The sequence below is a fragment of the Serinus canaria genome, chromosome 3, assembly GCF_022539315.1.
Source record: "Serinus canaria isolate serCan28SL12 chromosome 3, serCan2020, whole genome shotgun sequence".
In the NCBI taxonomy this organism is placed as follows: domain Eukaryota; kingdom Metazoa; phylum Chordata; class Aves; order Passeriformes; family Fringillidae; genus Serinus; species Serinus canaria.
Genome location: NC_066316.1, coordinates 112132864 through 112203271, shown reverse-complemented (window position 1 = coordinate 112203271; position 70408 = coordinate 112132864). Strand labels below are relative to the sequence as shown.

The window sequence follows — 70408 nt, the reverse complement described above, 5'->3', positions numbered from 1 at the left end:
AAGGAGTGAATACTATGTATATGTGAAGAGAAGTTTTTTTTGAGGTACAGTTATGTTTCCCCTCCCCTTTTTGTTGTTATAATGGGACAGCCTTATTAGTCAGGGCATTTGAAAGGGTCTGCTTGTTACTATGGCAACACCCAGTCAAGAGGTAAGAAAGTGATCTCCACCACTAGACAGAAAACAAGGAGTCAATAGACAAAAAATTTGGGAGGGGCTAGAGTTATAAAAGGCGGAGCATCCATTCTGAAGACAAGTGCATTGTGGTTGAATCCTTTGTTCCCAGTGCTGTAGTTTTCCTTATTCAGTCTTCTGTTGTATTTTGATAAGGTCTTAATAAACCTTTTAGATTTTTAAAAGTGAGCATCACTTCTCACAATAACTTTTGCTTTTATGCTAGAACCTCTCATCCTTAAAATAGAACGCCATAAGTTGACATGGCCCATGAAGGCAGCTGTGGAAAAGCTGAAAGGCATTGGGAGGGACTTTCACACTGCAAACAGATTTTTCTTTCCGGGTGGCTGATTCACTGTAGCACTGAAGCCACGAAAGAACTGTTTCTTGTGGAGGAGTCTCCATGGCATGGCAAGACAGACTCCTCTCCCTAAGTGAGCTGCAGAAAGACTGTTTTAGAGGTGGTAAACTGACTGAATAACCCAGGTTTTGTCTCTGCATTGTCAGTGGGAAAGGAAAGAGGAGGTGGGGGGAGGAGAAGTATTCTGAAGGTTTATTCTGATTTCTTATTATTTTTTGTTTTTTTTTTTTCTTATTATTTTTTGGTTCTGTTAATAAAGTTTTCTTTATACCCTTTAAAGTGCTGAGCCTGCTTTGCTCTCCTCTTAATCCTTACCTCACAGCAGAAAACAAGTAAATAATTCTAGTGGGCGCACTGGTGTTTGGCCAGCACTAAACCCACTACATTTAATTGGTGCATTGTCTGGGAAATTTGGATTGGCGAACCAAAACCACTACACATGCTGTCATCGTTTGAGCCTGGCACAATGCCAGTGCCCCCACGAAAATACCTCTTTCCCTGGTATCTACTGTGAGATGTGATCAGAGACAGAGCAGAGCAGGCTCCAACTTAAGATTGAAAGGAAAAAAAAAACTTTATTAACCTAAAACTACGAAGAAAAACACACAAAACACACAGAACACAGGATGAAAACCTTCCAAATTTCTTCCTCCTCCCCCCACCAAATTTCCAGTTCCATTACCACCCTTTAGATAATCAATTCTCAATTCCTCGAGGAGTCCCTCTTGCACCACAGACTCCCCCAGGAAACAGTCGAAACTTCTCGTGTTTCCGTGTCACGTGTGGCACCGCCCGGAGAACATTTTGCCATTGTGACTTCTTCCTTCCATGCCCAGTGCTCTCACCACTGCACACGGACCAGAGCTGCTTCTAGGGTTTTTTCCCTTTAAGGATACTTTGTCCAGTTCCAAAAAAGAGCACAGTCCCTCTCCTTTTGGGACACTTGTCCCCCCCAAATTTCACTCCTTGGGGCCGAGGGGTCTCTTGAACAGAGATCATCTTCCTCTTCTTCAAAGACTGAGGGCACCACCACCACCCTCTTCACCCATCGTCTCTGTTCACACACCTCCACATCACCGCACTCTCCTGTCTCTGAGCCATTGCCTCCCCCTAGAATGCAGTCTTTGTGTCACAGGAACTCAAGGGTTCTGCCATGGCTATCCAAGAAAAGTCCAGCCAAAGGCCACTCCATCATCTCCTCCCACCTAGGATTCTTCTCAACTCCTCTCAATCTCATTAGCTTCAGGAGGAATCAGCATTTGCAAGGTTTCCATCATCCCAAGAAGGGTTAAAAGTCCCAGGCTCTGCCAGTTTGCTTCATGAACTCCCACGCCTGGCTGCCCTGCTGGGCACCCCCCCCCCTTCTCCTTCACGCCGGCTGCGCTATCACAGGCACCGGCTCCCGCTCTCTCCCTCTCTCCGGGGGGGGGAATGGGGGATGGCTGCCCAAAGCCTTGCAATGTTCTCCTCCACCCTTCGGCCCAGGCCTGGCCTACCTCCCTCCGGCCGCATGGCTCCCCTCCCCCCAACCCCTGCCCAGCTCAGAGCTGGGCAGGGAGGGTGCGCTCAGTTCCAAACCAGAACTCACAAGGAAATTCCCCTGGGAGTTCACAGCTTTTAACCCCCTGTGTTCTCAGAGGCGTATCTATGCCCTCAGTGGACAAACCAGGTGCCAGTATTAAAATCTGAACACCGATTGGCTTGACCACACCATCACAAAAAACTTCATTTCCTCTCAAACCATGACACATGCCTATTGAAGATTACCTCCAAACTGGTCAGGGATATGTTAGCAGGGTATATTAGGCCATTGTTCTTTCTGCTACCACAGCCTCAGGGAAATCAATTAGAAACAATGTATATGATGATCTAATTAGAGAAAAGCAGTCAGTTGATGAAGCCCTGGCTGGACAGAGCACCAAAAAGTGGGGAAATGATGAATGGTCAACTGAGTGAATCATACAGCACTACGGACCAGCCACATCGAATCCTAATAAATTAATATTGGGTGCAGAGAACCCATCTATAATTTAGATAGGATAATTGGGGTACAAGCTGTCTTTTAAATAATAACCAACCAGACAGCTACAGCCCTTGACTGTTGTACTTTGGACCTGTTTAGCATAAAAGATTTGATAATCAAGATACCTTGGCAAGAACAAACAGAGCTTTGAAGATTTCAAGAAGATTGAATCAAGGAAGAAGATTGAATCAACTTTTACAAGCAAGAAATGTTGCAAAATTATTGAGGATTTGTTGCAGATTGAGGAGTTTTTGAGAAACAATGGCCATGTTCATCTGATGCACAATCCAGTCTGCTTGGGATAATGGACAATGGACACGTTCACAAACAATAATGGACATATTCAGAAAATGTGGTTGGTATATCCTTGAAAAAGATACAAGAAGAAGAGTCAAATGGACTCAGCAAGTTTGTCAGTGAGCTTGGGAAAGTGAGGAAAAAGACAGTTCATGGGTGGGACAGAAAACCACAGCCAGACGCATGAAAAGTTAGATGATCCAATCAGCACCCTATCTTAGACGTGTGAACAGCTAGGCCTAACCAATCTTGTATTAGCTAGAGACACGTGGACAGTAGCGAATTATTATAAATACAGTCTTCTTAGGGATAATAAATTTGGCTTCACTGGATCATATTGGTTGTCGTGTGATGTCCCTGAACCTCCACATCCCGCACCGTTCCCCCCACACAAAATGTATAGGTTTGTTTATGTGATGATTAACTCTATCACTGTAGTAAAAAATTACTAGCCTTCTAGAATATTATATAAGCATATGTAGTCCACAATTAATTCGGGTTCTGACCACCACTCAATCTCCCCGCCTCTTTCCATCACCAATACTTGACTTTCTTGCTGGCCAATCCACTCAGATGAGGAATGCAATATTTCAACATCCGATGGTGTTACATTATCTATTAGCAGAAGAAGGGGACTGTGTGACAAATTAAATGACTCAATCTGCTGTTTGCAAATAGATGACAATGGAAAAGTGGTGAAACAAATAACAAAGGGAATAAGAAAGCTCATGTACCAGTCCAAACGTGGAAAGGATGGGAATGGGACATGCTGTTGTGGTTACCTGGCGGCCTGTGAGGTAAACAAATGTTTCCTTTCCTCTTATGTGCTGTTGCAACTCTCATCTTTTTACCATGTGTGATCCCTTGCTTAATGCAACTTATACAGCCTGATCAAGGGAATGGAGGTAGCAGCCATGCCTACAGATAAAGAAATGGCTACAAAAGGACAGGAAATGATGTCAAGGACCCGGCAACAGAAAGTTAAGTCTCTGGAGGCCGAGGGGCCTAACACTGGAACTGTAATACCTCAGGGCAAAGGTGACCAGGGTCAAAGAGAGAGACACCCCTCTAAATACAATGGTCTCACCTATAAGCATTTGCAGGCTCATGTTAATGCAACAGGTTTTATTGGTATCACCCAGTTCAACTGCCATTTTTCTTTATATGTACTCCCCCTGTAATGTTCTCCCCTCTCTTGTCTCCTATTGGTTCTGGCTTACTGCAATGCTCCGCCCCTGTTACCTCATTGGTTCCCCAGTTGGCTGCCCCGTCTCTGCACCAATTGTACTCAGTTCCCGTTGGCCCTTGACCCTCAGATCTGCCCTTTTTCCCCCCATATAAAACCCTGTGTCCTCAGCCCCATTTTGTCTCTGTCCCTGGACCCTCTTCATCACAATAAACCATGTTTGGAGTCCCGTCTCTCGCCTCATTTGTCAGCAGTTTAAGCAAGTGTGCTCTGGGCTCTGGGAGTGTGGGTTGCTCACAGAGGCTCATTGTTGATGCACCGCAACAAGGTCAATGATAACTAAGATTTGTAAAGAAAATTTTTGAGGAAGTAAGAAGAGGAGGGATTGAAAGGAAAGAGAAGGAGTTGTTTTTACAAGCAAACTGCAGGCCTGATGCTAGGTAAGGCCAGAAATGGAGAGGTGAAAGAAGCAAATTCTGAGAGACGTTCTGGAGTTTCCCTCATTCTCCTCATGACCGTCTCAAGGACAGACATCAGGACCCTGGAGACCCTGATCAGAATTCTGGCCTGCCAGGGGTGGATGAACACCAAATAATCCAGAGGCCCCTGAGCAGAGTTCTGGCCTGCCAAGTGATTGTTAGCATCTTTGTCTACAGTGACTGCTTCCAGCAGTGCCTGCCAAGGGGCAATGTGCTCTATATGCTGGCACCTGTTTCATGAAAATAGCTTGTGAATTTCCCCACCTCTTGGCCTGGTTGGATGTTATGAGTAAAAAAGAGTTTCCCATTTTTTTAAGAGAAGGAGCTGCAGAGTTTAAAGTTAACCTGGGAATTGATCGCTGGCCAAGAGTTCTTTTGTTGGTTAAATGTTGTAATCACCTGTTGAGTATCCTTGAGTATCAACGGTTTCCTCTCTATTGTGGAGAATTCTTGTTTTTCAGCACCACCCTTGCCTGCTGCCAGGAGGATGACAACCCCCCCACCCCGGAAGGTGGGGAGAGAGGGGGAAATTTGCATCTCAGGAGACATGCAAATTTATCTCCAAAGCCAGACTGCACTGGGACAAGACCCTCACCAAATCCTGGAAAATAACCCAAAAAAGACGAGCCAAAGCAGAATTGAGAGGTCAGGGTGGTGTTTGGACAGCAGGGGCGAGGTCTGAAGCCGGCACCAAGACACTGAGAACCTCGGTCACTACTCGCCCAGATTACAAACGATGCCAGTCAGACCCAGGACCCCCTGGACCGACAACCCAAACAGAACCCTGGGTATACCCCCACTGCCCTTGCGAGGACAGGACTCCTGGCTCTGCCCCTAGGGAACAGAGCTGCAAATCCTCCTCTTCCAAGTCACTGCTGGGAGCAATGGCAGGAACCTGTGGACCTGCCAAAACCCCCATTTTTAGCTGATCACTTTTAATAAAGGCATTAAAAAGGAGGAATATCTCCTGCCCTGTTTATTTCATTGGACTTTTCTGGTGGTGGTCTCTCCACGGAAGATCTCTCATCTGCCATTCAACTACCGTGACGGACGGACTGAGATGGGAGAAGCCTCCCCCTCAAGGATGGAGACATGAAACCCTTCTATGGAGATGCTCCTCCCTCACAAGGCCTGAGACTGAAACCCCTAACACGGGGGAGGTGTGTGGGGGAGCCGACCTGACCAAAGTGACACGTTTGCCTGCAGGTGTGGCCATTGGACCAAGGAAAAGACTGGACAGACAGTCCATGCTCTCACCTACTGCTGAGAGCATGGACTGTCTGTACCCATCTTCAATGCCTTCTTTCCCCCTCAGTAATTTCAATAGACTTATTCTTTCTTGTATCTGTTCCCCATCAATGGTTTCAAGATCTGTTCCCCACCCTCAGCAATGGACTACAATAGAACCTTGATTTAACCAGGTTTTTTGAGATGTTCCCTGTAGCAGTATGATGTCATAGTTTGTCTCCGGTGTCCCCGTCCTTTCCCAGGTGTGAATCACTTCCCCCTTTCTCCGCCCTGACCCCTGCTGGGTGCTGTCTGTCAATCCTGGCATTCCAGAGGGGCATCAAGTGATTGGCAGAGTCTAAAAGATGCCCTGCATCCCTGGGGGTCCATTGGCCCACCCAGGTGTCCCTTGCACCTGAGACTTGCCCACCCTGTTCCTGGTTGGTGGGTTTCTTACCCCTCCCCTCTCTGTCTCCCAGGGGTTAAAAGACCCCGCAACCACACGGTTCAACACTCTGTTAGTAGTTGTTATGGGATTCAGAAGCCTGCCATCTGAATAAACTCTGGATCAAAACTCTGGCAGAAACCACTCCTTCCATCACCTTGCCTTAAAGCATCTGCACAGAGGTAAACCAGGGCTTGTGTATGTCTGAGCTTGTCTCCAGGCCACCTGCAGCATCCAAGTTTAGCCAGAGGTGTCTCTGAGGTGAGTACACCGCAGTGCTGCCTTTTGGTCAAGCAGCAAGGCTAGACAAGCCCAGGCAAGCCCCATCCGGACATATATAGGAATTTATTTCAATACTTCCCAACAGGACAGGTGGATTCCTTCGACTGGACTCTAAAGTACTTGATCTCTACATTTGGTAGCTATATTCTCTCTGGTTTCTCACCCATCTTTGCTATTCTTTTCCTTTCCCTAGTTCCTGTTATGAACAAAAACAGGGTTACCCATTTTTTTTTCCAAAGGTTGTAGAATTACAAGTTTTTCCAATTCTAGCAGAGAGGAGTGCTTTTGTTGGGTGTATGTTGTAATCACCTGTTAAGTATCAGTCGTTAGCCATCTATTGTTGAGAATTCACTCTATTGTATCAGCATCACCCTGCTTGCAGCCAGGTGGGAGGATGGCATCCTCCCCCCCAGACGGTGGAGGGGAGGGGACCAGGAGTTGATATGCAGATAAGTTTAGAACCAAGATGCAACGGGGCAAACCACCCACCAAACACAAGAAATGAACCCCTAGACTGGCGACCCAATATGGAATTTAGAGATCAAAATCGTGTCTGGACTCCAGAGACAAGGTCCAAAGCCAGCAGAGACGCTGAAAACCTTAGTTGTCCCTGGCTCTAACTAAAGACTTCAGCTGGGGCCAATACCCTAGATGGAAAACTCAAAATTGGGGATCCAGGGGTATATACCTCCACCTACTCGTGTGAGGAGAGGACCCATCAGCTCTGCCCCCTGGTGGACAAAGCTGCATTTTCCTCCTCCTCTTCCGAGTCACTCCTGGAAGCGACGATGGCGTGAGCGCGGACCCGTCAAGCCTCCCAATCTCGAGCTGATCACTTTTGACAAAGGCATTAAAAGGAGAAAGATCTCCTGCCCTGTTTATTTCAGTTCCTTTAATGCATTTGCTACGGTCATTCAATAAAGGTGCATTTGTTTTGATTGATGCTGCAATCCCATTCTGTGTTGGTTTTTGCACTCTGAGATCAGGAAAATGAACCATCACCACTCCCTGCTCATAGAGTGGATGGAGATACAATGGGGGGAACCGTAAATTCCATAGGAACTCCACCAATTGACACAGACTGTTACTCAAGACTGTGTGAAATCTCTGGATTTAGAGAAAATGAACAGAGATGCAAGGAAAAGAAGAAGGGGAGAGTGGGTATACATTAGAATGGGGTCTGTAGCAGGAGTTTTGGGAAGCCTGTATATCTCAAGTTCCTTGGCCAGTGGGGAAAGAGAGAGGGAAATGCAGCTGGGAATTTAGTATAAAAAGGAGGCTCCGTCCCCTGGAAGTTTTGAGAGAACTCAGGGAAAATGCCCCATAGCCTCTCATTTTATTGGAATAAGTTACAGAACTCCTTTGTCTCATTTTGGACATAAACCTCTGGTGTTTATGAATCAATTTTCTTGAGAACACAGTAACACAACTCTGAGAATTGTGCTATTATCAATTCACTTGGATACTGGAGAGATTTATTTAATGCACCAACCCTTCCCAAGCCTTCAGCTTCCATCCCACCAAGGCCACAAGACTCTTACCATCACCGGAATCAATCCCAGGGACTTGGACTCAGGTATAGATCTGGGGGCTCCTGCACTCTTCCTGAAGATTCATGGGCAGCTTTCCCTCGGAAGTCCTTGCAGATTTGGGCAATGTATGCAGGGGTTCTGGGCTCTGATTCCCCTCACCCACCTCACAGCAGATGCTCCCGTTGCTCCCAGCCTTGGCTCCCAGCAGACACCAGCAGCCAAGGGCCCCAGTTCAGCGGGACACAGCACAGCAGCAGCACCAGGCCTGGGGTACACGGTGGATGTGGAGAAGAAGATGGGAGCCCCTTAAGAACTCAGGAGGAAGAGCAGCAGGTAGGAAAGGCCCAAAATCCTAAAGGAGAAGAGCAGAGAGTCAGCAGAAGGCAACCCATGAATATGGCAGATTCATTCCAGGGAGCACTGGAGGTCAACCCTTCTCCTCCACTGGGGATTGCCCAGGCAGCAAAGACTCCTCAGGGCTCTTCTGGGGAGGTGACCAGAGCAGGTTTTCACCTGAGACCTACATCCATGTTCCCCCACCAGAAGGAAGCTGGACATGCTGGAAAGGTGGGACAGAGCAAAGGCCCTGAAGGTCACCAAGGCCAAGTGCAGGTGCTGCCCCTGGGTCGGGGCAATTCCAGGCACAAACACAAGCTGGGAAGAGAATGGATTGAGAGCAGCTGTGAGGAGAAGGACTTGGGGGTGCTGATGAGTGAGAGGCTGTCCAGGGAACATCTGTGCTCTGAGGGCAGCAGAGAAGGTGAGGAGGGGGCAGAGCCAGGGGAACAGCCCTGCCAATGGGGCAGCAGGGCCCTGTCCCAGCACTGCCCACATCCCACAGCTGCTGCTGGGGGGAAGCTCACGGCCCTACAGAGGGGGGAGAAGCAGCGCTGGGCTTGGATCCCAACAGGCACTGAGTCCCCCCCAGCAGCTCCTGTGCTCCCACCAGCAGTATGGGGACAGGAGGGGGACAGCAGAAGCAGGAAAAGCCCCTGGCTCAAGACAAGGGCAGTTCAGCAGCAGAGGAAAGCTGGGTGTGCTGGTAGAGCACAGGAGGGACTTTGGGCATCAATTGTTACTGAAATTGTTTTCTTTGTTCATGTGAAAAGTGCATATTATATGGCTCTACGCAGATATTTACTACGTATATTATGTTGCATTGATTAGTAGTGCTCACGTTATTAACATTTTAATAGTATGGTAAATGTAGTTTTTTAGTTAAAATGTAACTTTGGTTGTTTAAATAGAAACTATGTATGTGGGATATTTTTAAAGAAAGGAATGAGGTACTTGCACCAGATAACAGCCACAGGACACCTAAATCTTTCAGAGAAAAAGAATTTATTGCTCCATTATCAAAAGAAACTAACTTCTTCCCACCTTGCTCATGTCTGAAGACAACATCAGGATTAAGAGGAATCCTGTGCTTGAATGAAATTTATGCATCATGTATGAGATGTATGAATATGCAGTGGTCTATTGCTTTTTAAGGTTTATCTGTTTACATGGGTCCTTTTTTGGGCTTATTTTGCCCAGAAAAAGGTACCTGGACCATCTGTAACTCTTTGTTTTTATTGTCTCTTGTTGTCCTAATCCCAATTGTTCAAATTTTTATTACTCTAATTATATTACTATTTGAATAACCATTTTATAACTATTAAACTTTTTAAATTCTAAAAATAAGTGATTGGCGTTTTTCACAATGGGCACATGTCCAGCTGCTCCCTTGGCAGCAGAGCCTCAGTTCAGGACGGCTGCTCAGGATGGGAACTCCTGGCCCAGGATCACTGCTGGAACTTGTCCACTTGAGCCACTTGTCCCAGCCTATCCCCTCCCACATTCTCTCCCACTGGAGCACTGACAGCACTGGTCCAGTCTCAGGCGCCAGAGGCTGCCCTGGATAGCGTAAAGTCCAGCCCAGCCACACGCTGAGCCTGCTCCCAGGCACCCTTGGCAGTCCCTGCACGGCTTCCCATTGCTGCAGGAATAGGGGAAAAGCCCCATGCGACTGTGTCAGTGTCCACAGAGAGGCACTGAGCACATTGAAAGCATAACTGAGGACCAAATTCCTCCTTGGAAGCAAAGGAGGGAAGCAGCAAGGCTGGCAGCAGGACCTGCCGTGGGAATGCCCTAACCCATTTTATGGGAACAGCACCCCAGGAGTGTTTTCCCCAGCCCTGCCCCAGGGAAAGGGGCTCTGGGAACACCGCTGCCTTTGTGGGGCTGTGGGTGGTGCCGCTTAGACTGCAAGAGAGGAGAATCCCACCCTCCCTGCATGGGCAGGAAAAGGAATGATCCCCCCGGCTCCTGCCTTCAGGGGAGTGCAGCCATCCGGCCCCAGCGCGGGGCTGGGGGTGCCCGGGCCGGGCAGGGTCGGCGCCGCCTGCGGGGAGCGTTTCCCGGCCGGGCACGGGCGGCAGAGGGGAAGGGGCTCCGCTCGGGATCTGTGTCCGGCCAGCCCCGCTGCCAGCTCTCGGGACAGCCTGTGCGCCTCTGCAGCCTTCACTGTGCCCCTCCATCCCCCCGCATCCCTCCTCCTTCCCCCGCCGCTCCGCTCCCATCGCTCTGACCCCGGCCCCCTCCCAGCTCAGCCCCCGCAGCGCACACGGCTCCCCCGAGCTGTCCCAAAGCGGTGCCAGCAAAGGCAGCTTCCTGCAGCCCACGTTCGGAGCACACAGCGCCCTCCCGCTGCCCCCAGCCCCCTCTTCTCCTGCCCTGCCATCTCCCCAGCCCTGGCAAAGCACAGGGAACAGGAGGCAGGAGAGCAACAAGATCCCGCTTCCGGCTGCTCCTGGCTCCCAGCCCTGCAGCTCATCCCCATCCCCATCCCCATCCTCATCCCTATCCTCATCCCTATCCCCATCCCCATCCCCATCCCCATCCCCATCCCCATCCCCATCCCCATCCCCATCCCCATCCCCATCCCCATCCCCATCCCCATCCCCATCCCCATCCCCATCCCCATCCCCATCCCCCTCCCCATCCCCTACCTTCTCCCTCCTGGCCCCGCAGCTCCCTGGCTGGGAGAAGTCCCACACAGCCCAAACAGGTCAGGCTCTTTTGGGGGGATCTGCTTCCCCTTTTATCGGGGCAGTGGGGGAGCAACTACTGCTTTCCCATAAATCATGTGTTTTTCTGCAGCAGTGGGAAAGTGAAACTGCTGATGCTTAGTTTGGGGTAAAGACATTTCTTGTGAGAGGTGGACTTGGGGATGTTGGAGGTCTTTTCTGACCTTAATGATTCTATGATTCCGTGTATGGCAGCAGGAGCTGGGCAGAGCCTGGGGCTTCTGGCAGGAAACCACCCACCCTGCTCCCATTAGCCTGGATCATGGAATCCCAGAACTGGACATCATGTGTCAAGGCCTGTCCACCCTTACAGGGAGGAATTCCTAATTCCCAATATCTCATCCTGGAAGGCCATCAGGCACCAGAAGGGGCTCTAAAGTCTCCCTGGAGCTTTGTCCTCTCCAGTGAGCACTTCAAGCTCTCAGGAGGGAAGGGATGGGGGTAGATGTTTGTTTGTGCCATCACATCAGCTCTGTGCTCTAAACAGCCCAGGGACACAGAGACAACCTCTAAAACCATCAGCCCCTGAGCTTGTGCAGGAATTGTTCCTTGGGAGATTTGTGAGAGGCTAGAATGTTATTCCCAGAGAAGCAGTGGCTGCCCCATTCCAAGACAGGGACAACTTCCACTGTCCCAGCTTGCTCCAGGCACTATCCAACCTGGCCTTCCTTGAAAACCTCTCCAGCAGAGGAAGCAAAGCAGGAACAGAGCCTGGCTGCAGCTTTCTTGGCACGGGACACCCCACACCTGACAGTAACAGAGCCTTGGGGTTTGGCAGAGGACATTCAACACCCAACCAGAGCAGGGTGCCTGGATTGCTTTTCCCTTGGCATGTGGACACACAAATCCTGCTCCACGGCCTCAAAACAAGCACTGGAGTTTGGATATGGAGACCTCCAGCCTGCCAGGACCAGCCATCACCTGGGCCAGGCTGACAAGTCACAAGTGCTGGAGCAGACACAGCTGGCATTTGTCTGGCCTCAGGGGAAGCCTCAGCAGCTGCCAGGCAGGGCTGGGACACATCACCTACAGAGCGTGGATTGGGTCCCTCTGTTCCCTGTTTAGCTGAGCCTGTCTCCAGAGGGATATTTCCTCCAGCCAAAGAATTCCCTGCTGCAGGAGTGTTACAGGCACAGAATCCCAGGATGACTGAGGTTAGAAAAGACCTCCCCGACCCTCAAATCTAACCTGTGACTGATCCAGACCTTGTCCCCAGCCCAGAGCACTGAATGGGATGTCCTGTCCTTCCCTGGACACCTGCAGAGATGAGAGTCCACCACCTGTTTGGGCAGCCTCTTCCAAAGCCTGACCACCCTTTCCATGGAGAAATTCCTCCCGATGTACATCCTGAGCCTGCTCTGGCCCAGCCTGAGGCCATTTCCCCTTGTCCTGTCCCTGTTCCCTTGGAGCAGAGCCCAATCCCCACTGGCTGTCCCCTCCTGTCAGGGAGTTGTTCAGAGCCACAAGGTCCCCCCTGAACCTCCTTTTCTCCAGACTGAGCCCCTTCCCAGCTCCCTCAGCCTCTCCTGAGGCTCCATTCCCTTCCCAACTCTGTTCCCTTCCCTGGACACGCTCCAGGCCCTCCAGGTCTGTCCCAGCAGGAGGGGCCCAGAGCTGCCCCCAGCACTGGAGGTGCCCCAGCAGTGCCAGCACAGGGACAGGCACTGCCCTGGCCCTGCTGCCACCCCAGAGCTGGCACAGACCAGGGGCCATTGGCCTCTGGCACACCTGGGTTTGTGTCCAGCTGCTGGCACCAGCACACCCAGGGAATCTCATCCAGCACCATTAAACCACGACCCTCTCTCTGCCAGCACTGCACCTTGTGCTGCATGGCTTCCTCAGGCTCAGGAGCTCCTCAGTGTCCCTTCAGGAGCAGCCAGAGAACCATTCCCTCTCTGCCCCTGCCAGCCTGGGACAGCAGGAGCACACTCCTGCCTCGCCCCCAGCCAGCAGGAATGTGCACACTGCAAACTGAAACCATCTGCACTCCTGACTCCATGGCAGGAGTGACCCAGCCAGGGCTGGAGAAGGCTGGGGATCATCCTGCATGAAGCTCCTCTGCTCCTGCTCTCTCAGCTCCAGGGACACCAGCTCCTCTCCAAGGATAGACTCCTTCCCTGCTGGGGACAGGTTGCCTCCTCCACAGTCCCTCAAATCCATTTGTTCTTCCCCAATTTGCTGGTGTGTGGCCAGAGAGCTTCTGACAGGCACAGCTCAGAGGCTGAGGCCCAGCCAAGCCCTGGCACAGGGTGCCCAGAGGAGCTGTGGCTGTCCCTGGATCCCTAGAAGTGTTCCAGACCAGGTTGGATTGGACTTGGAGCAACCTGTGGAATGTGGAAGGTGTCCCTGCCCTTGGTGGGGGGGAGGGGGTGGCACTGGATGAGTCTTAAGGTCCCTTCCAGCCCCATTTGTGAGCCTGACAAGGTAATCCAGGTTTGGAAGCTGCAAATGGCAGAGCATGCCAAGCCTCAATGCCTAAATCAAGGCTGGAATACATGACCCAGTACTGAGATTTGTGCTGGATCAGCCACTTTCCCAAGGCTAAAATAGCCAGGAACAAGACACAGCTTGGCATGAGGAGAATGACATTGGTTCCATGGGTGTGACTGCATGGAGCAGCCACAGGGCAGGTGCAAGGCGGTCCTGAGCTCCATGGGGGAGTTCCTGGGCTGGCCCTGCTCCAGGGAAACCCACAGCCCCCTCTGCAGTCCCTTCATGGGAGAACAGCCCCAGAGCTCATTCTATGTGGGGACAGGTCACCACTGCTTCCCTGGACCCCAGCCCAGGAGGAGGAGAAACTCCCAGTCACTCCCTGATCATTCCAGCAAGGAGGGGTCCCATGTCACACACGGTCCCACCTTCACCACACTGCTCCTTGCTGCACCCACAGCCCCCCAAATCCTGGCTCCCACTCACTGCAATTCCTCTGCCACACAACCCCAGGTCTCTCTGCAGCCCCTCAACCCACAAACCTCGGCTTTCACTGCAGCCATCCCCCCAAACCCTGTGTTTCCCTGCAACCACCCCCAAACTGGGGTTCCACTGCAGAGCTCTCTGTACCCTGAAACATCTCACTGGAGACTCACCCCAAAACCCAGGTTTCCCTGAAATGCCCTGTCCCCAAACTCCAGGTTCCCCTGTAGCCCCTGCCACCATCCCAGGTGTCACTGCAGCACCAACCCCCCTTTCCCCAAGCCCCTGGGTGCCACTGCAAAGCCACCAAACCCTGCAGCTCACTGCACCTCCCACCCCTTCCAAACCCAGGTTTTGGTTCTCACTGAAGTCCCTCAAAAACCCAGACAGAGCATTGTCATGAAAATCCACAAATGCCAGAGGTTTACATGTGAGAAGAAGACAGAAGCAGACCCAAGGACGGTAGGTCAAAGCTAGGGGTGAAATCCACAGCTCAGCTGAAGTGCACATACACAAATGCACACGGTGTGGAAAACAGGAAGAGTGGAAGCCATTGTGCAACAGCAAGGGTGTGATGTGGTCACCATCCCAGAAACATGGTGTGGGAAATTAATTTGTAGAGAATTCTCAAACCTGACAGAAGGTTCACATAGTGTGCATCTGTATGCAAACCTTGAGATAAACAATGCTGACTTAGAAATGTTGTGGAATCGGACAGACCTTGTTGAGAGAGAAATGGAACTAGAAACAAGTTTCAAAGGGTGGCCTTGCAAATAAGACTGAATATTTTGGAGAAATAGAACTATGAAAGATGCATTGTAGAAGGGCCCACGAGGGGTAATTTTAGATTTTTGGTTTTAAGGCATCTACAGCATGGTGTGACAAAAGATGATAGACCAAGAAATGCTTATAGTGTATTGTAATTAGGGAATAGTTGGCTTCTGATTCTAATGGCGTGAATTATAATATCTGTATTGTCTCACCCTTCACATGAGACTGAAAATGGAATAAAAGTATTAAAAATGCCTCTCAGTGGTCCCATCTTTGGGTCAGAAAAGGGCACAATATGACATGGTGGAATGACTCACATAGCTGGAGAGCTGCGCTGGATGGCTACAAGCTCTTCAGAAGAGAAAGGAGAGGGACAAGAGGTGGAGGAGTGGCCCTTTATATTAGGGAGGCTTTGGACGCCATAGGTATTGAAACCAATGACAATAAAGTTTAGTTCCTATGGGTAAGAATTAGGGGGAAGGCCAGCAAGGCTGACATCCTACTGGGAGTCTGTTGTCATCCACCCAGCCAGGAAGAAGAGGTGGACAACTTGTTCTACAAGCAGCTGGAGGATGTTTTGGGATCACCAGCCCTTGTTCTTGTAGGTGACTTTCAACCTTCCAAACATCTGCTGGGAATTTAATACGGCAGAAAAGAGGCAGTCCAGGGAGTTCTGAGAGGGTGTGGAGGACAATTTTTTGTTAGGATTATGGGTTTATGGAATTATGGGTTCATGGGCTTTTTGGATTATGGGATGGGATAACTGTAATATGGGATTTTGGGATAATGGGATTACAGAATTTGGTGTGAGAACAGCTGTGAGGTGGGAACAGGAGAAGAATGGGATAATGGGATAGTGGGATAATGGGATAATGTGATTATGGAATTACAGGATTACAGGATTGTGGGATGTGAAGATGTGGTGGTTGGAGGCTGTATGGGGCACAGTGATCATGAAATGATATAGCTCTCAATACTTGGTGAAAGAAGCAGAAACATCAATAAAACATTCACACTAGCATTCCAGAGGGCAGACTTTGGTTTATTTAGGAGACTTTTTGGAGAGTTCCTTGGGAAGCAACCCTTAAAAACAAAGGAGTCCAGGAAAGATGGGCATGCTTCAAAATAGAGATCTTGGGAGCACAGGAATAGACAGACCCTGTGTGCCCAAAGATGAGCTGACAAGGCAAATGTCCAGCCTGGGTGGGCAAGGAGGTTTTGGAGGAATTTAGGCATAAAAAGAGGATGTATCATCTTTGGAAGGAGGAATTATGGGATCATGGGATTAGGGGATGATGTGATGATGGGTTTATGGCATTATGGGTTTATGGGATTATGGGATAATTGGATTATTTATGGGATTATGGAATTATGGGATTATGGGATGGGATGATAGGATGGGACAAAGAGATAATCAGATTATGGGACAATGGGATTATGGTATTAAGGGATTCTGCCATTATGGGATTATGGATTAAGGGATTATGGGATTATTGGGTTATGAGATTATGGGATTGTGGGATTATGGCATTGGGATTATGGCATTATGGCATTATGGCATTATAGGGTGGTTTTCCAGGCAGAAAGGGACCTGGGGGTACTGGTCAACAGCCAAGTGAACATGAGCCAGCAGTGTGCCCTGGTGGCAAAGAAGGCCAATGGCTCCTGGCCAGTATCAGGAATGGTGTGGCCAGCAGGAGCAGGGAGGTCACTCTGCCCCTGTAGCTGACTCAGGTGAGGGCACACCTCGAGTGCTGTGTCCAGTTCTGGCCACTCAGTTTGGGAAGGACACTGAGGACCTGGAGCGGGTCCAGAGGAGGCAACGAGGCTGGTGAGGGGCTGGGAAGACAAACCCTGTGAGGAACCACTGAGGGACCTGGGGGTGCTCAGCCTGGAGAAAAGGAGACTCAGGGGTGACCTTATCATTTCAGCTCCCTGAAAGTGATAAAGTGGGGTTGGGCTCTTTCTGCAGGCAACAACTGACAGAACCAGAGGATACAGTCTGAAGCTCTGCCAAGGGAAATTTAGGTTGGATATTAGGAACAAAGTTTTTTACAGAAAGGCTGATAAAATACTGGAATCATCTGCCTGGGGAGGGGCATCACTATCCCTGAGTGTGTTTAAAAAAAGATTGGATGTGGCACTCAGTGCCATGGTCTAGCTGAGGTGTTGGGACATGGGTTGGATTCGACCATCTTTAAGGTCTCTTCCAATCCTGTGATTCTGTGATTCTGAGATTCAGAGGAGTCCTTCCACTTTATCTGAACAATAGGAGAGAGTCTACAGGAGGTGCACGCCCACCTCTGGGAGTCCGGAGTTTCCGAGACCCTTGCCAGGGGGCTCGGGGACCCTGGCACACAGCCCAGAACACCAGTGGGTTCGATTACGAACTATGGAACAAATTACTACCTTTACATGAAGGGATAAAAGCCACGGTAGTTTAAATAGTGTAAATATAAAGTACTCACAGGGTGTAAATGTAGGTTTTAGTATTTTTGGTATAGGGGTTTCAGGGGACAAGATGGAGGGATTTGGGAGTGTCTAGCCTTTCTTCTTCTTCTCTACCTCCATCTTCACTGGTGATGTTGGCACTTTTAGATTGGTTTAGAGTAGAAGCTCACTGTCTAACATAGATGATAGGTATTGGGAAATAACTGTAAACATGTTATACGTAATTTGTAGTATATAAATGATAACACTGGCCTCCGGGCAGGCAGAGTGCCTCTGGCTGTCCAGCTGAATGGATCTCGGCTGGGCAGGGAGAAAATTTTATAGGTAAGATACAATAAACAACCTCGAGACTGAAAAACTGAAGAGCTCCGACTCATCCTTGGTACGTGCGGGCTGAAACAGAGACTTTTACCAACAAACCGGGGTCCCAAACCACACTGGACCCCACAACACGGCTTCATGCAATGATGAGTATGCTAATGATATGTTGTAATTGTAACATTGAGTGGAAGGACTTTTAAAATGTAACTGTAGGCTAAAGAAGATTGGGTTTTTGGCGGAGAGATCTCCCTCACTCCCAGCGCTAAATAAACCAATACCTGCTCTGAAGCCCTCTGATTATAGAGATTTATTTTCTTGGCCAGTTTTGGGCTTCCCAAGCAATAGAAAATCCTGTTTTCTCCAGGATCCTAAAGTGCCCATTAATTGTTGTAATTCTTTCCAAGCTATCCATGATTCCACATGCATGGTTCCACCATTCAGTCCAGGCTGAAGACTTTGGTGTGGAAGAGAATCAGGGCTGGACTGGGAGGGCTGTGGGGAGCAGGGAACCAAGGTGCCACAGACAGGGAATAGCTGCTGCTTTTCTAGCTGTGCTGTGATGTGTACACGCTTCTTCACACCCTGGAAGAGCTCTGGGAGCAACGGAGCCCTGAGAATTCTCCTCATCTCCTCTCTCTTTGTGACAGATATCAGAGAGCCCCGGCTCGGGAGTCCCTGCCCAGCTGCTCCCCTGGGCCAGGGCAAAGGGAGAGGCAGCAAAAATTCCAAGAGGATGTGCCCAGGAAGGAGTGGGAATGAGCAGAGAAAGGCAAAAGGCCTGGAAAATTGGCCAGTGCTGAGGGGGTTCCCAACTGTATTGGGTTTTACATGGCCTGGTTTTTGGTAGCGAGAGGGCCAGAGGAGTAGTTTCTGTGAAAAGCTGCTGGAAGCTCGTGGTAATCACATATCCTCTGAACAGAGAGAGACATAGCTCTCTCCCAGGATTTTCCTGGGAAGCTGTGAGAAGCTGTGACAACATCAGAGAAAAGAATGAGAAATAATACTTAGCTCCACTTGCTGCACCTGGTGTTGTGCACATGTGGAGTGTGTTACGGAGATTGTTTACCAAAGGGCAGATTCTTAATTGGACACTGGCTGCTGTTTGGATGCGGGGGAAAAAATGCAGGATGTGGAGCTTCAGGGACATCACACCATAACCAATATGATCCAGTGAAGCCAAATCTATTATCCCAAAAAAAACTATATTTATAATCATTCTCTACTGTCCAGACATCTCTAGCTAATACATGATTGGTTAACCCTAGCTGTTCACGCATGTAAAATAGAATGCTGATTGGATCATCTAATTTTTCATGAATCTTTGTGGTCGTCTGGCCCAACTATGACTTCTCTTTTTTATTTTACTTTCCCAGGCTTGCTGACAAACCTGCTGAGTCCTAATGTCTCTTCTTCTTGTATCATTTTCAAGGATATACCATCCCCATTTCTGAATATGTTCCTTATTCATTGTTTGTGAACATGTCCATTGTCCATTATCCCACGCAGGCTGGATTGTGCATCAGCTGAATGTGGCCATTGTCCTGCAAAAATTCCTCAATCTGCAAAAAATCCTCAACATTTGGATTGATTGACCAGTTAGATTAAAGTTATATCAAACTGTCTGTAAGGGTTACGAGCTTCTTAATAAGTATAGTATAAGATATAATATAATAGAATAAAACAATGGAACAGCCTTCTGCAACCATGGAGTCAATGCTAATTATTACCTGTCTGGGGGCCTGCAGAGGCAGAAGCTTCCACCATGTCCAGAAAAGCCAATCTCTGATGGCTCTGAAGATGCTGCCAGGCCAGTTAGGGAGGTTGACAATGCCTCTGTGATGACATGTTTAAGGAGAAAATCAAACAGCGCTCATACAGTTTTTTCATACAGGAGTGGCGTGCTGCTGGGGCATCCTGGTGCAGCGCTCAGTGATGTAGCACCTCTGTTGCCACTATTTTGGCCTGGTGTGCAGTGAGTTTTGTCCTCCTGACCATCGTTAGCCAGCCACTCTGTGGGCAGAAGGGCAGGGGCAGCGGTGACTTTTCTTTCCCAGAGCCCCTCATGAAGAGAGGAGCTAAATAGCGCCAGTGGCGTGGCACCCACCAACGCTCATTCACGGGTATCAGGGGCCATGTGGTGGCTTGTTGGAGCCCAGGGCACAGGGAATATTTCTCTGCCTGCCTTGAGGGGTCCTGACCCCCAGGGAAACACTGCCTTTAACCTTCACCCATGGGGAGGGCTTCCAAGTCTTTGGGATGGATTGGAGTCTACAAGTGTGTGAAATAGTTAATAGAGAATAGTGTAGTTTGTCAAAGGGTGAGAAATTTAGAGTTTTGGGATTTTAGTATGGAGGTAGATGGGAGACAAGATGGAGGATCTTGGGCGTTGTCTGAGCTTCTTCTTCTTCATCTACTCCATTTTCTGCAGTCTTGGTGGCACAGGGTGATTGGTTGTGGGGAGCCGCAGTGCAGAGGTTCCGTGGACAGACAAAGGATTAGTTATTGGCAGAAAGGTAGAAATAAAGTACATTTTAAGAGTTAATTGGAAAAAGGAGCTTTAAAATACCTTGAAACTGTACATCTTGTCACCATTTTTGCTGTACTTTCCTGAGTGCTAAATTTACAGCAGACAGTGTGCTGAACTTCTGAGAAGATAAAAATAAACAGCAACTTGAAGACTGAAAAAAGGCCTGTGCATCTCTCAGTCCTGGCACAGAACTGTTAAAAAGAGGTTTTCCCCCATCAGTGCTACCTCAGAGGCCCAACAAGGGGCCACACAGTGTCTGGCAGTAGAAACACGGTGAGTGATTCCCCAATGCAGAACCTATACAAAATCAAACTTCTCAGCGCTGCAGGATGCTGAAAGAATCTTTGAATTAGTGGAACTTGTTGGTACCTATGGGCAGCAGTTTTTCTTTTAGATAGAGAAGAGGAAGAAGTGAGAACACACAAGAGAAGCAACATAGTGGCACCAAGGTCAGTAGAGAACGAGGTGGAGGAGGTGCTCCAAGAATCAGAGCCGAAATTCTTCTGCAAGCTGTGTGTGCTGGTTTTGCATTAATTACTTTACATGATAAGGACCATGGTGAAAAAAACCTGTCCCCAGTAATCCATGAAAGGTCCACGGGGGGATGCAGAGATCCACTTGCAGCCCATAAGAAAAGTGCACACTTTGGAGAGAGTGGATGCCAAAGGAAGCTGTAATCCAGTGGGAGACCCAAAGAAAGAGAGAGAGGACCCTTGATTCCAAGCTAGATCCCATCCTCAAAAGACTACAGCCTTGGACTCGTGACCTATGCCACGGCAGTTCTGGGAAAACTGTTTTGCCCATGGGAAGGACTCCATGGCATAGCAGAGAAAAGCCACCTCTCCCTAAGCAAGCAGAATAAGATCTTGAGTAACAAACTCACCAAACCCCACCATGCCCTGTTTCCCTGCGCTGTTGGTGGGAAAGTGTAGAAAGAGAAGATGGAATTGAGCTACAGGCAGTGGGACGCTGTAAGAGAAGTTTTCTTTGGTCTCAAGTTTTCCTCATCTGCCTTGTGATCGTCTCAAAGACAGAGACCAAGACCCTGAACACCCTGAAGACCCAGACAGGAGTTCTGGGCCTGGTTGAGGTGGATGCTCACCAAGTGATTGTTTGCAGGTGTGTTTGCAGTGCCCATGCAAGCTGCTCATTGCCAGGCCCTGCCCATGGCACACTGCTTTGGGCAGGGCCTGGCAATGAGCAGCTTGCTCTGTTCACTTACAGTGGCTTCCCAATCCCCGTTCATCACAACATCCCGTGAATTTTCCTTACCTCTTGGCCAAATGAACTTTCTGGGGTAACTTTGGTGATCCTCCCTGGAAAATTCCTCATCTGCCTTACTACCACTATGATGGACAGAGATTGAAGCCCCCTCCCAATGACTGAGACTGAGACGCCTATAATTTTGACACAGGGACACTGGCTGGACTGAAGCAGGATGTCTGCAGAGTGTTGCCTGCAGGTGTGTTTGCTGGACCAAAACTGGTTTCCCACAGAAGGCAATCCTGAAAACAATGGGTCCTGCTCACTGCTGAGATTAACTAGTCCTATTTTCGGGACATGGACTGTCCATACTTGTTTTCAACAGAGACTCATTCTCCATTTTCTTTTACCTGTTCCCCCTTGGTGGAGGACTATAACAGACCCCTGAGTTAATCAAGACTTTGAGATTCTCCCCAGCGTGACAAGACAGATCTATTGGCTGGACCACAAGGATTTCGTCTCTCTGTTGGTAGCTATATTCCCCCCCATTTTTTTTCTCTCTCTCTCTCTCTCTCTCTCTCTCTATCATTTATCTCCTTTCTAATCCTTCTCTTGCATTTGTTGTGGCAAATAAAAGATGCATTTGTTTTGATTAATACTGAAATCCCCTTCTGTGATGTTTTTTCAACTCTGAGATCAGTTAATGAACCATCATGACCCCCGCTCGTATGAGTGGATCATGACAGTCGAGCCTGCTGAACGCCATGGGAACACAGAGAATCTTGTCTCCACCTGACCTTGGGGGGAAGAAATGTGATATGGCAGATGCTCTACAGATGATGCCTTGAGTATAAAAAAGTATAAACAATAGTGAATTGAGAAGAGAGATCTGAGAGAATGGGACTGCATAACCTGAAGCTGTAATTGGACAATTAACCCCAATATGGAAATGGGCCAAAACTTATAAAAGGAGAAAACTCATGACCTGACGTTCATCATGGGTATAGCCACAGCCGGGCTCTTGAACTGCCCAAGGTGTATCCTTTGAAAGCTTTATTAATAAATATCTACTTTATTTCTTTAACACTGTCCAGCTTCTGTTCTAGGTGGCCTCTCAAGGCATCATGGAGAGGAGCCTGCTTATTGAATAAAAATCCCAATATTGCTGAGTAGAGAGTGCCTGGGCTCGTCTGGCCTTAGTGCACTGAGCTAGAGGTGACTGCTGGGGATGTTTCACCTCAGAGACACCTTTAGGCTCGCTGGCAGTTGCAGTCGGGCACTCAGAATGAGTCCAAGCAAAGTAGAAATTCAGTTTACCTCTAGTGGAAAAAGTTCAGGCGATGGTGAAGAGGAAGAGAGCGGGTTCTGCCGGAGGGTTAAATGTGGTATTGTCCACAAGGGTCCCAGGATGAGGAAAGAGACGAGAAAGTTGACTCCATGTATCAAAAGACTTGATTTATTATTTTATGATAGATAATATATTAAAACTATACTAAAATAATAGAGGAAAGGATTTCATCAGAAGGCTAAGCTAAGAATAGAAAAGGAATGAACAACAAAGTCTTGTCTCTGACCGAGACCGTCTGGACAGGTGATCTGTGATTGGCCCTTAATTGGAAACAACCAGATGAGACCAATCACAGATTCCCCCTGTTGCATTCCACAGCAGCAGATAAGAATTGTTTACAGTTTGTTCCTGAGGCCTCTCAGCTTCTCAGGAGGGGAAAAATCCTAAGGAAAGGATTTTTCATAAAACATGTCCCTGACAGTTAAATCCAGAGTTTATTCCAGGGTGATACATTTCTGAATCTCGGTAACAACTCCAACAGACTTTGACCGCATGGTTCCAACACCTTTTAAACCCACAGGGATAGGGGAGGGAAAGGATAGGTGAGCCACCAACCAGGTGGGAGGGGGAGGGCCTCAGGGGACAATGACACCTGGACAGGCCAATGACCCCAGGTCTGAGAAGCATCTTTTGAACTTCTGCCAATCACACAACGCCCTTACTGGAATGTGGAACTTGACAGACAGACAGCACTTAGGAAGAGGGCAAGGCGGGGCAGAGGGAGGGGAAGGAAGAAGCTGGCATACCTGAGACAGGATATAGCTTCACATCACAACATCTGCTGAATGAGTGAACAGCACATGATCACCCACGTGTAAGGACAATTAATTTTGTTGCTGATGTGGCAATGTGTGATAGGATGCTTAGTGAAGAAATACCTTATAAGGAAATACTGTGTCTTGAAGAAGTGTGTAAAACCAGCTTTTTTCTGTCAATAAACGTCTCAGTGTCCCCATTGATCTGAGTCTATGCATTAGTGGGTCGCAGGAAAGAGGGAGTGGCTTAGGGGGAAAAAGAGTGTTTTAAAAACTACTTTTATTTCTCATTATCCTCTTCTGACTCTGTTAATGATAAATTCACTTTATACCTTTAAATTTCATCCTGGTTTGCCCTTAGAGTGCTTTTCTCTGAATCCTCATCTCAGCTCATGAACCCTTTGTTAATTTTTTTTCTGAAGGAACAGCTTTTGTAGGTGCCTGGTGTTTGGTAAGAATCAAACCACGAGAGCCTGGACATGAAAGCTGTTTTTTATTGACTGATTGGAATAGTAATATCCTCATTAAAACATGTCTGAGATGTCCTCAGTTCTTCAGTGGGGGTCTTGTGCACTGGGAGCTGGGAAAGGCAGCTCTGCAGCAGCTGGATATCGCAGAGAGCCGAGGACAGAGCCCTTCCCGAGGACACACGGCCAGAAGGACTCCAGCCACAAAATTACCAAGCCAAACAAAATACAGAGAGAATCCAGAAGGACACCCAGAGCTCACATGGTACCAGAGGAGCTGTGAGCCATGGGGATGTCCAGCCACAGCCACCTCTGGGTGGGTGATGTTGGGAAGATGTTTGAGCTGGATATGTCCCGGTCTCTGCCAGAGCTGTGGGGGGAAAGAGCAGGGTCTGTCCCTGGCCCACCCCAGGACTCTCTGCAGGACCTGCTGGGCACCATGTCCAGCATTCCCGAGGTGGGACAGATCCCTGTGCCAGGAAATGTGACCTCCAGAGCTCCAAGTGGAGTGGGGATAGGCACTGGGGATGCTCTGTACCCTCTCACACTGCTGGGCACCATGTCCAGCACTCCAGAGGAGGGACAGATCCCTGTGCCAGGAAATGTGACCTCCAGAGCTCCAAGTGGAGTGGGGATAGGCACTGGGGATGCTCTGTAGCCTCTCACACTGCTGGGCACTATGTCCAGCACTCCAGAGGTGGGACACATCCCTGTGCCAGGAAATGTGACCTCCAGAGCTCCAAGTGGAGTGGGGATAGGCACTGGCAGTGGGGACAGGTGTGGGTGTGACAGCCTGGTCAGAGAGCAAGAAAACCAGATAAGTTTTCTCAGGGCAGACTTGTGAGACTTTAGGGAGTTGTAGAGAAACGATGACAGCTTGTTATTATGAACAACCTGCAGGTGGTGTTTTCCTACTCTCTGCCTTCCTGTTTTTCTCAAAAATTGTTTTTAAGAAAGGTGTTTTTATTAATTAGCCAATCAGGAGAAATTGATTGATTGGTTGACCAATCTGGTCTTAATGTATGGAACAGTCTATAAAAAGAGGGAATTTTTGTATTAAAGCAGATGCTGTGCAAACCAGCCTTCTGGTGAGTCTGTCATTTCTCACTCAATAGTGACAGACAGGCACGGGGGATGCTCTGCGCCCTCACTGCTGGGCACCATGTCCAGCATTCCTAAGGTGGGACAGATCCCTGTGCCAGGGAATGTGACCTCCAGAGCTCCAAGAGGAGCAGGGATGGTGCTGGCATTGGGGACATGCACCAGGGATGCTCTGTGCCCTCTCACACTGCTGGGCACCATGTCCAGCATTCCTAAGGTGGGACAGATCCCTGTGCCAGGGAATGTGACCTCCAGAGCTCTGAGAGGAGCAGGGATGGTGCTGGCATTGGGGACATGCACCAGGGATGCTCTGTGCCCTCTCACACTGCTGGGCACCATGTCCAGCATTCCTAAGGTGGGACAGATCCCTGTGCCATGGAATATGACCTCCAGAGCTCCAAGAGGAGCAGGGATGGTGCTGGCATTGGGGACATGCACCAGGGATGCTCTGTGCCCTCTCACACTGCTGGGCACCATGTCCAGCATTCCTGAGGTGGGACAGATCCCTGTGCCAGGGAATGTGACTTCCAGAGCTCTGAGAGGAGCAGGGATGGTGCTGGCATTGGGGACATGCACCAGGGATGCTCTGTACCCTCTCACTGCTGGGCACCATGTCCAACATTCCCGAGGTGGGACAGATCCCTGTGCCATGGAATGTGACGTCCAGAGCTCTGAGAGAAGCAGGGATGGTGGTGGCAGTGGGGACAGGCACCAGGGATGCTCTGTACCCTCTCACACTGCTGGGCACCATGTCCAACATTCCTGAGGTGGGACAGATCCCTGTGCCATGGAATGTGACCTCCAGAGCTCCAAGAGGAGCAGGGATGGTGCTGGCACCAAGAGGAGCAGGGATGGTGCTGGCATTGGGGACAGGCACCAGGGATGCTCTGTGCCCTCTCACACTGCTGGGCACCATGTCCAGCACTCCAGAGATGGGACAGATCCACAGATCCCTGTGCCATGGAATGTGACCTCCAGAGTTCTGAGAGGAGCAGGGATGGTGCTGGCAGTGGGGACAGGCACTGAGGGTGCTCTCTGCCCTCACTCTGCTGGGGCTGGCACATCCCCAGCTGCTCCATCCCAGCTCCCTGCTCCATCCTGGATTCTGAACATCCCTCCAAGGAGCCTTTCTAGAGCACTCCTACAGCTCCAGCGAGGCAGCCCCAGCTCCCCCCTCCCTTCCCATGATCCCTAGGAAGGCACCAGCCATGACCCCAATGGGCAGAGACCTTGGAGACTCCCACAGGAGCCAGCTGGGCACCTCTCCCAGCCCCAGTGTGGGATGCAGAGTCTGGGGATCTTTGCCATGCTCCTGCCCCATTTCCCTGGCACTGAGTGGGACCCACAGAGAAGGAATGCAAAGAGGAGACCCCACAGCAGCAGCAGCAGCAGGGAGGAGATGCCCCCAGGGCTGCCCAGAGGTCACAGGGAGGAGAAGGACACGGAGCTGGGAAGGTTGAGCCTGGGGCTGGGGACATGGGAGACGCTCCAGCCCTTCATGCTCCCAGCAGCTTCTTGACCATGTATCCGGGCATGCTGTAGAGGAACAGGGCCACCATGATGAGGAGCAGCAGGGCCAGCACGATCTTGATGATGAGCCACTTGTAGCGGGTGCAGATGAGGTATTTGATGGACTTGAGCGGGTTCAGGAACCAGATGAATGACGTGTCTGGACGGCTGCAGGGGAACCAAACACCCATCGTTAATCCATCACCATTAATGGATTAGGGATGGGATCAGGGATTAATGGACCTTAAAGTTCATCTTGTTCCACCTCCTGCCATGGCAGGGACACCTTCCACCATCACAGGCTGCTCCCAATTTCTAGCCTGGCCTTGGGCACTGCCAGAGCTCCAAGGGAAGCCACAGCTGCTCTGGGCACCCTGTGCCAGGGCCTGCCCACCCTGCCAGAGAACAATTCCTCATTGCCAAGATCCCATCCAGCCCTGCCCTCTGGCAGTGGGAGCCATTCCCTGGGTCCTGTCCCTCTGTCCCTTGTCCCCAGTCCCTCTGCAGCTCTCCTGGAGCCCCTTCAGGCCCTGGCAGGAGCTCTGAGCTCTCCCTGGATCCTTCTCCTCTCCAGGTGAGCACACCCAGCTCTCCCAGCCTGGCTCCAGAGCAGAATGGCTCCAGACTTAGAACACCTCTGTGACCTCCTCTAGCCCCTTCCCAGCAGGTTTTGGGGCTCAGAGCTGGATGCAGTACTCCAGGTGGGAGCAGAATCCCATAATCCCAGGTCCCTGCTGCAGAGAGGCTTCTCCCACTCACTTGGGTTTCTCCAGGGGATCAGGCTCATTCCGAGCCAGCCCAGCAGGGGATTTCTCAGCCTCCTCCGCTGTCAGAAGGTGCAGCTCAGCCTCAACTTTGCCCTGCAGGGAGCAGAGAGCTGTGCTGAGGCCTGGGATGTGCTCCCAGGCCAGAAGGAACAAAGCCATGAGGGGGAAGCAGGGTGTCCACAAAGAGTGGACAGTCCTTAGGAGGCAAACCCTCCCTTTTCCCCATCCTTACGGTGATCTCCAGCTCATCGTTCTCATCTCTGGCCACGAACGGCCACCAGCCCTTGACCCGCTTCTGCTTGAAGATGGAGATCATGGGCAGCTCAGCCTCGTTGGTCACCATCTCCAGGCTGCACTGCTTGGACGTCTTGGCTCCCCGGGGGAAGCGGTTCAGGTCCAGCTCGATGGCCCCTGGCAGAACAAAGGGGAGGACAGAGGTTGGCATGCCAAAAAGGCAAAGTCCTTGGCTGGAGAGGGGTTGGACCAGCAACTCCTGCCCTGGGGAGCAGCTTTGAAGGTCTGGGAAGGAGAAACGGGGTGTCTTGGCTACAGGAGCAGTGGAGAAAAAGGATCTCAGAATCATGGAGACATGAAGGTTAGAAAGAGGTCCCAGATACTCGAGGCTAATCTGTGACTGATCCCCACCTTGTCCCCAGCCCAGAGCACTGAGTGCCACATCCAGGCCTTCCTTGGAAGGGCACTCCAAACCTCCCTGGGCAGTCCCTGCCAAGGCCTGACCACCCTTTCCATGCAGAAATTCCCCCTGATGTCCAACCTGAGCCTGCCCTGGCCCAGCCTGAGGCCATTTCCCCTTGTCCTGTCCCTCTTCCCTGGCAGCAGAGCCCGACCCCCCCTGGCTGTCCCCTCCTGTCAGGGAGTTTTTCAGACCCACAAGGGCCCCCCTGAGCCTCCTTTTCTCCAGGCTGAGCCCCTTCCCAGCTCCCCCAGCCTCTCCTGGGGCTCCATTCCCTTCCCAGCTCCATTCCCTGGACACGCTCCAGCCCCTCCACGTCTCTCCCTGCAAGAGGGGCCCAGAGCTGCCCCCAGCACTGGAGGTGCCCCAGCAGTGCCAGCACAGCGGACGGGCACTGCCCTGGCCCTGCTGCCACCCCAGAGCTGGCACAGCCCAGGGACCATTGGCTGCTCACACACCTGGGCTCATGTCCAGCTGCTGGCACAGCACCCCCAGGGCCTTTCCCACCCCCCTTTCCCAGCCTGGAGCACTCAGTGGGGTTGGTGTGACCCCAGTTCAGGACCTGGCCCTTATCCTTGGCCCACGGATCCAGCCTGTCCAGGACCTTCTGCAGACCTTTCCTGCCGTCTCATCCCACCTGCTCCATCCAGCAGCAGCTCAGGGGGTTTGTGGGGTGCTCTGGACCCTGCACGTACCCAGGAAATCATCGGCTGAGAAGTGATCGGCATCCCAGACCTGCAGGGTGAGGCGGGCCGGGATCTTGTACTCGGTCTCATCCCAGGAGAACATGGATTCCTTCTTGGAGATGACGATCTTCTCCTCGGCCATCAGGTAGTCGAAGGGGAAGATGTAGCGCCAGTTGAAGTTGCCTTCACCAGTGAGGGAGTGGTAATGGACATCCGTGTCCTGCTTGTCCTCCTGCTGCCCCTTCAGCCACCTGCAGGGCCCGGAGAGGTGAGAGGGGGACACAGGTTTACATGGGGCAGGAGAGGGGACAGGACTACCCTCTTCAGGCAGCCAGGGTGTCTCCAGGACTGAAAAAACCTAAAAGTTATAAACAAGGGGATGGGGCAGCTCCAGGCACTGCAGCAGGAAATCCAGGGGGCAGGAGGATGCCAGAGGGAATAGAGAACCTCAGGAGAAGGAGATTCAAGGGGGTTGTCTGAGGGCTTACCCTGGGTGAGGAGATGTGGAGGAGTTGTACAGGAGCTGGAAGCAATGCTGGGGAGGATGGAGCAGAGCAGGATGGAAAAAGGATCAGAAGTTTGGACATGGGACTGGAGGGACAGGGCAATGGGAATGGCTTTCCACTGGAAAAGGGGAGATTTGGGTGGGATATTGGAAAGGAATTCTTTCCTGTGAGGGTGGGCAGGCCCTGGCACAGGGTGCCAGAGAAGCTGTGGCCACCCCTGGACCCCTGAAATTGTCCAAGGCTGTTCCAAGCCTGGTCCAACCTGGATTTGGACACTTCCAGGGATGGAAGGTCCTCAAATTCCAGAGGGATGGAGCTGCTGGGATGGCTCCAAGGTGTAGTCAAAGCTCAGGGTTTTGCTTGGATTCCTTGGAGCTCCATCCCACAGGATTTGTCTGTTGAGAGAGAACCATGGTTTGGAGCAGCCTGGGACAGTGGAAAATGTCCCCACCCAAGGGAAGGGCTGGGATGGGATGAGGTTTAAAGTCCTTTCCTATATCATGATTCCCTGACTCTCTGATGTGGTGAAGTTCTGGAAGGGGCTTTTTTCCCTTCCTGCTGAAGGAGGGTGAAGCAGAGATGGGAACAAACCAACGGAACCACCACCACCAGCTTGGCTCCAGACTCTGGGATTGGAGCTGGCAGGGTGGAAATGCCATGAGGGGACATCAAGACAAGCTCAGAGAGGGGCAGAGGGGACTGAATGGTGCTTTAAGTTTTAGCTTTTCTTTTTTTCAGACTCTGTACTGCTTTAGTGTGTAGTTCTGAGCTTCATATTAGGGGATGGTGAGCTCTGTTCACAGAGTGGGTGACAAAAATTACTTCTCTAGCTGGGGACCAAGGACAAATGATCCAAATCTCAGGCCCAAGAGCACAAACAATGTGGGCTGAAGAGACAAAAACAAGAAGGATTGGACTTCATAACCTAAAGCTGTAATAGGATGATTAACTCCAATATCAAATGGACCAGAACTTATAAAAGTGTGAAAACTCATGACCCATTATCCATCTTGGGTGTAGCCCTGGCTGGGCTCTTGTGCTGCCCAAGGTGAATCCTTTAAAGGCTTTTTAATAAATCCCTACTTTATTCCTTTAATTCTGCCCAGCCTCTGTTCTAGGTGACCTCTATAGCAATCAGTTTTTGGCAACTCTGCCAGGACAGAAAAGCATCTGAAAAACTCCTGAACCAAAGGATCACCCAGCTCCTGCCCCCTACTCTCACTGGTACCCCCAGGGGTGCCCAGCTGAGGTCCAGAAGGTACCAGAGCCCAAGAATCCTCTGAATGAAGGAGGTATTTTGTCTGATACCTTCTGGACTGCAGCTGGGGCCCCTCCTGGGAGTGCTGGCAGGAGTGGAGGGCAGGAGCTGCGTGTTCCTCATCCAGGGGGGTTTCCAGATGCCCTCTGTCCCTTTGTGGTCAACAAAACTGATGCCTTGGGAAGGCTGACCTAGAACAGGGACTGGACAGAGCTAAAGAATAAAGCAGAGATTTATTAAAGGATCTCCTGCATGGATCCAGCTTGGGCAGCACCAGAGCCCAGCCTGGGCTGCACCCAAGATGAACCAAAATGGTCCCAAAATGCACGGCCGGGCACAGGGTCTGTCACTCGGATCAGTTCTCCATTTGCACCTTGCAGTTCATTGTCCCATTCCAGCTTTAGGTTATCAAGTCCCACCCTGCTTGTTTTTCTCTCTTCTGTTTGTGCTCCTGGGCTGAGATTTGGGTGATTTGTCCTTGGTCCCCAGCTAGAGAAGAAATTGTTTTGTCTCCCTGCTCTGTGCAGAGAGCTCACCATCCCCTAATATGAAGCTCAGACCCACACACCAAAGCAGCACAGAATCTGAAAAATAGAAAAATATAAAATTATATAAATAGAAAAGCTAAAACCTGAGGCATCAGCAGCACCTGAGTTGGGTGCTAAAGGCATCACAAGCAGTGACACCTTGTCACCCCTTGACAGAGACGTCCTGTGGAGGATCAGACAGCCACAGAAGCTGAGCTGGGGATCGCTGCCAACATCCTGGTCCTGGTGCAGTGGGAGAGATAAACTCAGGGCAAGAACAAAAATTAAGACATCCCACCTGGTCACTCTGAGTGCTCTGAGGAGAGAAGATGTAACAAGGACATCGCTGGTGCAAGAGGATGTAACAGGGACTTGGGAACTGAAAAGATTGTGTTGCTAAGGGAACGGGGGCAAGGGGGTCAGAGTGGGGAATTTTGTGTGGAAGTGGAGGAACTGTAAATATTGGTCATTAGGGTAATAAACTGACTTTGCTTGCACACAGCATGGTCTGTGTCTCTCAGCCTCTGCAACGCCAGGCGTCTCCTCTCCTGCCAGGAAATTGTCACAATCCAAAACCACCCCAGTGGCATTCCAGAAAAGCCCCCACAGCTCCAAGAGGGTGTGCAGCCAAGGAGAGGGGGAGAAGCAGGAAACAGCATGGAAGATGCCAGCAGCGTCTTTGGAATCTCACCAGAGGCAAGAAAGAGACTCTAAGTAAACATCCCCACCAAGAACCTGGCCAAAATGATGACACATCCATCCCCTTTCCCTCGTGTCCTCTCCACGCTGGATTCTCCCCAGAGAGGAGATGAGGGCCCCCAAATTCTCCAGTCCCACCTCCAAGCATGGCACAGAAGTAGATGAGAACACATCCACCCGGTCCTGGCTGGTTTTGGGTCCCCCAGCACCACCCATGTCCAACCACAGCAGGGACTGGCGCCCACCCTGGGAGAGGCGGAGGTGGCTCCGATGGAATTCCAGGCTGTACATACCCCCCGACACAAATGTCACTGGATTTCTTCCCAGTGGAATTCTGTACCTATCCCCTGACAAAAATGTCACTGGATTTCTCCCAGTGGAATTCCTGGCTGTACCTACCCCCTGACAAAAATGTCACTGGATTTCTCCCAGTGGAATTCCTGGCTGTACCTACCCCCTGACAAAAATGTCACTGGATTTCTCCCCGGTGAAGTAGTCATCGTCCTCCAGGATGACCTCGTCGGTGTTCCACACGATCACCCTGAGCTCATACCTGCCAGAGGGATGGAAAAGGAGGTGAGGCACGGGAGCAAGGAATGGGAGCAGGGAATGGGAGCAGGGAATGGGATAGGAAAGGGCAGGGTGGTGCTGCCAGAAAGCAGAGCCGGCTGCCAGGAACAGGGAACTGCTCACAGGGATCTGTCCCCAGGATCTGGAGGGCAGGATCAGGGACAGGAGGGGATCTCAACCATGGAGATGATTGCAGGGATGGGACTCTTCCTATGGGACCAGGCTGGGAGAGCTGGGAATGTTCACCAGGAGAAAGATCCAGGGAGAGCTCAGAGCCCCTTCCAGTGCCTGAAGGGGTTTCAGGAGAGCTGGAGAGGAACTGGGGACAAGGCATGGAGGGACAGGACCCAGGGAATGGCTCCCACTGCCAGAGGGCAGGGCTGGATGGGATCTTGGGAAGGAATTCCTGGCTGGGAGGGTGAGGAGGGGCTGGGATGGAATTCCCAGAGCAGCTGTGGCTGCCCTGGATCCCTGGCAGTGTCCAAGTCTTGGACAGGGCTCGGAGCACCCTGGGATAGTGGAAGGTGTCCCTATTGAACATGTTGAGCTTTAAGGTCTCCTTCCACCCAAACCATTCCACGATTCCATGATCTCCATGGGATCTCCCAGATCAGCCTCACCAGGGTGAGCCAGGAACCAAGGGAAATTTTCCATCCTCTGCTCCCAGTCTCTGCAAAGAGCTTGCCAAAGGCTCAGTGGGGCAGCCTAGACTTGGATTTTGGGAGATTTCTGACCAAAATTGGGTGTGAAAAACAACCAGAGCCCAACTCTGTTCCTGCTCTCCCCCCTTTACTCAACAGGGCTGTGATTCTCCCAAAAACAGGCTCAGAGTCCTCCTGAGGACTCCAGGAGATTTGGGGTCTCCAGGGAATTCCCAGCAGGCTGGGGAGCTTCCCATCACTTCTGCTGGGCTGGGAATTTCTTGATGGTGAAACACAAACCATAAACAAAACCCATAAATGAGCTGTGGGAAGGCTTGTGGAAAATAAGGAGAACTTCACCATGGCAGATTTCCCCCAGGTGGCTGCAATTTGTGACCAAATTAAGAACCACGAGAAAACTGTTTTTCCTCTTTTAAAGAAGTCTCCATAACATTAAACAAGAAGGATTTCTCTCCCTCAGTAAACTTTTAAAAAGAGATTATTTTAGCGGCACTAAACTGACTAGAAATTTTAAGTTTTGTTTCTTTACATTACCAGCAGGAAAAAAAAAAAAAAAAAGTTGTAGGGAGAGGAACCAGCAGGAAAAAAAAAAAGTTGTAGGGAGAGGAAAAGTGTTAAAAAAAGTTTGTCTTAATTCTCACTACTTTTTTTTTTTTAATCACCATTAATAAAATTTTCTTTGTACTCTTTTAAAGTTTTAAGCCTTCTTTACCTTTCTCCTAATCCTGTCTCGCAACAAGAAATAAATACACTAGTAATTAACCAATACCAAAACCTACCACACTCTTCAGTACTTTGAAATCTTAAAAGAAGAAACTTTGAAATCTTGAAATCTTAAAATTAAGAAATTCTCAAATTAGCAAAACATCTTTAAATTAAGAAACTCTCAAATTAGCAAAATTAGCGGACTATACAAAATAGTTTTTCCCAGTTTCAAACCAAAACCTCCACACCAATGAAGTGGGAGTGGGTGGAGGAAGAGCACAATCCCAGCTCCTGCAGTGAGGGGAGGCTGGAAGGAGGCTCAGCACACGCGGCCAGAGCACCTCACTGGATGTGCCAGGAGGTCTCCAGGTGAGGGAAGTGGATTTCCAACTTCCTTAACCCCCTCCTTTGGGATCTCCCTCTGGCAGTGCCCTGGCTGAACCCATCCATGGGATTCCATCACCTTTTCCTTTTCTCCTGCCTGTCCCAGCTGTGCCTCTCCCAGCAGGGATCCAGGGATGTTCTCTCCACCCAAAGCTGACTGGGATGCACAAGAGGCTCCCATTGGGATTTCCAGTGCCATCCCTGTATCCCAGCCCTGGGGACAGGAAAATGAGCACAAGGACCAAGGCCAGCAGGGTGAGAAAGGACTAGAAGGGATATTGAGGGAAGAAATGTCCTTCTTCCCCCTCTGTGTGCTGTCTGTGCCTGCTCTTTCCTGCTTGGAATGCTGTCCCAGAGGCCTCCACCACTCTTCCTACTGTCCACCACCTCCTGGAAAAGCCCGATCCAAACTGCCCTGGGATAACCCTGCTCCTGCCCAGGAGAGGCTCAGGGCTGGGCACTCTGCTCTGCCCAGGGAGCGATGGAATTTCCCAGTTCACACAGGAAGGAAAGATTGGGATCTGCAGGGGATGGAAGATGTGGGATCCCACCCTCAGGAGCAGCTCTGGAACTGCCTCCGGTGTTGGGATCTCTGGGAATGGCAGCATGGATGAGGAAGCCAAGCAGAGGGCTGGGCTGGCCATGGAGCAGCAGCAGGCGATGGAAGAAGCCCGGCTCCATCTCCAACCTCTCATTTTCCTTCCCCATTTTTTGGCTGGGCTGCCAACCAATCCCAGTAATTTCCTGAAGTTCCTTACTTCTTTGGTTTCCTAGGAGAAATATCAATGGCAGGGCCAGGCGCTGGCATATCCATGGGGAACATGTCCACCCACATCTCCAGGCGGCCCTGTGGGGTGGGAGAGGCACAATCAGTTCCCTCTGTCCCCTCCCCACCAGTGTCCCTCTCTTCCCACATCCATCACCCTGGCCATGTGGAGTGGGACAAGCTTCTCCCATGCCAAAAATCCTTCTCCACCCCTGCAGAAACATCTCATGGAGGGGGTGAAACTGGATGGGTTTTAAGGCCCTTTCAGCCCAAACTATTCCGTGATTCCATGATCTCCATGTGAGCCTGGATCAGCCTCACCAGGGTGAGCCAAGCTCCAAGGGGAGCTTTTCTTCCTCTGCTCCCAACCTCTGCAAAGAGTTTGTCAAAGGCTCAATGGGGCAGCCCAGGATTGGATTTGGGGGAATTTCTACCAATATTGTGTCTGCAAAATGACCAGAACCTAACTCTGTTCCCACTCTCCCCCTTTAGTCAACAGGGCTGTGATTCCCCCCAAAACTGGCTCAGAGTCCTCCTGAGGGCTCCAGGAGGCTTGGCATCTCCAGGGAATTCCCAGCACTGCCTTTTGTGCCCAGGAGCCTGTGGGTTTCCAGTCCCTTCTGCTTGGGAATCTGTTGGGAATTTTGCTCCCAGGTGCCCAGATGTGAATCAAGGGAATCAGGAGGGATTGTGGGATGTGAAATGGATGAGGATGGATCAAGAGGCACTGGAGATTTTCTCTGCTGGCCTCCCGGGGTGACCTGCCCACCCTGAGGTGAGTTAGGGCTGCGCTGGCCCCCATGGGCTGCCCCCAGTCCCGTTGGAATGTAAGACCTGCTCGATGCCCGGCTTGTCGGGGTTGAGCAGCGGCCGCGTCTCCACGTGCTCGGGGACGAGGCGACAGCCAGCTCGCGGGATGTCCTCCCAGTGCCGCAGCACTGCCAGTGCCAGGTGCTCATCTGTCGGCTTCTTCTGGCCTGGAGGACAAAGGGGAGCTCGGACAGCTGGGACAGGGACACAGGGACAGCAAAGCACCCAGGGCCTCCACCTGTGCTCCAAGGTGCAGAACTGCCTCATCCTTTCCATCCCTTGGGAACACTTTGTCCCAAGGGTTGCAGAACTGTCCCAAGGTGTAGAACTGCCTCATCCTCTCCATCCCTTGGGATAAAGTGTTCCCAAGGGATGGAGAAGATGGGGCAGCTCTGCAACCCTTGGGACAGTGTTCCCAAGGGATGGAGAGGATGAGGCAGAACTGTCCCAAGGTGCAGAACTGCCTCATCCTCTCCATCCTTTTGTAGGAACACATTGTCCCAAAGGTCGCAGAACTGTCCCAAGATGCAAACCTGCCTAATCCTCTCCATCCCTTGGGAACACTTTATCCCAAGGGTTACAGAACTGTCCCGAGGTGTAGAACTGTCTCATCCTCTCCATCTTTTCTGGGAACACTTTTCCCCAAGGGTCTCAGAACTGTGCCAAGGTGCAGAACTGCCTCATCCTCTCCATCCCTTGGGAACACTTTATCCCAAGGGTTGCAGAACACTCCCAAGGGTTGCAGAACTTCCTCATCCTCTCTGTCCCTTTGGAACTCTTTGTCCCAAGGGTTGCAGAACTGTCCCAAGGTGTAGAACTGCCTCATCCTCTCCATCCCTTGGGATAAAGTGTTCCCAAGGGATGGAGAAGATGGGGCAGCTCTGCAACCCTTGGAACAGTGTTCCCAAGGGATGGAGAGGATGAGGCAGAACTGTCCCAAGGTGCAGAACTGCCTCATCCTCTCCATCCTTTGGGAACACTTTATCCCAAGGGTTGCAGAACTGTCCCAAGGGGTGCAGAACTGCCTCATCCTCTCCATCCCTTGGGACCACTTTGTCCCAATGGTTGCAGAGCTGCCTCATCCTCTCCATCCCTTGGGAACACTTAATCCCTCAGCTGACACTTCCTAACTCCCCTTACCTCTCCCCAATCCTTGTAGAAGGTTCAGACCCCCATTCAGTTTTCCCTGTCTGAACCACTCCCATGCCCACTGACCACATTTTCCTTCTTTCCTTCACCCCTCCTGGCCTATTTCCCTCTTTCTTGGGCACACTGAGTGTGTTGGGACACAACTCTCATCTCCCATTGTTTGGGAATGCATTTCCATGGGTAACAATCTCCTAAATGCTGGAGGTGTCTCCATGGCTTTTGGGACATGCACTGCTTGGAGGGCATTTCCAGAGGCAGCTTTGGGTGTCTGTGGATGTTCTTGAGTGATTCCAAGAGGAACCCTCTGGTCTGGAGGGTCTGTAGGACTTTGTAACTGGTTTCATACTGGGATGGTGCCTGCAGGGCTGGGTGATGCACCCACCACACCTGTTTGGGGGGTTGGACTGGATGACCTTCAAAGGTCCACTTCAAACCACTCCATGATTCAAACTACTGAGATTCCATCCCTGGATGATGAGGAGACCCCCCCCAGACCCCTGCTCTGCTCCAGAACCTCCATCCCATGGGGTGATCCCACAGGGCCATACCATTTTCATCCTCAATCTCCGTGGGGCCGGTGAAGACCCTGTTGGCAACTTTCACTCTTCCCCCAGGCCCGAAGTGCGGCCCATCCACTTTTCCCTCTTTGCACAGCTTGGACAGGATTTGGGAGGGCTTCATGGGGTCACGCCAGGTGTTGTACCCGTGGCTGGGAACAGGAGGGCAAGATCAGACAAAAAATGTTGCGAGGACAAAGAAATTTTTTCCCTTTTGCCAGGAAAAAGCCCCCACTGCACCATGAAGCAGCTAGAATTCCCAGAGAAAGAATTTGAGGCAGTAAAGGTGAACTTTAGAGCAAATCTGATGCCTCTGTGCCCCTTTTTCAAACACCTTCCACCCCAATTTGGCTCAGACCTGGAATTCCCAGTGCATTCCGCTTGATTCCTGATGCTCGGCATCGCCCCATTTGCTCTACTGCCATTTCAGCCCTAACCTCACACCTCTTCCCAGTCCCACCAGTTCCCCCAGTCCCTCCCTCCTCCCCTGGGCTCCTGATGTCCCATTCCACTGCTCCCTAATGCTGGTGACAAAACCAGGGATAGCACAGACTCCTCCATTCATCCCTGCTCCTTGCAGGGTGTGAGGTTTTTCCCAAAACAAATCATTCCAGGATCAGCAGGCAGTGAAGGGGGGCAATTCCTGTGGGAGCTCTGGGTGGGAGGTGACACAGAGGAGGGTCCAGGTGGGAGGTGGGACAGGGAAGGCTTTTCCCATACATGGAGTAGGTCTGGGACACGCCGCAGGTCGCCCGGTGCTTGCTGTAGAAGCGATTCTCCAGGTCGATCTTGGTCTCCCCAATGAGGTCGTCAGTGCCCACCAAATCCCAGTCGTACACAGCCACGGTCAGCATGGACTCCATGGGGAAGGTGGCCTCGATGTCGAAGGATCTGGGATTGGAGGAAGCAAAGAAAAGCTGCTGTAGGGTCTGGCTGCCACTCAGGACAGAGGTGTGTCTGCTCCAGTCCATGGATGCTGTTCTGTGTGCATCCATCACTGCAGCATTTCTGAGATTGGGTTAAACTCAACCACCAGCCCTCAACAGGAGGGAAAATCCTTGACCTGGATGTCCCAACACCCCTGAGGCTGAGTGTTCCAGATTGCAAGGCAAGACGTATTCTATTACCATCTGCATGGCAGTTGTCTTTTGTTGTGGTGTAAAGCTAGGTTCTGCCCCTCAGCTGTGATTACTTCCTCCTCGCCTGTCCCCTGCCCTGTTCCTGATTACTGTGTCAAGTTCCACATTCCAGCAAGGGTATCGTGTGATTGGCAGAAGTTCAAAAGATGCTCTTCAGACCTGGAGTCATTGGCCTGTCCAGGTGTCATTGTCCCCTGAGACCCTCCCCGTCCCACCTGGTTGGTGGCTCACCTATCCTCCCTCCCACCTTCCTGTGAGATAAAAAGGCATTGGAGCCATGTGGTCGGGGTCTGTCGAACTGTACTGAGATTCAGAACTGTAATACCTTGGAATAAATTCTGGATTTAACTCTCTGGCAGAACCTGCTCTCTTTCTCTTCACCATCTCCTGGACTTTTTCCACTAGAGGTAAACTGAGTTCTGCTTTGCATGGGCCTATTTTGAGTGCTTAATAGTAACTGCCTGCGAGCAGAAGGTGTCTCTGAGGAGAAATATCCCCAGTAGTCACCTCTAGCTCAGGTACAATCAACAGTCTTTTGTCAAGTGGGCAGTTTTCCTTATCTCTCGCTGAGTGATCACAATCACTCCTCCCTCGGGAGGGGATATCTGCTGATAACGAGCTGTTGAATGTCACTGCATGGCTGATAAGAACTACAGCATCCCATTGTGAGATGCTCCGCCCAGAGGGAGGAGCCAAGTGTTTCTACCCAGATATAATCTGGAGGTTCTAGAACACCAGCACGGCTTTTCCACTGGATTTCCCAGAGGAACAGCAACTGCCTGTTCTTCCACTGGATCTTCAGAAGAAGACTTACACCCTTTTCTGTCACCGATATGTTTTATGAAAAATCCTTTCCTTAGGATTTTTCCCCTCCTGAGAAGCTGAGAGGCCTCAGGAACAAACTGTAAACAATTCTTATCTGCTGCTGTGGAATGCAACAGGGGGAATCTGTGATTGGCCTCATCTGGCTGTTTCTAATTAAGGACCAATCACAGATCACCTGCCCAGACGGTCTTGGTCAGAGACAAGCCTTTGTTATTCATTCCTTTTCTATTCTTAGCTTAGCCTTCTTAGCTCAGCCTTCTCTATTCTTTTAGTATAGTTTTAATATATTATCTATCATTAAATAATAAATTGAGCCTTTTGATACATGGAGTCAACTTTCTCATCTCTTCCCTCATCCTGGGACCCTGGTGGACAATACCTCACCTTTTCTACAGGATCTCTGCTCCAGCAGAACCACACCTGACACTCCAAGAGGACTGCAGCCTCATTTCCAACTGGATTGCTACCAACACCCTGACCAACAGGGTGTCAGATTGAGTTCTGACTCTGTCAGTGTTGTTCTAGTGTACTGCGTTGTTTTATTTTACCCTTTTATTTTCTTCCCTGTTAAAGAAATATTATTTCCTGCTCACATATTTTTTGCCTTAGAGCCCCTTAATTTAAAATTCATAGCAATTCGGAAGGGTGGGGAGGGTTTACATTCTCCATTTCAGGGGAGGCTCCTGCCTTCTTTAGCAGACTCCTGTCTTTCCAAACCAAGACACTGAGTTTGTGTCTTATTCTCACTCAAATTTAGGTCTAATGATTCCTAAGCAGGTGTTTCACCTTGATCAGATAAATTTCAGGTTCATCTCTTAAACATGCAGTGCTATGCTGACCACACCTTGGCAAAGAAGGACATCCTGGAAGGACATCCACACTGTGGGATAAATCCCACAAATAAAGCTAAATAATTAAGCTAAATAAATAAAGATAAATCTAGCTCAAGGAGCAGCCAAGGGACACCTGAGCTGCAGGTCTGACACCAAGCTCAGGCTCAGCTCAGCAGTTCCAGGCGCAGACTTACTTCCCAAAAACAGGGTTCAGCTGCTTGGAGATGTAGTTCTCCTTGTCCTTGATGTCCGTCTTGCCCAGCTTGATGGCGATGTAGGGATCGGCTTTCCCGTTGATGTCAGCTGGGTGGAGATCCGTGGCCTGCAGGGTACAGGTGGGAAAGGTCAGCACTGTCCACAGCAGCCAAGGATTCAGGGATGGGCCCGTTCTCCATCCCTGATGATGGGTTTCTCTTTGAGCCAGGTCTTAGGAGCTCTCAGAGAACCCATCACACCCGAGATAGCTCAGCTACCCAGAACGGCATAAAATTATCAGGGTGGCTTCTGAGGTAGTGTTGGAAACAGAAAAAGTCTTAATAAAAGGTAAAACACAGCTCTTTCAGAGAAAAACCCAAGCCATGGGCAAGAAGTTCTTGCTCCTTCCAAAACACTCCACAAAAGCAATTTCCTTTGTTCTCTTCATTTTCTAGTGAATTACCTAGGCAGGACCTCTTGGCCTCTGTCCAGTTAATGACCCCAGGTTTGAGGTGAAGTCCCAAAGGTCCTATGAGGTGTCTTTTTACCAAATTGAGGAGAGAAACTTCTGGGCTTTTTTCCTTTTTCAGCATACAAAGGATAATTTGGTCACTCTGTCAACAGGGGGCACATTCCTGCACCCTGAAAACATCCAGTTACTTCAGTCCCTAAACAGAGTGTCTTGGATTGAAATGGGGATAAAATGGTGTCCTGGATTAAACTGGGAATATTCCTGCCTCAGGTAAATCCCAGTCCTAGTTTAAGGAGAGTTTGGAACTGGATTTGTCCTGAGATGTCGCCACTGTGACCTTTGGAATCTCAGCAGAGGCAGGAAAGAGACTCTCAGGAAACACTCCCAGCAAGAACCTGGCCGAGATGCTGAGACATCCAACCCCTTCTCCTCATGTCCTCTCCATGCTGGATTCTCCCAAGAGAGCGGGTGAGGACCCCCAAACTCTCCAGTCCCACCTCCAAGCATGGCACAGCAGCAGATGAGAACACATCCACTCAGCCCTGGCTGGTTTTGGGGTTGACCAAGCTGGTGTCTGCTATTCCAGCCTGGTGATGGATGGGAGACTCCGTATCCCAGCAGGAAGCAGCTCTGAATGGAGAACCAGGCTGGCAGGAAACGGAGCCAAAAGTAGGTTCTGTTTGCAACATACTGGGACAAGGTGGTGGCAAGGGGCAGCCCAGGTGCTTCCAGCAGGATCCCAAGTGCCTGTCTACAGAATCCCAGGCTTGGAGACAGGGGGATGATCAGTTCAGGGGTCAGGAAGTGACTTTTCCCAGAGCACATTCCATATAAAGAGGAAAAACTTGCATTGGCTGGATCATGTCGATGATCACAGAACGTGTGTTCAAGGAGGTGCCGTGCCCTTCACAAGGATCTCCTCAATCCTGCCAGATCCCATTCCACCCTTTTCCTCCCATTCTCTCCCATCCTGAACCATCACCAGGGTGGTGGAGTGACTGTGGAACAAACCAACACCTCACACTACAGGCTGATCCAAACTATCCATGGGAATTGAGCACTAGGACCTGCCGGTCCATCCCACCTGCTGGAGAGACATCTCTGGATCTGGCAGGAGCATGGATCTGTCCTGTTCCCAGTGTGGGGAGCGCACAGCCCTGGAGACAGCATTGGGTCTGGATATCCTGGGATGTCCCTGAACAGCTTGGGATAGTGGGAGGTGTCCCTGCCCATAGCAGGGGTGGAGTGGGATGGACTTTTACGTCCCTTCCCACCCAAACCATTCCATTCCCAACCATTCCTTCCCACCCAAACCAAAGAGCTGCTTCAGTCCTCAAGCTGCATCCTGGGTCCTGAGGCAGGTGATGCATCAGGTTTGGCTTTTCTATTTTTCAGATTCTGTGCTGCTTTAGTGTGTGGGTCAGGGCTTCATATTATGGGATGGTGAGCTCTCTTCACAGAATAGGGAGTCAAAACAATTCCTTCTCTAGCTGGGGACCAAGGACAAATGATCCAAATCTCAGGCCCAAGAGTACAAACATGGGCTAAAGAGAGAAAAACAAGAGGGCTGGGACTGCATGGGCTGGAGCTGGAATTGGACAATGAACTCCAAGATGCAAATGGACCAGAACTGATCCCAGTGACAGACCCCGTGACCGGTCATGCATTTTGGGACCATTTTGTGTTCATCTTGGTTGTAGCCCTGGCTGGGCTCTTGTGATGCTCCTCACCATTGAGATCCTTTCAATAAATCCCTACTTCATTCTTTAGCTCTGTCCAGTCTCTGTTCTAGCTCAGCCTTCTCAAGGCACCAGTCCTGGAGCACTGGAGCTCAATCCCCACCAGCTCTGGGTGGAAGGGAGTGCCAGATCCCACCTGCGACGCCCCAAATTCCCACTCACCCTGATGACGTAGACTCGGACCAGCACGTTGATGGGGTCATTGCTGGGGATCCCCTGGAACATCCCAAAGGTGGGGTCATATCCTGCCTCCTTGCTGATGTCATCGGGGAGCGGCACTTTGTAGACGCACATGGAGCCCTGGTGCAAGGGAGGACACAGCCCAACTGAGTCCTGCTGCCCAGGGCCTCCAGGAAGGCAAACCCATCCCAAAACAACCTTCCCAAAATCCTGGCCAGAATTCCTAACCACTCACCTTGAACCTCCCCACTATTCGCTCCTCCTCTGTGGCGTTGTCATCGTTGTCCCCAATCTTCCCCCGGAGCAGGTTGAAGGTGTGCAGCCAGTCCTCAAAGTTGTCAAACTCTGATTCCAGCTCTTTGTTGAAGACCTGAGATGAAAAAAAAGTTAAAGGAGGGAATTTGGGATAAAAACAAAGGTGAGCAAAAGATGTGGGGAGTACTCAATCAGCTCAGAAGGAACAAGGGGCGGGAAAATAGGAAATGGCTTCAGGCTGTGCCAGGGAGGTTCAGATGAGATATTGGGAATAATTTCCTCATGGAAAGGGTGGTCAGGCCTTGGAAGGGGCTGCCAGGGAGGTTTGGAGTGCCCATTCCTGGAGGTGTCCAGGAAAGGCCTGGATGTGGCACTGAGTGCTCTGAGCTGGTGACAAGGTGGGGATCAGGCAAAGCTTGGACTGGATGGTCCAGGAGGGCTTTTCCAACCTCAGTGATCCTGGGATTCTGTGAACATGGACACCTCAGCTCCCAGTGGTTAATTTTTCTAGGAAGGAGAAGGATCTCCAGCATTATTGGGCTGGAAAAAGGGAATCTTGGAACAATGGGTGGGGCCACTGTTCCCCCTCTTTGCAAGATCCAGGTCTAAACCCCACCTGAACCCCAGAACCACAGGTGACATGAATCCTGAGAAATCCTTGGGATTACCAAACCAGAGCCCACCCCTGTCCTGAATCCTGGCTGGGCCAGCAGGAAAACTCTCCCTTGGAGCTGGGACACCTCCAAGCTTCCCCAGGGATGAACCTATCCCAGGACAACTGCTTATCTCATGACCTCCAGTTATGGAGAGAGGCTGGGAAGCCTCATCCCAAGATAAATCCCTAGGAGAGATGTCCCAAGGCACATCACTCCCAACAATTAGGTACTTCCTCAGAAGCACCCTTGATACCTTGAGTTCATCAATCTTCTGCTTGTTCTTCTTCTCGGGGAGCTCAGGGACAGGCTGCTGCTTCTTTTTCTTGTCATCTTTGGGCACCTTGGACTTGTCTTTGTCCTTGTCCTTGTTCTTCACCTGGGCCTTGGAGCCTTTCATGGGAGAGTCACCAAGTTTGGCATCACTCTGAGTCCGGGGGGGGAAGGGGTGCACAGGGAGGAGATGGAAAGGAGGGAGGGAGGGAATGGAAATGAGGGTCAGGAGAGGTGGGAGAGATGTGGCAGGACTTGGATAAGGTACTTCAAAGAAGAGAAGCATGAAAGCTGCCAGCTGATGCTGCCTGCAAGTCCCATCCGAGCCCTGTCATTCCTTGGCTCTGGGTCGCAGCATCTCCAGCAGCCTGGCGATCTCTGGGCAGGGAATTCCAGGGCTGACCTGAACAGGAATCACTTGGAGGACTACAAAACATCATTTGGAGGACTACAAAACACGGGCAGAACTCTCTGACAGTGGTGAGAAAACCTGGTCCTGCCCACGGCAGGAATGATGTGGCCACCTCGAGTGCTGTGTCCAGTTCTGACCCCTCAGTTTGGGAAGAACCTTGAGGACCTGGGGAGTGTCCAGAGGGGGCAACGAGGCTGGAGAGGGGCTGGGAACACAAACCCTGTGAGGAACCCCTGAGGGAGCTGGGGGTGCTCAGCCTGGAGAAAAGGAGACTCGGAGTGACCTCATCACTCTCTGCAGCTCCCTGAAAGGTGCCTGTGCTCAGCTGGGGCTGGGCTCTTTCTGCAGGCAGCACTGACACAACCAGAGCACACAGCCTTGAGCTGCACCGAACGAAATTTAGGTTGGATATTAGGAAAAAGATTTTACAGAAAGGGTGATAAAGTTCTGGAATGTTCTGCCCAGGGAGGTGGTGGAGTCCTCATCCCTGGGTGTGTTTAACAACGCCTGGATGTGGCACTGGGTGCCAGGGTTGAGTTGAGGTGTTGGGGCTGGGTTGGACTCGATGGTCTTGTCATTCTGGGAATTCTGGGAATTTTCTTCCTCTTGCCAGAGACTTCTCCTGCTTTATGGAGCCTGGGGAGTGGAACCCCAGCCTGGGAATACAGAGGGAACAGTGCTTGATTCTGCTGCCCTTGGATTGTCCAGTACCAGCTGCAACCACAGGTCACCAGAGTCTTATTTGGAACAGCCACGGAGAGCTGGGAAGAGGCTGCTGGAAAAGGTGGATTCAAGGGAAACTCCTTCCCCTCTCTGCAATCCCTGTCCCTTGGTGCCTCTGCCAGCTTTCATGAGGGCTGGACGTTATCCAGTGATGGAGACAGACAGACAGACGGAAAAACATGGATGAGGAAAGGGGGAAGGAGTGGGAGAGCCAAGGGAAATGGATCATTCTAAAAAGAAATAAAACCCCAGAGGACACCAGTGCAAGCCCAGAAGAACCTGCTTAGAGTTTTCTCCAAGCTCAGCAAAACATGCCCTGATTTTTCCCGGGTGCAAAAATTTATCTTCTAAAAGAAACCGGGCTCAGAATTTTACTCAGCTGAAGGGTTTTGCATCACCTGGGCACAAAAACAACCCCCTGTCATGGGGACATGGAGCACATGGAGAGCAAGGGTGGAATTCCTCAGGGATACCCTTCCCAGCCCCGCTGGTGGCATGGCCAGATGGACAAAGTCACCCTTGACCAGCCACTCCCAGGATTCTTGGTCCAAATAATTTTTGGGACAAAATTAGTCTTCCCCAAATTAAGGAAGGTCAGAAGCCCACCTGACCTATAGACCTGTTTTTCCTTCAGAAACAGCACATTCAGGGCATCATTCATCTCATAATTTTATAAAATGGTAATAAGTGAAAAATAAAATATAATGTATAGAATTATATAAATTGATAAATTAGGTGAGAGAACTTGCCCTAAATTGTGTATTTGTCTTCACTGCCTGCATTGGGACAGCAGACAAAGAGTTCAACATACAGTGAAAAACCCGGCAAAAAACGCCCAAAAATCGACCCTTTTTGGGAAAACACAACACACTGGGAGTGTCTGGTTTGTCTGGAGAGCTGTGGCAGATTCCCAAAGGGATGTCCAAGCACCAAGAGGAATTCTGGTCCCACCCTTCCCTGCTGTGTTCCCTCTCTCCCTCCCAGCCTTACCCTCTCCAATCTCCATCTCCTCCTTCTCCTCTGCTTCTGCCGCCGCCGCTTCCTGCTGCCGGAGTTGCTGGGGGAGAAAGGAAACCACTGGATATTAGGAACAATTTTTTCCTGGAAAAGCTTCCCGGAGCAGTGGTGGAGTTCCCATCCCCAGAGGGATTTGAAGCCACGTGGATGTGGCACTTGGGGACAGAGTGGTGGCCTTGGCAATGCCGGTGAATGGTTGGACTCGATGGTCTCCAAGGGCTTTTCCAGCCTGAACAATTTTGGGATTCCATAATTGCTGGAGCCCAGGGCACAGGGAATGTTTCTCTGGCTGTCCTGAGAAGTCCTGATCCCCAGGAGAACACTGCTTTTTCCATGGAGAAAGCTTCCAAGACTTTGGGATGGATTGGAATCCACAAGTGTGTGAAATAGATAATAGTGAAGTTTATCACAGGGTGAAAACCTTAGAGTTTTGGGTTTTTAGTATGGAGGTGGATAGGAGACAAGATGGAGGATTTTGGGTGTTGTGTGATCTCCTTCTTGTTCTTCATCTGCTCCATTTTCTGCAGTGTTGGTGGCCCAGAGGGATTGGTTAGAAAGAGCCTCAATGCAGATGTTGTGTGAACAGACAAATAATTAGTTATTGGTAGAAAGGCAGAAATAAAATACGTTCTAAGAGTTAATTGGACAAAATAGCTTTAAAAGACCTTGAGCCTGTGTGCCTTGTGACTTTTGGTGCCTTCTCTTTGTATGCTAAGGCTGAGATGTAGACGGCATGTTGAACTTTTGATAAGAGAAAAATAAACAACCACCTGAAAACTGAAGAAAGCAAAAGTTCATTTCTTAATTCTGGCACAGAACTTTTTAGGACTCTCCCCATCAGGGGGATCCTCGGGGGGAGGGGGGTTTTCCACACATAATGAAGCACAGCCCCAAGGCTTTGGAAGGAGCTGGAATTAGGGGAGACCTCTCAGGAAGGGAATCATCTCCCCTGGATACCCCTCACTGCTGCTCCTCACCCACCTCCTTCATCGTCTCAATGGAAGCGAAGTACTTGGACCACCAGTCCAACATGCTCTCATCCGGCTCCTCCTCCTCCACTTCCTCCCCACCTCCTGCTCCTCCTCCTCCTCCTCCTCCTCCTTTCTTCTTCTTCTTCTTTTTCTCCTTCTCTTCCTCGGTCTGAAGGGACAAGGGAAGCACAGACAAGGAAGGGGAAGGATCAGGTGAGAGGGAATCATTTCTGGGAATACAAAAGTGAAGCACCTGAGGAGGGACAACCCCCCAGGCTTGTGGGCCTCGAGAACTTCCTCCCTTCTACAGCCACAGAACACACAAGGGTGACCAAGGTTGTGGAGAAAGTGACAGAATCATGTAATGGTTTGGGTGGGAAGGGACCTTAAAGCTCATCCAATTCCATTCCTTCCACCATTCCAGGTCATTCCAAGCCCCATCTAACCTGGCTTTGGATGCTTCCAGAGATGGGGCAGTCCCACAACACCTCCACATTTCCATCATCCTATTTATTCGTGCATTTCCCAGGCCACATCTCTGGAATCTTCCGTGGCAAGAGTCAAACTGTGCCCAGCAAAGCACCTTGGGTCCCTTTGGTGGGGCAAGGGAACCTTTCCCAGCTGGTACCTGGTTGTGGTGGGAATACCCAAATCCTTCCCGCAGGGCACTGCCTGTCCTGGGACAGCTGGGAAGAGAAGTCCTGGCCCAAAAGATCTCCCTGAACTGCAGGAACGATGCCACTGAAGGCCACTGTCCTTGAGGGGACAGTGCTGTTGTGTCTCTTTCATGGGACAGAGGGGTGGTGTCCCTGCCTGGCTCGGGCTGGGGAGGGTGCCTGGTCCATCAGAAGTGGCACAGAAAGGCTGGAGAGGGAGCAGGGGGTTGGGAGCAGGGATGCAGAGAAGATCCATCACTTACCACATCCACCTTCACCACTGCATCGGAATTCTGACGCCCCGGGATGGAAGGGAACAGGGAGAGCAGGTTAAGGACACACCCTCAGCTGAGTGCAAATCATCAACCCCAGGGTGGTTTGGGTGGGAAGGGACCTTAAAGCTCATCCAGTGCCACCCCTGCCATAGGCAGGGACACCACCCCTCTGTCCCAAGGTGCTCCCAGCCCCATCCAGCCTGGCCTTGGGCACTCCCAGGGATCCAGTGGCAGCCACAGCTCCTCTGGGAATTCCAGCCCAGCTCCTGCCCACCCTGCCAGGGAACAATTCTTAATTCCCAAGATCCCATCCAGCCCTGCCCTCTGGCAGTGGGAGCCATTCCCTGGGTCCTGTCCCTCCAGGCCTTGTCCCCAGTCCCTTCTCCTTCTCTCCTGGAGCCCCTTCAGGCCCTGCAAGGGGCTCTGAGCTCTCCCTGGATCCTTCTCCTCTCCAGGTGAACATTCCCAGCTCTCCCAGCCTGGCTCCATGGCAGAGGGGCTCCAGCCCTTGGAGCACCTTGTCAGGAATCTGTATTTGTGGAGGAAACCCTGGAGCAGAAGGGTGGGAAAAAGAGCTGAAATTCCCATTCTGGACACAAAAATGGGCACATTGAGTGTGACACCCCTGGGACAAGCTGCCTTCCCAATTCCGGCTGAAATCCCTCAGAAATCAGCAATTCCATGAGGAAAGAGGTGCTTCCACACGGATACTCACAGCTTCCAGCTTCACCATCGTGTCCATCTTCTTGATGGGGACCTCGGGTTCCATGTTGACCACGATCTCCCCTGTGGGGCGAGAGCGATGGGCCCTGCTGGTCATGGCCAGGTAGCCATTGAGGTGTTTGGCTGGAGAGAGGACAGAAAAGGAGAAAGAACAAGGGAGAGGGACAGTGGAGAGGAGAAACCGACAGTTCAGGTGAGATCCTACAGGAGTCAGGCCAGAAACTGAGTTCAGGTGAGATCCTATAGGATTCAGGTTGGGAGCTGAGATTTCAAGTGAGATCCTACAGGATTCAGGCTAGGAACTGAGAGTTCAGGTGAGATCCTACAGAATTCAGGCTAGGAACCAGGAGTTTTGTTGAGGTCCTAAAGAAGTCAGGCCAGAAAGTGAGAGTTCAGGTGAGATCCTACAGGATTCAGGCTAGGAACCAGGAGTTTTGTTGAGGTCCTACAGAAGTCAGGCCAGAAAGTGAGAGTTCAGGTGAGATCATATAGGCTTCAGGCTGGGAACTGAGCGTTTAGTTGAGATCCTACAGGATTCAGGCCAGAAGTTGAGAGTTTAGTTGAGATCCTACAGGATTCAGGCTGGGAACTGAGATTTCAAGTGACATCCTCCAGGATTCAGGCCAGTAACCAAGATTTTGAGTAAGATCCTACAGGATTCAGGCCAGAAAGTGAGAGTTTAGTTGAGATCCTACAGGATTCAGGCCAGAAAGTGAGAGTTTAGTTGAGATCCTACAGGATTCAGGCCAAAAAGTGAGATTTCAAGTGAGATCCTACAGGATTCAGGCTAGGAACTGAGAGTTCAGGTGAGATCCTACAGGATTCAGGCCAGAAATTAGGCAGAGGTGTGATCCCCCAGGATTTAGGCCAGAGCACAGTGGGACCACCTTGTTAGGAGCAGTGGAAACGAGCACAGAGCCTTCAGCAGGACCAAAATCCCACTCAGAGCAAAGGAAGGTGGAGGATAAGCAGGAAAAGTCTTGAGGAGAAGAAGCAGAGGAGATTGTCCTGAAAGCCTCCGGTGGCTCGGACACAATCCCTGGTCCAGGTTTGGGGATTAGGAATGGGATCGTGCTGGGGAGTAGGGATTAGGAATGGGATCATATTGGGAAGGGGAGCACGAATTAGGAGTGGGATCATGCTGGGAAGACCAGTAGGGATTAGGAATGGGATCATGCTGTGAAAAGTGGTAGGAATTGGGAATGGGATTATGCTGGGAAGGGAAGTAGGGATTAGGAATGGGATCAGACTGAGAAGGCTGAGAAGGAGATTAGGGATTAGGAATGGGATCAGACTGAAAAGGCTGAAGAGGCTGGTAGGGATTAGGAATGAGATCATGCTGGGAAGGCCAGTAGGGATTAGGAGTGGGATCATACTGGGAAGGGCAGTAGGGATTAGGAATAAGATCATACTGGGAAGGCCAGTAGGTGTTAGGAATAGGATCATACTGGGAAGTGCAGTAGGGATTAGGAATGGGATCATGCTGGGGAGTAGGGATTGGAAATGGGATCATGCTGGGAAGGGCAGTGGGGATTAGGAATGGGATCATGCAGGAAGTAGGGATTAAGAATGGCATCATTCTGGGAAGGCCAGTAGGAATTAGGAATGGGATCATGCTGGGAAGAACAGTAGGGATTAGGAGTGGGATCATGCTGGGGAGCAGGGATTGGAAATGGGATCATGCTGGGAAGGGCAGTAGGGATTAGGAATGGGATCATGCAGGGAAGTAGGGATTAAGAATGGCATCATTCTGGGAAGGCCAGTAGGAATTAGGAATGGGATCATGCTGGGAAGAACAGTAGGGATTAGGAATGGGATCATGCTGGGAAGGGCAATAGGAAGCAGACATGTCCTTGGGAATCTCGCCCAGCCTCCAGCCCCAAAACTGGGAGGAAAGGACTAATTCCCAAGGCTCCCAAGCCCTCAGATACTGGGATGGGTGGGAAGTGGGTCTGGGATGGGTTTTCCTGCAGGTGCTGATGGACTGGGGTGGTTGGGGTCGAGAGGGGCCTGGAGCTCTGCTCGTTACAGCCACCACAGGGACTGAGTGTGGCCAAATCCTGTCCCAGTCCTGAGGAACATCTGGGGACTCCTGAAGCTGCAGAGATGTTGGAGGTGAACCTTGCTGGAGCTTAGGGTATGGGGAACATTTTTTATTTGTTTTGAGAAGTTTTGATTTTTAGGAGAATGCTGTTTTTAATCTTTGTTTATGGAGAAAGTTTTGAAGACTTTGGGATGAATTGGAATTTAGGAGTGTGTAAAATGGATAGTAAGAATTTATAGGTCTGTAAAATAGTTTATTATAGGGTGAAAAAATAGTTTATTATAGGGAGAAAATAGTTTATTATAGGGTGAAAAACTTAAGAGTTTTGGGTTTTTAGTATGGAGGTGGGTAGGAGATAAAATGAAGGATTTTGAGTGTTGTTTGATTTCTTTTTTGGTTTTCATTTATTCTGGTTTTTATAGTGTTGGGAGTACAAAGTGATTGGTTGGAAAGAAACACAATGTAGATGTTGTGTAGATAAATAATTAGTTATTGGTAAAAAGGTAGAAATAAAGTACGTTTTAAGACTTAATTAAATAAAATAGTTTTAAGAGATTTTAAAGTTGTGCATTTTGTAACTTTTAGTGGCTTTTTTTATATATGCCAGTCTGAGATGTAAAAAGTGGATATAAATCAATAGTGTATAAATAGATATAGACATACAAGTAGATATATAGATATATACTGTATATATAAATAGTGTATAGAATTTTTAATTAGAGAAAAATTAACAATAATTTGAAGATCAAAAGACTAAAAAACCCTATTTGCTTTTCACTTTTACTACAAAATTTTTTAGGGGTCTACCCACACCAAAGTGCTGAAGTAGGGGTTTTTCTTGGAGTTGTGGACCCAAAACCAGAATTTCTGCGTGTTAGCCAACCACCTCACGGTCTCACAGCCCATCCCACCTCCCTCTTCTCCCCGCGGATGTTCCAGATCGGATCCCCCTGTCCCAGTCCTGGTACCTGCCATGTTCCAGTGCTCGGCTTTCTTGTCGGGCGGGCGGTAGATGAACTTGCGGAGGGAGCTGACGGTGTGGGAGCCCACCAGGGTGTAGCGCCCGAAGGCGCGGCAGTCCACCACGCGGATGTTCAGGGGCGGGTGCAGCAGCTCGTTCTCCGGGAGGTCCTGGGGAACAGGGCAGGGATGGTCACCGAGGGCGGGGAGTGGCTGGTTTGGGGGTCGGGAAGGGCAGGGGGGATTGGGAATGGGATTGTGCTGGGAAGGGAAGTAGGGATTAGGAATGGGATCAGACTGAGAAAACTGGTAGGGGTTAGGAATGGGATCAGACTGAGAAGACTGGTAGGGATTAGGAATGGGATCATTTTGGGAAGGGCAGTAGGGATTAGGAATGGGATCATGCTGTGGAACAGAGATTAGGAATGGGATGGTGCTGGGGAGTAGAGATTAGGAATGGGATCATTCTGGGAAGGCCAGTAGGGATTAGGAATGGGATCATGCTGGGCAGTAAGGATTAGGAATGGGATCATTCTGGGAAGGCCAGTAGGGATTAGGAATGGGATCATACTGGGGAGTAGGGATTAGGAATGGGATAATGCTGAGCAGTAAGGATTAGAAATGGGATAATGGGAAGGGCAGTAGGGTTTAGAAATGGGATCATACTGAGAAGAACAGTAGGGATTAGGAATGGGATCATGCTGGAGAGTAGGGATTAGGAATGGAATCATGCTGGACAGTAAGGATTAGGAATGGGATCATGCTGGGGAGTAGAGATTAGGAATGGGATCATTCTGGGAACGCCAGTAGGGATTAGGAATAGGATCATGCTGGGGAGTAGAGATTAGGAATGGAATCATGCTGAGCAGTAAGGATTAGAAATGGGATCATAATGGGAAGGGCAGTAGGGTTTAGAAATGGGATCATACTGAGAAGAACAGTAGGGATTAGGAATGGGATCATGCTGGAGAGTAGGGATTAGGAATGGAATCATACTGGGAAGGACAATAGTGATTAGGAATGGGATTTTACTGGGAAGGCTGGTAGCGATTAAGAATGGGATCATGCTGGGAAGGGCAATAGGAATTAGGAGCAGGATCAGACTGGGAAGGGCAGTCAGGATTAGGAATGAGATCATGCTAGGAAGACATGAGTAGGGACCGTTGAGTAGGAACCAGAACTGGGATCATGCTGGAGGAAGAATCCAGAGCTGCTCCAGGAGATCGTGGCTTGGGAGCCCTCAGGTAAAGGAATGGTGTCCATGTGCTCCATTGTTTTCGAAAAACTGGAGTAAAGGGCTCTGAGCCATGGTGGGCTCCAGAAATTCCAGGTTCCAGCTGAGGGATCAGAGGGAAGAGGCCACACTCACCACCTCGAACCACTTGACCAAAGTGCTGAAGTTGGGGTTTTTCTTGTAGTTCTGGATCAGGGCAGACTGGACGCCCTTCCCGGCACACTCGATGTCCACACGGGGCCGGTCCACCTGGGCCAGGTTCACTCTCTTCAGGTCCCTGAGCCCCCAGAACAAGATCTAGGGCAGGAGGAGGAGGAGGGAGAATGTGAGTGTGAGAGGGATGATCCCTGAGAGCTGGTTCTCCATGGAGAGGGATCCCACTGCTGATATCATCACAGGGCAGTGGTGGATCCCTGAGATTTCTCCTCCTGACACCCTGCACCCCAAGGTCACCAGCCTGCTGTCCTCAGCATTTTCCTGCCTTTCTTCCTTCCTGGCCTTTTTCTGCCCTGGGAATCCAGCTCTGTCCATCTCTGGAGGCTCTGGATCCAGCACCGCCATCGCTTTGTCCCAATGGGATCGTGTCACTGTGGAAACTTCCCTGTCCCAACCTGGGATAACAGACTGCCACCATCCAAAATTCCCCAAAACTGAGATTTTCCCCACCTCCTTATTCCCCATGGCTGAATTCAAATTGTGAGGAACATTTATTGTGATGCAAATGTGTGGGAAAACAGGAGCCAAAATCACTTTGGAGACCTGGCCAGTGGCACCTCACCTGAGCAGAGACACTTTCACCCAGGGCTGAGATGTGCCCTGAACATCCCTGTGGGCATTGCCTGGGTCAGGGATGCCCACCAGGACCTCTGAGGGACACATCACAAAACAATGGAATCAGTTGGAAAAGCCCTCCAGGATCATCGAGTCCAACCTGTGCCCAGTTCCCACCTTGTCCCCAGCCCAGGGCACTCAGTGCCACATCCAGGCCTGCCCTGGACACCTGCAGGGATGGGCACTCCAAACCTACCTGGGCAGCCCCTGCCAAGGCCTGACCACCCTTTCCGTACAGAAATTCCTCCTGGTGTCCAACCTGAGCCTGCCCTGGCCCAGCCTGAGGCCATTTCCCCTTGTCCTGTCCCTGTTCCCTGGGAGCCGAGCCTGACTCCCCCTGGCTGTCCCCTCCTGTCAGGGAGTTGTGCAGAGCCACAAGGTCCCCCCTGAGCCTCCTTTTCTCCAGGCTGAGCCCCTTCCCAGCTCCCTCAGCCTCTCCTGGGGCCCCATTCCCTTCCCAGCTCCATTCCCTTCCCTGGACATGCTCCAGCCCCTCCAGGTTTCTCCTGTCAGGAGGGGTCCAGAGCTGCCCCCAGCATTGGAGGTGTCCCAGCAGTGCCAGCACAGGGGATGGGCACTGCCCTGGGTTGTGCCCACACTAATTTGGATACAAAATCCCCCTTCAGGTATCCATGGATATGTGAGAGGCTTCCCATCCTCCTTTCCTGAGGTCAATGGGATAGAGAACACCTGAGCTACAGGATTGCTTTGGGAGCAGATGATCCAGCTCCGTGTCCATCTCTAACATTCCCTGAGCTGCATCTCAGCCCAAGTGCTGCTCACTCACTGTCCTGCCCATGACAGAGGGCTGGATCATTCCTTGCTGTCCTGTCCATTCCTGACAGCAAGGAATGATCCAATTCCCTGGGTTTTTTGGGGATGCTGCAACCTGGTTCCCAGAACAGCCACCACGGACAGATCCTTGACTCCCAGGTCCCTCCTGCCCTTCCAAAACCTTTGGAGATGTTCTCCTGCCCCACAACGCTCCACATGGGCATTGGTTACCTCCACTCTGTATCTGCTCAGCACCGGCCGAATTCCCAGAGGCACTGGCAGGATGGGACCTCGGTCCATGTCCGTGGGGCCATCGATGGGGGGCAGGTCTGATTTACCCCCAGGGCCGATCTGGAAGGGATGGATCATGGATTAGGATCTGCTCCTCTGAGCTGCTGGGAAGCAGTTTTTGGTCCTTCTCACAGCACTGTGGAATCACAGATAGGTTTGGGTTGGAAGGGACCTCAAAGATCAGCTCATTCCCACCCCTGCCATGGGCAGGGACAAATTCCAGAGGGAGCTGGGCTGTGTCTCAGCTGGAACTGGTCCCAGTTGTTGGGTCTGGGGTGTCTCAGAGGGCTGAGAGCTCAGGGCAGGTGCTTTGGGAAGAAGAAATCACAGGAGCAGAAGGTGCTGGGGATTGGTGTCCTTCCACACAGAACAGTCCCCACAGCAATCCAAACTTCTCCGCCCACCAGTGCAGCCCATCCCTGGGCTGTTCTATCCTGGAAAGGATGTGTGTGAGAAAACAGGGATGTGGTCCCAGAGCTCAGTCTAGGAGCATGTTTAAGGTCCCATTTCCAGCCCAGAGCTTAGGAAAGATCAAACCCCCATGTGAGCCATTCCCCCAGTCCAAGGAAAATTGGGAGAAAAAGGGCTTGGACGAGCACCCGCCCTGGCAGAAAAAGAAGGCGGGAAAAGCATTTCAGCAGATGGAGCACACAGCACAAAAGTGGAAGAATTTAACTCTGGTACTGCCCCAGACTATGAATCACTGAATGGTTTGGGCTGGGAGGGACTTTAAAGACCATTGAATTCCAACTCCTGCCATGGGCAGGGACACTTTCCACCTTTCCAGGCTGCTCCAAGCCCCATCCCATCTGGCCTTGGACACTTCCAGTTGTCTTTGATGGACAACAAGTGGTTGATCCATCCAAGAGAAACTACAAGGGTCCAAGCCCCATCTCACCTGGCCTTGGACACTTCCAGGTGTCTTTGATGAACAAAAAGTGGTCGATTCATCCAAGAGAAACTACAAAGGTCCATTCCACATGAAGGGGCAGTTATTCCCAATTATTCTGAGTTACCCAATTCTCCATAAATTAATCCCCTCTCCCAACCCTGCATCCATCCTTCCCAACCCTTTGTCCAGCTGGCACCTGGAGCAGCTCGAAGGCAGCCAGCAGGTCCCCAGCTGTGGCGTTGCCGCGGTAGATCTGGTAATATTCCAGCTGTGGTGGGAAGCGTGGAGGGCAGTACTCCTCATCCGACATCTTCACCACCGGCTTGGCGAACGTCCGGCCCATGAAGTCGGCTTTTCCCTACAGAAAGAATCCTTGGGGTTGGCGATCCAACATGGAAATTCCAAATTTAGCCCTGTGGTTCTCCCCAGGAGCACTTGGGGATGGGGATCCAACATGGGAATTCCAAGATCAGCCCCGTGGTTCTGCCCAAGAGCCCTTAGGACGGGGGATCCAACTCAGGAATTCCAAATTTAGCCCTGTGGTTCTCCCCAGAAGCACTTGGGGCTGGAGATGCAACAGAGGAATTCCAAAATTAGCTCCATGGTTCCCCTCAAGAGCACTTGGGGCTGGGGGTCCAACATGGAATTTTCAAAATTAGCCCTGTGCTTCTCCCCACGAGCACTTGGGGTTGGGTCTCAGACATCAGAATTCCGAGACTAACCCTGTGATTTTCCCCAGGAGCACTTGGGACTGGGGATCCAACATGGGAATTCCAAGATCAGCCCCGTGGTTCTGCCCAAGAGCCCTTAGGACGGGGGATCCAACTCAGGAATTCCAAATTTAGCCCTGTGGTTCTCCCCAGGCACACTTGGGGTTGGGGATCTGACATGGAAATTCCATATTTAGCCCCATGGTTCTTCCCACCATGGTCAGAACAGGAACAGGATCAGTGCTCTGGCCTTGGAATGCCAAAGCTCAGGGAAAACTTTCAGTCCTGACTCCTTGAAGGAGGCTTGGAACAGCTGAAGGCTGGGACAGCAAGGAGGCCAGGGATGAGCACCTTTCCCAAATGGAAACACTCCTTTGCTGCAGCCTCTTTCTTCCCTCTCCAAAAACAAGATACATCTGAGATTTATGAGTGGCAGAGGCTCAGTGGGAGATTTAGAAGGACCATTCTCCAAGGATCAGGGAGAAAAGCTCCCCAAATCCTCTGTCTCCAAATCTGGAGAGATCCCCGCATCCAAACCACTCACAATTCCCTGGGATTTTCTCACCACAGTGTCCTGGTCGTAGATCTCGATGACAATGATGGGGGGGTCATCCCGCATCTCATGAGCTTCCCCGTACAGCTCCACGTTGTCGAACACCAGGAGCTGGTCCCAGGTTGGGCACAGGGTCTCGTTGAGAACCTGGGGAATGGGAGAGATTCCTACTGCTCCAGGAACATACCAGGGTTCTGGGAAAGGGTGGCAGGTGGGGCTGCTGTGTATTTTTTGGATTGGGAATCACCCAGGAACTCTTCTGAGGAAGACAATCCAATAGCAGATGAGCAGACCTGGGTTATTCCCAGGCTTCCTAAAGCTTGGCAACCCTTGGACTGGGAAGGGAAGACTGAAAAATAACTTTAACATGACCCAGTTCTGCCTAAACAGGCAGGGAATCACTGAGAATCATGGAGAATTGCGGGGAATTATGGAAGAATCATGGAGAATTGCAGCCACCAGGATGAGGGACATTAATTGGGAATGGGCTCCTGGGGAGAGATCTCCTGGAAACCGTCAGGGCCCAGTTCCAGAGCTGCTCTCCCACCACAGGAGCTCAGGACCAGCCTGATCCTCACTGATGGGATCTGTGCCATGGGAATTTGCAGAGCCAGCCATCCCCACACCCCTCCATCCCCGCATCCCAGGAATGTTCACCTCGGTGCACTGGCTCTGGGAAATGAAGAAGACCCGTGCGAAGGGGTCCGAGAGGCCGCTGCTGTCGGCTGCAAACAAACTCCTGGCTTGGTACATGTGGGCTCGCAGCTGGAACACCTGTTTCTCTGGAAGAGAGAGGGAGTGGGATGGGATGGCCTCTGGGAACCTGTCCATATGATGCTCGTGCTGAATCATGATTTGAAAGGGTTAAGTTTTTAGCTGAGGGCTAGAACCAATTCATGTTGAAGTTAGATACACTAATGAGAGGTTAATGATTATTAGGTGCTTAAGCTAAAGCTAATTTTTATATTACGAGCTCATTTGTAGAAGGAAATGGAGAAAGTGAATCATTATAGGAACACACTGTGTTGGGAAGGATGAAAGTTTGACAGGAAAGTCTCACAGCTATGTGTGCTTAGCAGAAAGATTTTTGAATATAGAATCTGAAGAAGGAATAGAGATGGAAGCAAGTTTTGATATAGAAGAAAGGAATTGCTGAGCCAGCCTGACTGGATAACCAAGGAGGCAAAGGGTGTGTGAGTTAGAAGGGGTTTTTATGACCTAGAACAAAGGATAAACCCACCCCAAACAAGATGTTTTTACCAAGCAGAAAAATAGCACAGGCAAACAAGCCTGCCAATGTTGCAAGTAGAAAAAATTTCCACTGCAAGAAAACTGAAAATTTCCAGAATTTTCCACTGCAAGAAAACTGAAAAAAAACTTCTAGCTTAAACTGTAATGTACTGACTGTGAGTGATTGGAGAATAGTAACATGAATATGGTAATTTCAGTTGTTATGATATAGTTGTTGCTATAGGTAAAAATTAAGGTATAGATTGGTTCTGCTGTATGAAGGTGCTCAGCAAAGATAAGTAAATAATGCACTTGTAACCTAAACTAAGGGTGTCCAGGCCTGCCTGCAGCTGGAGCTGACACCATGAGCTGTGGGCACAGGCTCTGCCACCCACAGCCCTGGACTGCTGTGACATCTTGGATGTGATGAACTGCATTTTGAAGAGTTGCCTGGAGTCCAACATCTCTCATTCAGGCTCTTACAGTGGCACCCAATGTGGGGTGCCATTAGTAAGAGCCCGAATGAGGGATGCAGGACTCCAGGCCTGCCTGCAGCTGGAGCTGACACCATGAGCTGCATGCACAGGCTCTGTTGCCCAAGACCCTGGACTGCCGTAACATCTTGGATGTAATAAACTGCATTTTGAAGACGTGCCTGGAGTCCATCATCCCTCATTTCGGCTCTTACTCTACTGAAACCAGTAGAACAATGCCCAGCACCTGGAGTCTATGTCAATCCATCACGAAGCAGGGGGCCATGGATCGTGCCAGAAGGTCACACAGACCTGACAAAGACCTTCCTGACTTCATCCCTGGGACCACTGACCCATTTGAGACCACCAACCAAATTCAAGAGAAAAAATGTACTCATGTGAAGGACTAATAACCTCATTTTAATACACAGCGGGGATGAGAGGTGCTGGGGTTGAGCAAATATATTATTTTGGGAAATAAATAGAAGGCAAAAATCCTTGTGGGGTGTGGTCACACATTTCAGGGATGACCCCCTTGCTGCCCCCCAGCACAATAAACACATCACTTTCTAACTTTGACTAGTTAGAGAGATTTAGTCCATGATTTTTTATTTTAATTCAGTATCCCCATTCATCTGTTTAGCCCAGAAATAATTTTTGCACCTTTAAGATTGGTTCTGAGTGTGAAGCAGGGGGAGAAGAAGCTCACAGTTTGTTTTCAGAAACTGCACTCACTCCTCCACATTCCTGCTCCTGGATTGTGTTTTCTGTGGATGGACAGACAGCGGGACAGAGCTCTCCTTTGCTTTTAGTTAGTTTCTAGCTTGCTGAGACAAAGTTTGCTGGACTGTGGTTTTTTCTTTTCTTTGGACCTGTTTAAACCTGCTCAGGACTGAACACCCACCAGGCCAGGTCTGAGCTGCGGCATTTCCAGCACTGGAGGAACTGATAAGAGGCTGATAAGTGACTGATAAGAGACTGATAAGAGGCTGAGTGAGCCAAGCTACAGCTCATGGAAGGACTTTCTGAGTTTGTAATCTCTTTTTGAGCAGCTAGAGGGTTTTGTTGTTTGATATTGTTCATTTTTTTGTACGCTGGTGAATGCTTTGCCTATTAAATAAACAGGGTTTTTTCCACTTTTTTCCAAGGAAATATTTTCCTGAACTGACTGGGGGAGGGGCTGCTTAAATCTGCTTTCTAGAGGAGCCCCTTTGGAGGTTCTCTCCCAAATTTGCCCTAAGCCAGGACAGAGCCCATCCAAGGCATGTCTCAGGAGCCTGGATTTGCTCGTGGCCGAAGGATCTCAACTCAAAGTGCGAATCCTGAATGGATACAAATTTCCTTGGCATCCTGCTTGTTGTGTGCACAGTGAAAACTCTGAATAGATTTAGGATGAGAGGACACAATTCCCACCCTCCCATCTCTCCTGGGACAACCAGAACTATGTCCCTCTTAGCTCCTGGAAGCCCTTGGAGCAGGTGTCCAGCCAGGCTCCCTCCCACCCCCTCCACGCCCCATCCCATGGGAATTCCTTACTGGTGTACAGGAGGCTGATGGGTGGGAAGGAGGGCAGGTTTTGTCCTCGGGGGGTTTTCTTCTCCTCGAACCCACAGGGGAGGCCGCTCAGGAAGTCCTTGCGCTGCTTGTTGAGGCCCAGCCACAGGTAGATCTCCATCTTGGCTTGGACTGTCCAGCCAGCAGGGCCGAAGCCCCTCTTCCCAGGGAGCTGAGCACAAGGAAAGGAAGAGTTCACATGGATATCGGGAATATGGACAGACAGACCCCTCTTGGAGCAGCCAACCTCTTTGGGACATTGTGCTGCTGTTCCTTAAACCCAAGGATCCTTTGGGATCATGACTGCTCTGGCTCAGGCATTGTCCTCTTCCCACTGTGGTTTCCTTTTCCTAAGTGTCTTAGGTTGGAAATGCAAGATGTGGCTGGGGTGTGTATTCTATTTTCCATCTGTCAGAGGTGGGGTAGTTCTCTTCTGTTCTTTGGGCAGTTTTCTTTATCTCTTCCACAACCAATCCTCCCTCCAGGAGATCTCTGCTGTTAATGGGCCATTAATTATTAATTTTCTCCTGTTCATGGGCCAGTGAGTGTCCCTGCATGGCTGATAAAATTCCATCATCCCACTGGGACATGCTCCACCCAAGGGGAGGAGCCAAGCATTCCTACCTGGATACAATCTGAGATTTTGGGATACCACAGCAGCCTTTGCCCCCTGCATTCCCAGAGGAGCAGCTTTCTGCTGCCCTGCATTCCCAGAGGGAGAGCAGGCCCATCTCCAGCAGCCCTGGAGCTCCAGAGGAAAACTCCCCCTTTGTGCAGGATCCCTGCTCCAGCAGAGCCACAGCTGGCACTGCAGGAGGGCTGAGCCACCCTGGGATGGGACTGTGCCACCACCCTGAGCCCCCTGGGATGGGACTGTGCCACCACCCTGAGCCCCCCTGGGATGGGACTGTGCCACCACCCTGAGCCCCCTGGGATGAGACGGTGCCACCACACTGAGCCCCCCTGGGATGGGGCTGTGCCACCACCTTGGAATGGGACTGTGCCACCACCCTGAGCCACCCTGGGATGGGACTGTGCCACCACCCTGAGCCCCCTGGGATGGGACTGTGCCACCACCCTGAGCCCCCCTGGGAATGGGACTGTGCCACCACCCTGAGCCCCCCTGGGATGGGACTGTGTCACCACCCTGAGCCCCCCTGGGATGGGACTGTGCCACCACCCTGAGCCCCCTGGGATGGGACTGTGCCACCACCCTGAGCCCCCCTGGGATGGGACTGTGCCACCACCCTGAGCCCCCTGGGATGGGACTGTGCCACCACCCTGAGCCCCCTGGGAATGGGACTGTGCCACCACCCTGAGCCCCCCTGGGATGGGACTGTGCCACCACCCTGAGCCAGCCTGGGATGGGACTGTGCCACCACCCTGACACACAGGGGGTCAGATCCTATTCTGACTCTGTTAGTGTTGTTTGGTATTATTGAATTTTTATTTTATTTTGTTTTTATTTTAACCTTAATAAAGAATTGTTATTCCTGCTCCCATATCTTTGCCTGAGAGCCCTTTAATTTCAAAATTACAATAATTCAGAGGGAGGGGGTTTGCACTCTCTATTTTCAAGGGAGGCTCCTGCCTTCCTTAGCAGACACCCATCTTTTTACACCACAACACTCAGCCAGAAATTCTCTGGATTTCCAGCTGTATCAAACACCTCCCTCTTTCCAAACATTTCCTACTTACCAGGACCGGATAATTTCAGTGCTTCACCCTCCCTAGGAGCCAATTTCCACCCCTACCGGCAGAGTATGGATCACATTTCTCCAATATCCAAAACCCAGAAAAAATGGATGCGAAACTCTCATCCTCATCTCCCAAATTCCTTCCTCTTGGCCGCAGCTCCCCTGGGCCAGAGGGATCCTCACCTTGAGGAAAACTGTCTTCACTTTGGCGCAGTCCTTGCCCATCTCCTCATCCACAACGGAGTACAGGATGTCCTTGGAAGGGATGCGGGCGTAGGCGATGCGCTTGTTGTTGCTCATCATCCAGATGAAAACGTCGGGAATCGTGTGCTGGGGCTGGGAATGCCACAGGAGAGCCCTCTCAGTGCCCCAGCTCCGACCACTGAGGCACCGGCGGGGCTGGAGAGCTGCTGGAGGCAAATCCAACAGATTCCATGGAAGGTGGATGTGCCTGTGGCCACACTGGGGGCACTGGGATTGTTTGGAGATTCCCAGTCCAAGAAAGCTGCTCAGACCTAAGCTCCTCAGGAAAGAAACTGGGATTTATTGATGTGGTAAAGTAGAAAAACTATAAAAGAGAGGCCTCATAAAATCAGGCCTGCTTTGTTAGGTCCAGCCTTGTCAAGCTAGCACTTTTCAAGTTCACAAATGAAAACAATCCTGGTGTGAGCAGCTCGTTAACATAACAATCAATTCCTGGGTGAAAAACAACTAACAACTGCATAAACATTGACTCTATCTCAAGAGAATCAGTGAAGAAAATATGTAAAAAATGTGTAAATAATTAGGAATAATAATTTAAGAATAATCATTTAAATAAAGATATTTAAAATGCCTTTTACTAACCAATAAAGTAATTGGTAAAAAAGCTCCTAAAAATTGGACTCACACCCGAGGTCTTTAAAACTGTATAAAAATGAGTTATGTGAATAAAGAATTGGGTTTTTCCAATTTTTTGGCATGAAGAAAATGGAGTCTTGGGTGTGGGATTGAAAATATTTGAGATGATACTTTGTGTTTACATTTAGGTTTTTTTAATTAAAGTTCTCATTTCACAGACGTGAGTTCTGTAGTTTTTTATTAGTAAGGTATAAAATGGTTAACTATTTTTTCTTATAAGACCTTTTAAGATTAAACTATTTAATTAAGAAATAATACCTAAATTATTTTCTCTTTTAATCTAATAACTGATCACTCAAAGTCTGTAATGCAGACTTTTTTGTTTAATTACAAATTACCACTTAAACTCATGAAGAAGAAGGAAGAAAAAAGTAAAGAAGAACAATTTGTTTTTGTCTTAAAACCTCCATTTCACTTTATATTTATTATATTCTAAAACCCCAATCTCTAAGTTTTCCACCTGGTGATATCACACACTTCTAACTAACTACACACCCATAATCCCAGTGCTACCAATTTATTTTGGAAGCCTTCTTTACAGCCTCAGGTTAAATGCAGGGCTCTCTTGAGGGTCTGTGCCTTTCAGCACAGAAAGTTTAAAATTCTCAGTATCTAGGGCTTCAACAGAGTCTCGTGTGATTTATTCCGATAATTTATGTTGGTTATAAGTTTAAAAATGTATAAATTTGGGCATAGAAGAATGAAGGTTTTTGTTCTCTCCTCCATCAGTGGACTTGGGGAGGGGAGAGCAGCGGCCATTCCTCATCCCTGTGTAGGGAAGAGGTTCCCAGTCTAGACAGGGCCCCTGACTCCTCAGATCTGGGCTGGGTCAGGGCCAAGGAAGGCCTGGCTGAAACCAGGGATGGAGCTGGGAGCTTTCCATGGGAATTGGAAGCAGGAGGTGGAACAGCTGCAGCTCCAGGGAGGGACAAGAACCCCCTGTGAGCCAGTCCTAAGTTGGAAAAATGTCATGGAATCATTCTGGAGCCTAAACGGGCTCTGGGAGAGTTGGAGAAGGGACTGGGGACAAGGCCTGGAGGGACAGGACACAGGGAATGGATCCCACTGCCAGAGGGCAGGGCTGGATGGGATATTGGGAATTAGGAATTATTCCCTGGCAGGGTGGGGAGAGGCTGGGCTGGAATTCCCAGAGCATCTGTGGCTGCACCTGGATCCTTGGGAGTATCCAAGGCCAGGCTGGATGGGGCTTGGAGCACCCTGGGGATTGTGGTAGGTGCTGGGGTTGGACCTAGACAGGATTTCAAATTCCTCCCCACCTAAACCAGTCCGGGATTTAATGTGTCACCTTCCAACTCCTGATTTTGCAGGGATCCACAGGATCCCTCCATGGCTGGGACTGGCTGAAACATCTCCAGCTCTGCTGCGGGAGGACTCAGCTCTGTCCCTGCCTGGGAAACTCTTAATTATTTTACATCGTCTCATTCCCATCCAGGAGTCCACAGGGATCATGAGGTAGCTCATGGTCTTGGAATGGCTCCTTGCAGAGGGACCTCTCCTGCCCTTGGAAGTCTCCATGGATCCATCCATCCATTCCATCCATCATCCCTATCCATTCATCCATCCACCCATGTCATCCCCCCTCCATTCCATCCATCCATCCATGGATTCATCTATCCACCATCCATCCCATCCATCCACCTCATCCATTCCCCTTCCATTCATCCATCCATCCATCCATCCATCCCTCCATCCATCCATCCATCCATCCATCCATCCATCCATCCATCCATCCATCCATCCATCCATCCATCCATCCATCCATCCATCCATCCATCCATCCATCCATCCCCCCTCCATTCCATCCATCCATCCATCCATCCATCCATCCATCCATCCATCCATCCATCCATCCATCCATCCATCTTCCATCCATCCATCCATCCATCCATCCATCCATCCATCCATCCATCCATCCATCCATCCATCCATCCATCCATCCCTCCATCCCAGCTTTCTGTCCCCACGAGCTGCCCCAGCCCCAGCCACCTCTGCCTGTGAGGGACCCACCTCGTCTGCCAGGAACCGCAGCTTCTGCAGGAAGTTCTGCACCAGCTTCAGCTTGTCCTTCATGGTGTTCCTCTTGACCTGGGAGCGCAGGGCCGTGGCCTGCTGGGCCATGTTCTCCTGTGGACAGAGTCGGGACATCAGGACACAGCTCGGACCAAGGAATGGCCCCTCAATCCCACCAGGTCAGGGTGGACACCTTCAGACACCCTTTTGTTGTCCTTGGCATGGCAGAGTCTGAGAGGGCAGAGACGGCCCAGGAGAAGGTGACACCACAAAGGTGTCACCTGAGCTTGGAGAATTTTGGGGTGGCTTAAGGAAGGTGTGGCCCTGTTCTTCTAAAGTTCTTCTAAGCCATCTGATGTTTACATTTTTGTAATGGAGTTTCTCGTGCACTGTTCATGTAAATAATTATTGTTTTGCATTCCTTTCTGGAGGAGGAGAAATTTGACGGACTGTTGGTTTGACCAGTGTCGTTGGAGAGGTGGCAATTTCATCCTCCAATCCACGGCCACCTTTAGAATTCTATAAACATGAGAGTTCAGAAATAAACTGTCCCTTTTTTGCCTTGGACATCTCAGAGTGCGAGCGTCATTCATTTCGTGTTTTATTGAGACAGGAAGGTGCCTCGCCTGCTGTCACCCAGCTTGTGACCCTTGGAGCTTCCACATGAACATGTGGAATTTAACAATTCCTGGATCTCGAGGATGCAGCTGGCCACTGGAGTTGGTGACCTTGGCCATGCCAGCTGGAGAAGCCACCAGCTCTTTGTCAAGCTCTCCGGAACGTCCTCGGCAAGGAGCAGGGCCACCAACCCCAGACCTCTGTCCCTGCGGCAGCTCTGCTCAGTGGGGTTCCCAAAATCACCCCAAATTTCTGTCCCTGCAGCAGCTTTGCTCTGTGGGGTTGCCAAAATCACCCCAAATTTCTGTCCCTGGGGAAGCTCTGCTCAGTGGGGTTGCCAAAATCACCCCAAATTTCTGTCCCTGCAGCAGCTTTGCTCTGTGGGGTTCCCAAAATCACCCCAAATTTCTGTCCCTGGGAGAGTTCTGCTTTTTGGGGTTCCCAAAATCACCTCAAACCTCTGTCCCTGGGGCAGCTCTGCTTTTTGGGGTTCCCAAAATCACCCCAAACCTCTGTCCCTGGGAAAGCTCTGCTTTTTGGGGTTCCCAAAATCATCCCCAAACCTCTGTCCCTGGAGCAGCTCTGCTCTGTGGGGTTCCCAAATTTCCCTTTCCAGCTCCGTGCTCCCAAATTTCTTTCCAGAGTCTGGTGGAAGGGAGTCAGCAGAGGCAGAAGTGACACTTGGGACTTGGCTGAGACTTGAGTGGGCTTTGGGGTCAGAATTAAACCCCAAATCCCCGACTCATAGGGACAGGAAACAAACATGTCCGTGGAACAAATTCCTGTCCCTTCTCAGGAATTCTCCTCTGCTCTTCCCGAAACTTCCCTGAACAGCCAGTGCCAGGGAACAATTCCTAACTCCCAATATCCCTCTGGCAGTGGGAAGCCATTCCCTGTGTCCTGTCCTTCCATGCCTTGTCCCCAGTCCCTCTCCAGCTCTCCCAGAGCCCCTTTAGGGATCGGATCCCGCTCACCAGCTCCCTCATGCAGGATTTGAGCCTCTCCCGGTCCAGCCTGGTGCGGGACGAGTGGTGCTGGTCCTTGTCAGCCAAGGTCAGGAAGCGCCTGCAGGAAAAGGAGATTCCCATGGGAACCTTCCCAGGGTTCCCTTCCCACCCCACCAGCCTGACCACATCCCTGGAAAATGCTCGAATTCCTGCCAATCTCCAACAAAATTGTGGATGAGAGGCCGGTTTGCACTACGGACTCAGGAAGGGACTGTCGGCATCATCAGGGGCCACCAGGTGCCACCCAGAATTCCCAGAATCACTGGGTTGGAAGAGACCTCCAAGACCATCGAGTCCAACCCAACCCCAAAACCTCAGCTCAACCCTGGCACCCAGTGCCACACCCAGGCTTTGTTAAACACAGCCAGGGATGGGGACTCCACCACCTCCCTGGTATCTGGGAATTCCCAAAATTCCCAGAATTCACAGAATTGCTGGGTGGAAGAGACCTTCAAGATCATCGAGTCCAACCCAGCCCCAACACCTAAACTCAACCCTGACACCTTGAGACAAATCCAGTCTTCCGCTAAACACATCCACGGATGGGGACTCTACCACCTCCCTGGTATCCGGGAATTCCCAAAATTCCCAGAATTCACAGAATTACCACGTTGGAAGAGACCTTCAAGATCATCGAGTCCAACCCAGCCCCAACACCTCAACCAAACCCTGGCACCCAGTGCCACATCAAGGCTTTTTTAACCACATCCAGGGATGGTGACTCCACCACCTCCCCAGTCCCCAGGAATTCCCAAAATTCCCAGAATTTCCAGAATGACCAGGTTGGAAGAGACCTCCAAGATCATCGAGTTCAACCCAGCCCCAACACTTCAACTCAACCCTGACGCCTAGTGACAAATCCAGTCTTCCGCTAAACACATCCACGGATGGGTACTCCACCACCTCCCTGGGAATTCCCAAAATTCCCAGAATTCACAGAATCCTGAGGTTGGAAGAGACCATCAAGACCATCAAGTCCAACCTAGCCCCAACACCCCAACTCAACCCTGACACCCAGTGCCACACCCAGGCTTTGTTAAACACACCCAGGGATGGTGACTCCACCCCCTCCCTGGGCAGAACATTCCAGAACTTTGTCACTCTTTCTGTAAAGAACTTTTTCCTGATATCCAGACTAAATTTCCCTTAAGACTGAGTCCTCTGGTTCTGTCAGTGCTCTCTGGAGAAGGAGCCCAGCCCCACCTGAGCACAGCCACCTTTCAGGCCACCAGCCTGAGGAGGCCACGGGACCGAGGTGTCCCCCCCTCCTTTGGGGTGTGAGATGGAAGCACCACGCTCCAGCCCGAGGCAAAAGATCCAGCATGGTGCCAGTGTCATGGAATGTCATTGCCCCATCATCCCCAGGACAGGGCACGGTGAGGTGACATTCCCCCTGGGAGCAGGGACCTGGATGGTGCCACCTTCCCTCCTGTCACTCACAGGCAGCCGCTGCTGAGCTCCTCCAGGACCCCTCGGAGCCGGCGCTCCGGGTGCGGCTTCTCCGTCTTGATCATCTCCTGCACGTCGTTGAGGCCCTCCTCCTGCGGCACCAACGGGGACAGCGTGAGGGACAGGGGGCTGGGAACCACCTGGGGTCACCTGGGGTCATCTGGAATCACCTGGGATCACCTGGGCTGGGAATCACCTGGGATCACCTGAGTGGGCTGGGAATCACCTGGGCTGGGAACCACCTGAGATCATCTGGTCTGAGAATCACCTGGGATCACCTGGGATCATTTGGGCTGGGCATCACCTGGGCTGGGAATCACCTGGGCTGGGAATCACCTGGAATGATCTGGGATTACCTGGGCTGGTCATTGCCTGGGTGGGCTGGGAATCACCTAGGGTCACCCTGAGATTACCTGGGCTGGGCTGGGACTCACCTGAGATCACCCGGGCTGGGAATCAGCTGGGATCACCTGGGCTGGGCTGGGCTGGGCACCCCCCCCCCCCCCCCCCCAGCCTCCCCACCCTCACAGGGAAGAATTCCATGCCAATATCCTGCCCAAATCTCCCCTTTCCCAGTTTGCTCCCATTCCCCCTTCTCCTGTCCCTCCAAGCTTGTCCCCAGTCCCTCTCCAGCTCTCCTGGATCATTCCAGGTGATTCCCTGGGCTGGGAATCACCTGGAATGATCTGGGATTACCTGGGCTGGTCATTGCCTGGGTGGGCTGGGAATCACCTAGGGTCACCCTGAGATTACCTGGGCTGGGCTGGGACTCACCTGAGATCACCCGGGCTGGGAATCAGCTGGGATCACCTGGGCTGGGCTGGGCTGGGAACCCCCCCCCCGGCCTCCCCACCCTCACAGGGAAGAATTCCATGCCAATATCCTGCCCAAATCTCCCCTTTCCCAGTTTGCTCCCATTCCCCCTTCTCCTGTCCCTCCAGGTTTGTCCCCAGTCCATCTCCAGCTCTCCTGGAGCTTCTTTAGGCTCTGGAAGGGGCTCAGAGCTCTCCCTGGAGCTTTCCCTTCCCTGGCTCTGCCACGTGAGTGCTTCACCCCTCCAGCCCAGGTGACACAGCCTCCCCACCCCTGTTCCCTTTCGTGGGGACATCTGGATCTGACCCACAGAATTGTCAAGGAGCTGCTGGAATTTGGTGATTCCTCACTGGGAATGTTCCCCTTTTCAGGCACTGTCCATCCCTGATTTGCAGGGAACCTGGCTCTGGCTGTGCCTGGTGCCAGCCCCATGTCCCAGCTGTGTCCCCCTGTCTGTCCACCCCTCCCTGTCCATCCCTGTCCATCCCTGACCAGCTTGTCCGCGATCTTGTCCATGATGTTGGCGTTGTAGAGCCGGCGCCGCTGGTCCTGCCACCAGCTCCGGATGTAGATGCAGGGCTTCTTCTCCAGGTAGGGCAGGTGGAAGTAATTCCTGCAAAAAGAGGCAGGAGAGGCACTCCATGAGGGTGACAGTCCTGGCCTGGATCAGCCCCAATCCCACCCCTCTCCTGGGAGGCAATGCCATGGTGGGAAGGGGGATATGGGGGATCAAGAGTGGGAAGGAGGCGGCCTCAGCTGCATCCTGAAGAGCAGAGGCTCATTTCTCCTGAGGCCGTTCCCAAAGCCAGGCTCAGGATGGATGGGTGCAGTGCCCAGGGGCTGCCCCATCCATCCTGGGGGTGTCCAAGGTGGTCTTGGACAGGGTTTGGAGCAATCTGGGATGTGGCAGCAGCTCTCTGGTCACAGAGAGCAGCAGATGACTTTCCCAAGCATTCCTCTGTGAGGAATCATGAAGAAAGGCTGTGAGAAGATCAGAGAAAAAAATGATAAAGAATTCTTATCTTAACCCACTGCACCTGGTGTTGAGAATATGTGGAACAGGTTATGGAGATTTGTTTACCAAAGGGTGGTTTCTTAATTAGTCAGTGGTGGTGGTGTTTTAATTAAAGGACTAATCGAGTTCAGCTTTGGATTAGGAATCACCTGGGATCAGCAGGGTGTATCATAGCTGTCTATAAAAGCAATTAATTTCTTAATAAAGATTAATGGAATGGAGGCTCTGTTTTTCCCGAGGCCGTTCCCAAAGCCAGGCTCAGGATGGATGGGTGCAGTGCCCAGGGGCTGCCCCATCCCTCCTGGGAGTGTCCAAGGAGGTTGGACAGGGTTTGGAGCAATCTGGGATGTGGCAGCAGCTCTCTGGTCACAGAGAGCAGCAGATGACTTTCCCAAGCATTGCTCTGTGAGGAATCATGAAGAAAGGCTGTGAGAAGATCAGAGAAAAAAATGATAAAGAATTCTTATTAAGATAAGAATTCTTTATCATTTTTTTCTCTGATATTTTCATATTTTTCCACCTGCTGCACCTGGCGTTGAGAATATGTGGAACATGTTATGGAGATTTGTTTACCAAAGGGTGGTTTCTTAATTAGCCAGTGGTGGTGGTGTTTTAATTAAAGGACCAATCGAGTCCAGCTGTATCACAACTGTCCATAAAAACAATGAGTTTCTTTATAAAAATTAATCTGTAATCATGGAGTCTATGCTAATTATTACCCAGCTGGGCAATGATGGGACAGTGGGATGTGTCAGGGTCAGAACTGGATAATCCTTAAGATCCCTTTCTACCCAAACCCCTCCTGGGGTTC

At 50.8% G+C, this 70408-nt stretch overlaps 2 protein-coding genes across 8 annotated transcripts in view; both read right to left on the bottom strand.

Moving 5' to 3' along the window:
- LOC103824563 (interferon-induced very large GTPase 1-like) overlaps positions 1-11090 on the bottom strand; it is a 62454-nt gene extending 51364 nt beyond the window's left edge. For 4 of the 6 annotated variants that reach the window (XR_007777221.1, XR_007777220.1, XM_050972785.1 and 1 more), the window contains exons 1-2: positions 10997-11090; positions 8016-8358 (exon numbers count right to left, since the gene is read on the bottom strand). The gene's annotated coding sequence lies outside the window, so the exon portion shown is untranslated. The remainder of the gene's footprint in view (positions 1-8015; positions 8359-10996) is intronic. The other 2 variants (XM_050972787.1, XM_050972788.1) reach the window with 2 other exon arrangements.
- Positions 11091-26226: 15136 nt separating this feature from the next.
- OTOF (otoferlin) lies at positions 26227-67849 on the bottom strand. Of its 2 annotated transcripts, none has more exons than XM_050972791.1 (28): positions 67761-67849; positions 66288-66378; positions 64693-64809; positions 61948-62100; positions 60050-60239; positions 57468-57592; positions 56823-56957; positions 55744-55905; positions 54596-54715; positions 52895-53056; positions 51534-51696; positions 48514-48644; positions 47787-47816; positions 46878-47036; positions 45831-45936; positions 43728-43825; positions 42799-42933; positions 42546-42683; positions 40172-40299; positions 37901-38071; positions 37172-37332; positions 35499-35641; positions 34657-34745; positions 32032-32130; positions 28597-28838; positions 27440-27618; positions 27200-27300; positions 26227-26608 (listed from the first exon to the last, which is right to left on the bottom strand). In XM_050972791.1, the coding sequence occupies exons 1-28, from the start codon at positions 67832-67834 to the stop codon at positions 26428-26430; spliced, it is 3783 nt and encodes a 1260-aa protein (XP_050828748.1). In that variant the 5' UTR covers positions 67835-67849; the 3' UTR covers positions 26227-26427. The 2 variants fall into 2 exon arrangements, with proteins under 2 accessions (XP_050828748.1, XP_050828747.1); XM_050972790.1 differs by having other exon boundaries at positions 48514-48584; positions 67761-67834.
- Positions 67850-70408: the final 2559 nt, after the last annotated feature.

What these genes read in the sequence shown, in the direction of transcription:
- OTOF (XM_050972791.1), bottom strand. Translation starts at nt 67,834, where the DNA reads ATGATCAAGACGGAGAAGCCGCACCCGGAGCGCCGGCTCCGAGGGGTC. An exon ending in AGAAGATTGATGAACTCAAG is followed by an intron (nt 42,934 to 43,727) that starts GTATCAAGGGTG and finishes TTTTCATCTCAG; the next exon opens with GTCTTCAACAAAGAGCTGGA. An exon ending in ACAAGCCGGGCATCGAGCAG is followed by an intron (nt 34,746 to 35,498) that starts GTCTTACATTCC and finishes CCCACCCCACAG; the next exon opens with GGCCGCCTGGAGATGTGGGT.